The sequence below is a fragment of the Loxodonta africana genome, chromosome 2 (assembly GCF_030014295.1).
Source record: "Loxodonta africana isolate mLoxAfr1 chromosome 2, mLoxAfr1.hap2, whole genome shotgun sequence".
Lineage (NCBI taxonomy): Eukaryota > Metazoa > Chordata > Mammalia > Proboscidea > Elephantidae > Loxodonta > Loxodonta africana.
In genome coordinates this window covers 129,843,481-129,915,569 of record NC_087343.1, presented here as the reverse complement: position 1 = coordinate 129,915,569, position 72,089 = coordinate 129,843,481, and the positions used below count along the sequence as shown (strand labels likewise).

The following is a 72,089-nucleotide window of genomic DNA, read 5'->3' as shown; positions in this document are numbered from 1 at the left end:
ACTTAAGCCCCAGTGTTGGTTCTCATCAGTTTGTATCTGGAGGTAGCAGGAATAAATGTGGCAGAGCTGGTATTCAATCCCTTGTTAAATGATTCTACTGAGATAGGTGAGATAGATATTTCTCAAATAAAAAGGTAGGAAAAACTGAAGGAAAATGAATTTTGTAAGTGAGAAGTAGTAATCAGAAAGACAGTAGAAGAATAGATTAGTGCAAACTCACAGATCTAAAAAAAAAAGAGTCTTAAAAAGCCTCATTACTAAAAAAAAAAAAAAGTCTCATTACTTCCATAAAAATACTGGCAATCATCCATTTCCTGATTGCCAGCTGGAATTACTCTTGTCCCAAAACTACAACCAAAAATCAAACTTGCTGCTGTTGAGTCAGTTCTGACTAATGGTGACCCCATGTGCTACAGGGAAGAACTATTCCATAGGGTTTTCTTGGCTGTAATCGTTACAGAAGCAGATCATTAGGCTTTTCCTTCCTGGTGCCACTGTGTGGGTTCGAACTGCCAACCTTTAGGTTACGAGTCAAGTGCAAACCATTAGCACCACCCAGAGACACTACTCTTGTTCCAAAAACTGTACTAAAAAAGTAAAGTGTTTTTCCCAAACGCCATGTAGTCATGCCACACAGTTTGTAATCTCCCCTATCATTTTGTGTGAACATCTGTTATAGCACCTGACATTTTCTTTCTAGAATTTTAGTGCTTTCCTACTGATTGTGATCTGTTTTAGGGCAGGAATGGGTCCATGTTATTTCTCGTCTGTGGCTTCTAGCATAGCACATTACTCAATAATCCTTGATTCGGTGAAGATTTTGAAATATTTCCAGGGACTATTATATTTGCAAAGTTAAGCCACAGACAATGCCACGTGATTACACTTAAAAACGATGTAATTTCAGATCACATTTCTCAGGTCAAGTTTAATTGGCTCACATGAAGTAACCTACGTTTTATGTCCTCACAGTTGTTGCTACGTTTGAGCCCATTATTGCTGCCACTGTGTCAATCCATAGCATCAAGGGTCTTCCTCTTTTTCACTTTGCCAAGGATGATATCCTTCTTCAGGGACTAGTCCCTCCTGATAACATGTCCAAAGTCTCACCATCCTTGCTTCTAAGGAGCATTCTGGCTGTACTTCTTCCAAAACAGACCTGTTCATTCTTCTGGCAGTCCATTTAGCATTCTTTGCCAACACCATAACTCAGTTATACATTGTTCAGCTTTCACACACATATGAAAATATCATATGTGTGTGAAAATATCATGGCTTGGGTCAGGCACACCTTAGTCCTCAAAGTCGCATCTTTGCTTTTCAACACTTTTGAGAGGTCTTTTGCAGCAGATTTGCTCAATGCAATACGTCATTTGATTTCTCGATTGCTGCTTCCATGGATATTGACTGTGGATCCACGTAAAATAAAATCCTTGACAAGTTCAATATTTTCTCCATTTATCCTGATGTTTCATATTGGCCAGCTGTGAGGCTTTTTGTTTTCTTTATGTTGAGGTGTAAACCATACTGAAGGCTTCATCAGTAAGTGCTTCAAATCCTCTTCACTTTCAGCAAGCAAGTTATGTCACCTGCATATTGTAGGTTGTTAATGAGTCTTCCACCAATCCTAATGCCATATTCTTCATATAGTCAAATTTCTCCGGTTATTTGGTCAGCATACAAACTGAATAAGTATGGTGAAAGGATACAACCCTGACACATACCTTTCCTGATTTTAAAAACACAGTATCCCCTTGTTCTGTTTCAATGACTGCCTCTTGGTCTATGTACAGGTTCCTCATGAGCACTATTAAGTGTTCTGAAATTCCCATTCTTTGCAATGTTATCTGTAATTTGTCATGATCCACACATTTGAACGCCTTTGCACAGTCGGTAGAACACAGGTAAACATCTTTTCTGATATTCTCTGTTTTCAGCCAGGATCCATTCAACATCAGCAATGATATCCCTCGTTCTATGTTGTCTTCTAAATGTGGCTTGAATTTCTGGCAGTTTTCTGTTGATGTACTGCTGCAATCACTTTTGAATTATATTTAACAAAATTCTACTTGTGTATGATACTAATGGAAACCCTGGTGGTATAGTGGTTAGGTGCTACGGCTGCTAACCAAAGGTTGGCAGTTCGAATCCTCCAGGTGCTCCTTGGAAGCTCTATGGGGCAGTTCTACTCTGTCCTATAGGGTCGCTGAGTTGGAATCGACTCAACGGCACTGGTTTTGGTTTTTTGGTTATGATATCAATGATACTGTTCAGTAATTTCCACATTCTGTTGGATCACTTTTCTTTGGAATGGGCATAAATATGGATCTCTTTCAGCTGATTGACCAGGTGACTGTCTTCCAAATTTATTGGCATAGATGAATGAGCACCTCCAGCACTGCATCCATTTGTTGAAACATTGCAATTGGTATTCTGTCAATTCCTGGAGACTTGTTTTTCATCAATGCCTTCAGTGCAGCTTGGACCTCCTTCAGTACCATCGGTTCCTGAAATGGTTGAACGCTGACCAAATTTTTTGGTACAGTGACTTTGTGTACTTCTTCTATTTTCTTTTGATGCTTCCTGTATCATTCAATATTTTGCCCACAGAATCCTTCAATATTGCAACTTGCAGCTTGACTTTTTTCTTCAGGTCTTTTAGCTTGAGAAATGCCGAGCATGTTCTTCCCTTTTGGTTTTCTAACTCCAGGTCTTTGTACATTTCATTGTAATGCTTTACCTTGACTTCCTGAGCTGCCCTTTGAAATCTTCTGTTTAGCTCCCTTACTTCATTTCTTCCATTCGCTTTTGCTACTCTACATTCAAGAGCAAATTTCAGATCTGACTGTAGTTGTTTTAGTGGATTACTGGAAAGACGTTTCCCAGGTCTGATATCTCTGCGTATTAAACAGAGCCCTCACTGACCCACGACAGGGAACTGAGGGCTGAAGCTCCCCCCAGATCACCTAGTCTCCTGCCTTAGGGGTCTAAGGAGGGTGACACCTACCAATCTGTAGAGGTACTTGCATTGGGGGCCTAAGGTACAGCTGCCGAGCCCACATACCAAAGTGCTTTAGGAATAGAGACACACCTACCTCACTGGCACTTGGGGGAAGTCCGTCAGCATCCTGCCCCCCCTGGAGTGTGAACCCCTGCACACAACTGTTGCACACAACTATCACCACTACTTCTCTAGGTGGATAGGTGACAGTCTGCACCACACACTTGATGACCCAAAATCAGATTCTACTCAAAAATAATGAATGGACTCTTAGGCTTATATATCTGGTAACAGCCCAAACCAGCTGGTAATAGGACATAAGTGATTCAAGGGCCACAACAATCAAGACAACGCAATCTAGTAGCCCATCCACATATATTGAAAGAAAACAAAACAAGATAAAACTCAGTGAGCAAATATAAAACAAATCATTACTATATCTTATAGATGGCTCGGGGACAGCAGTCAATATCAAACCACATAAAGAAACAGACCATGATTGCTTCTACAACTCCCCAAACTAAAGAATCAAAATCTTTCCCAAATGAAGATACAATTCTGGAATTGCCAGATGCAAAATATAAAAAACTAATTTACAGAATGCTTCAAGACATCAGGGATGACCTCAGAAATGAAATAAGGCAATCTACAGAAAAAGCCAAGGAACACACTGATAAAGCAGTTGAAGAACTCAAAAAGATTATTCAAGAACATAGTGGAAAAATTAATAAGCTGCAAGAATCCATAGAGAGACAGCATTCAGAAATACAAAAGATCAACAGTAAAATTACAGAATTAGACAACTCAATAGGAAGTCAGAGGAGCAGACTCAAGCAATTGGAATGCAGGGTGGAAGATCTGGAGGACAAGGGAATTGACACCAATATAGCTGAAAAAAAAATCAGATAAAAGAATTTAAAAAAATGAAGAAACCCTAAGAATCATGTGGGACTCTATCAAGAAGAATAACTTGCGTGTGATTGGAGTCCCAGAACAGGGAGTGATAACAGAAAATACAGAGAGAATAGTTGAAGATCTGTTGGCAAAAAACTTCCCTGACATCATGAAAGACGAAAGGATATCTATCCAAGATGCTCATCGAACCCCATTTAAGATTGATCCAAAAAGAAAATCACCAGGACATGTTATCATCAAACTTGCCAAAACCAAAGATAAAGAGAAAATTTTAAAAGCAGCCAGGGATAAAAGAAAGGTCTCCTACAAAGGAGAATCAATAAGTTCAGACTACTCAGCAGAAACCATGCAGTTAAGAAGGCAATGGGATGACATATATAGAGCACTGAAGGAGAAAAACTGCCAGCCAAGGATCGTATGTCCAGCAAAATTCTCTCTCATCTATGAAGGTGAAATTAAAACATTTACAGATAAACACAAGTGGAGAATTTGCAAAAACCAAACCAAAGCTACAAGAAATACTAAAGGAAATTGTTTGGTCAGAAAACCAATAATATCAGATACCAGCACAACACAAGGTCACAGAACAGAACATCCTGATATCAACTCAAATAGGGAAAACAAAAACAAATTAAGATTAATTTTAAAAAGAAAAAAACATTCAAAACAGGGAATCATTGAAGTCAATATGTAAAAGATCACAATAATCAAAAAGAGGGACTAAATACAGGAGGCATAGAACTGCCATATGGAGAGGGATACAAGGTGATATAGAACAATACAAGTTAGGTTTTTACTTAGAAAAATAGGGGTAAATATTAAGGTAACCACAAATAGGTGTAACAACTCCATAACTCAAAATAAAAACCACCAAGAAAAACATAACAACTCAGCAAATATAAAGTCAAATACTATGAAAATGAGGAACACACAATTTACAAAGAAAAACGTCTCAGCCCAAAAAAAGTAAGTGGAACAATGAAATTGTCAACAACACACATAAAAAGGCATCAAAATGACAGCACTAGACACATACTTATCTATAATGACGCTGAATGTAAATGGACTAAATGCACCAATAAAGAGACAGAGAGTCTCAGACTGGATAAAGAAACACTATCCGTCTATATGCTGCCTACAAGAGACACACCTTAGACTTAGAGACACAAACAAACTAAAACTCAAAGGATGGAAAAAAATGTATCAAGCAAACAATAAGCAAAAAAGAGCAGGAGTAACAATATTAATTTCTGACAAAATAGACTTTAAAGTTAAATCTACCACACAGGATAAAGAAGGACACTAAATAATGATTAAAGGGACAATAGACCAGGAACATAACCATATTAAATATTTATGCACCCTATGACAGGGCTGCAAGATACATAAAACAAACTTTAACACAACTGAAAAGTGAGACAGACATCTCTGCAATTATAGTAGGAGGCTTCAACACCCCACTTTCGGAGAAGGACAGGACTTCCAGTAAGAAGCTCAATAGAGACACGGAAGACCTGATTGCTACAATCAACCAACTTGACCTCATAGACTTATACAGAACACTCCACCCAACAGCTCCAAAGTATACTTTTTTTTCTAGCGCACATGGAACATTCTCTAGAATAGACCACATATTAGGTCATAAAACAAACCTTTGCAGAATCCAAAACATCAAAAGATTACAAAGCATCTTCTCAGACCACAAGGCCATAAAAGTGGAAGTCAATAACAGAAAAATTAGGAAAAAGAAATCAAATACCTGGAAACTGAACAATAAAGAAGACTAGGTTATAGAAGACATTAAGGAGTGAATAAAGAAATTTATAGAATGCAATGAGAATGAAAATACTTCCGATCAAAACCTCTGGGATACAGCAAAAGCAGTGCTCAGAGGACAATTTATATCAATAAATGCACACATACATAAAGAAGAAAGAGCCAAAATCAGAGAACTGTCCCTACAACTTGAACAAATAGAAAGTGAGCAACAAAAGAATCCATCAAGCACCAGAAGAAAACAAATAATAAAAATTAGAGCTGAACTAAATGAATTAGAGAACAGAAAAACAATTGAAAGAATTAACAAAGCCAAAAGCTGGTTCTTTGAAAAAATTAACAAAATTGATAACCCATTGGCCAGACTGACTAAAGAAATACAGGAAAGGAAACAAATAACCCGAATAAGAAATGAGATGGGCCACATCACAACAGACCCAACTGAAATTGAAAGAATCACATCAGATTATTACGAAAAATTGTACTCTAACAAATTTGCAAACCCAGAAGAAATGGATGAATTCCTAGAAAAACACTACCGACCTAAACCAACACAATCAGAAGTAGAACAACTAAATAGACCCATAACAAAAAAAGAGATTGAAAAGGTAATCAAAAAACTCCCAACAAAAAAAAGCTCTGTCCCGGATGGCTTCACTGCAGAGTTCTACCAAACCTTCAGAGAAGAGTTAACACCACTACTACTAAAGGTATTTCAAAGCATAGAAAATGACGGAATACTACCTAACTCGTTCTATGAAGCCACCATATCCCTGATACCAAAACCAGGTAAAGACACCACAAAAAAAGGAAAATTACAGACCTATATCCCTCATGAACATAGATGCAAAAATCCTCAACAAAATTCTAGCCAATAGAATTCAACAACATATCAAAAAAATAATCCACCACGACCAAGTGGGATTTATACCAGGTATGCAAAGTTGGTTTAATATTAGAAAAACCATTAATGTAATCCACCATATAAATAAAACAAAAGACAAAAACCACATGATCTTATCAATTGATGCAGAAAAGGCATTTGACAAAGTCCAACACCCATTCATGATAAAAACTCTCAGCAAAATAGGAATTGAAGGAAAACTCCTCAACATAATAAAGGCATCTACACAAAGCCAACAGCCAACATCACTCTAAATGGAGAGAGCCTGAAAGCATTTCCCTTGAGAATGGGAACAAGTCAAGGATGCCCTTTATCACTGCTCTTATTCAACATTGTGCTAGAGGTCCTAGCCAGAGCAATTAGGCTAGACAAAGAAATAAAGGGCATCTGGATTGGCAAGGAGGAAGTAAAATTATCTCTATTTGCAGATGACATGATCTTATACACAGAAAACCCTAAGGAATCCTCCAGAAAACTACTGAAACTAATAGAAGAGTTTGGCAGAGTCTCAGGTTACAAGATAAACATACAAAAATCACTTGGATTCCTCTACATCAACAAAAAGAACATCGAAGAGGAAATCACCAAATCAATACCGTTCATAGTAGCCCCCAAGAAGATAAAATACTTAGTAATAAATCTTACCAAGGATGTAAAAGACCTATACAAAGAAAACTACAAAGTACTAGTGCAAGAAACTAAAAAGGACCTACATAAGTGGAAAAACATACCTTGCTCATGGATAGGAAGACTTAACATAGTAAAAATGTCTCTTCTACCAAAAGCCATTTATATACACAATGCATTTCCGATCCATATTCCAATGACATTTTTTAATGTGATGGAGAAACAGAACACCTACTTCATATGGAAGGGAAAGAAGCTCCGGATAAGTAAAGCATTACTGAAAAAGAAGAAGAAAATGCAAATTAAAACTACGATGAGATTCCATCTCACCCCAACAAGGCTGGCATTAATTCAAAAAACACAAAATAATAAATGTTGGAGAGGCTGCGGAGAGATTGGAACTCTTATACACTGCTGGTGGGAATGTAAAACAGTACAACCACTTTGGAAATCTATCTGGCGTTTTCTTAAAAAGTTAGAAATAGAACTACCATACAACCCAGAAATTCCACTCCTCGGAATATACCCTAGAGAAACAAGAGCCTTTACACGAACAGATATATGCACACCCATGTTTATTGCAGCTCTGTTTACAATAGCAAAAAGTTGGAAGCAACCAAGGTGTCCATCAATAGATGAATGGTTAAATAAATTATGGTACATTCACACAATGGAATATTACGCATCGATAAAGAACAGTGACGAATCTGTGAAACATTTCATAACATGGGGGAACCCGGAAGGCATTATGCTGAGTGAAATTAGTCAGATGCAAAAGGACAAATACTGTATAAGACCACTATTATAAGTTCTCCAGAAATAGTATAAACTGAGAAGAACACATACTTTTGTGGTTACAAAGCTGGGAGGGAGGGAGGTTGGGAGAGGGTTATTTACTGATTAGTTAGTAGATAAGAACTACTTTAGGTGAAGGGAAGGACAATTCTCAATACATGGAAGGTCAGCTCAACTGGACTGGACCAAAAGCAAAGAAGTTTCCGGGATAAACTGAATGCTTCAAAGGTCAGCGGAGCAAGGGCGGGGGTTTGGGGACTATGGCTTAAGGGGACTTCTAAGTCAATTGGCAAAATAATTCTGTTATGAAAACATTCTGCATCCCACTTTGAAATGTGGCATCTGGGGTGTTAAATGCTAACAAGCGGCCATCTAAGATGCATCAATTGGTCTCAACCCACCTGGATCAAAGGCGAATGAAGAACACCAAGGTTACATGATAACTATGAGCCCAAGAGACAGAAAGGGCCACATGAACCAGAGACTTACATCATCCTGAGACCAGAAGAACTAGTTGGTGCCCAGCCACAACCGATGACTGCCCTGACAGGGAGCACAACAGAGAACCCCTGAGGGAGCAGGAGAACAGTGGGATGCAGACCCCAGATTCTCATAAAAAGACCAGACTTAATGGTCTGACTGAGACTAGAGGAATCCTGGCGGCCATTGTCCCCAAACCTTCTGTTGGCCCAGGATAGGAACCATTCCCGAAGACAACTCATCAGACATGGAAGGGACTGGACAATGGGTGGGAGAAAGTTGCTCATGAAGAATGAGCTACTTGTATCAGGTGGACACTTGAGACTGTATTGTGATCTCCTGTCTGGAGGGGAGATAGGAGGGTAGAGAGGGTTAGAAACTGTCAAAACGGTCACGAAAGGAGAGACTGGAAGGAGGAAGCGGGCTGACTCACTAGGGGGAGAATAAGTGGGAGTATGGAGTAAGGTGTATATAAGCTTATATGTGACAGACTGACTTGATTTGTACACTTTCACTTAAAGCACAATAAAAATTATTTTAAAAAATCAGAAAATTAAAAAAAAAAATGTTCATAGAGTATCCACTCCATGTAAAAATTGGAGTGCAATGGGATTAGAAAGATGAGGTCACTGCAATCAAAGAGCTCATAAATGAACAAGAAAACAGACATGTACAACCAACAATAATACAATATGAAAACCTTTTATGGTGGAAAAAATCTTTGAGGTGGTCCTTGAAAAAAGTGAAGAGTGTCCGTTAGCAAAAGAAACCCTGGTGGTGCAATGGTTAAGCATGGGCTGGGCTGCCAACCAAAAGGTTAGCAATTTGAACCCATCAGTGGCTCCACAGGAGAAAAGACCTGGTGATCAGCTTCCATAAAGTTTACAGCCTCGGAAACCTTGTAAGGCAGTTCTACTCTGTCATGTGGAGTAGTTATGACTTGGAATACACTCAGCTTCTCAGCAGATGGTGGAAAGGGGAAAAGCATGTCAGAGGGAGGAAGGGGCAAGGTCAAAGGCACGTGGCTTCGGGCTGAGATGGGGCCCATTCTTTCCGCTGGTGCTTCAGGGTATGGAGGAGGATGCAGGGAAAAGAGGAGATGAATCTGGAAAGAAAGGTTAATTTGAGTTTTTAAGGCTTTACCATGTAGGCAACATAGAGTAATAAAATGTTTGTTTTTGTACATATTTTAGAAAGATAATTCAGCTTCTCATAATGATTATGTACATGGGAACTGGGGGCAGGCATTGAAATTTTCACACTATAACTCATATGTGCAAAAAATTGTAACTTTTTAGTATCTCTATAACTAGGATGATCTTAAGAATTATTGTACAAATTGAAACACTTTCGAGAGTGAAAGGTGGGTACTCCTAGTAATAATGCTAGGAAAACAGCCATATATTGGGAATGTGTTGGGCACATTGAGATGTAGAGCCACCGTATTTATTAGTAAACTAACCCCACTCCACCACTGCCATCGATTTATAAGTAAACTAAAGTGACTACATTTCCTTTGGTAGAAAACAAACAAAGAAACAAAAACTTGAGTTTGGCAGTTACAATTCAGCATCACCTAAATAATAGTCTTTTTTGGTTTAAAGCAGTCATTCGCAGGCAATTTAAAAGTCAAAACACAAGGCTTACATAGAGGATGCTCCATATTAGGCACCCTAAAGCACTTCAGGCATATTATGTCATTTAATGGGGTAGGACTATGAGGTATGTGTTCGTGAAGAGGTGGAGAAATGGAGGCACAATGAGTTTTAAGTCCCAAGCCCAAGGGTAGCTGTTAATCTAGCTGGTGCTAGAGCCAGGGTTCAAATCCAGGCCCTCTGGCACCACAGTCTCTCTCAGATTCTTATGGCTGGTTGGCTTGCCTCCTAAATTTGAATTTTAGACAAATAATGATAACTTTTTAATATAAGTATGTCCCATGCAGTATTTGGGGCAACTGTTATCCTTCTCCCTGTCATCCTTCCTATCAGGGCTTCTAGTTGCTGAAGGAACTTACACATCCTCTTCGCCTGAATTGGGTGTGGGTGTGGGTCCCCTGATCTGTACACTTTGACCAGTACCCTTGTCACATCTGCTCAACTGTTGCTTGGGTCGTATAACTCGTGGGCTATTCTCTCAGCAGAACCTATTGACTCTCAAACCGAAATCAGCTCTGCCTCTACTCCTGGTTATGCTGCAGATGCCCAGAGTCTTAGCTGCGTCTTGTACCCACCTGGAAATACATGTGTGAATACTCATATAAATATTACAAACATTAGGGACTGTCTTAAAAATATTTACAAAGAGAGGTATTACCTCTGAATTGAGCTAGAAAATAGCCTCAACTTAAGTGGGAAATAGTTTTGTTTGCTTTTATTCTTGAGATATAAAAGCAAAATTCCACTATAGCACCATATCTCTCATTATAGTTCACATATTTGTAAGCTATAATCAGCAATACACATTCCAGTATGTATCAGAGACTTCCTATAAGGAGAAACCTTATGAGTTCTGTTAGCAACAACTGAAAAATTCAAGCAGTTCTTTGCTTTTCCATTGTTGTTGTTGGGTGCCATTGAGTTGTTTTTGACTCATAGTTCCCCCATGTGACACAGGAGAACTTACCCAAAGGGTTTTCTAGGCTATAATCTTTACAGCAACTGATCGCAAGGTCTTTCTTCCACAGCGCCACTGGGTGAGTCTGAACCACCCATCTTTCGGTTAGCTTCTGAGCACTTAACCACCATGCCATCAGGACTCCTTGTTCTTCTATTAAGCTATGATCAAGCTATGATTTTCTGTTAAGTCTCTCATTGTCCTCCTTCTAAGAACACATCTCATTTTATCATAAGTGAATGTGATCTCATTTGGAAATGGGGTATTTGTGGATGTAATTAAATTAAGGATATTAAGGTGAGATCCTCCTCGATTTTGGGTAGGTCCAAAATCCAACAACGGTTACCCTTAGAAGAGATTTGAGACATGGAGGCATAGGAGATATCTATGTGAAGATGGAGATAGAGATTGGAGTTATGCTGCCAGAAACCAAGGAATGCAGGGAGCCATAAGAGGCTGGGAGAGACAAGAAATGGATTCACTCCCTAGAACTTTTGGAGGGAGCATGACCCTGCCAACACCTTGATTTGAATGCCTAGCCTCCAGAACTTTAGACAAGAAATTTCTGTTGTTTTAAGTCATATAATTTTTTTTAAGAAAAAAAAAAAAAGGTTATAGCAGCTTTAGAAAATGAATACAGCCCTCATCCAATCCACTGATTAAATCATGACAGCTCAACCTTTGACATACATCCAGACCATGACCAGTTCTACCCCCATTGGCTACTCTCAACCACCATCATCCCATTTTGGCTCACCCTTCGTTAGTCTTTGCTCCCCGTACAATCCACACTGCAATCAGTGATCCTTTTAAAACTGAAGTCAGATCTTGTCAGTCCTCTTCTCAAAACCCTCCTCCTGCTTCCCATCTCTCTAAGAATAAAACTCAAAGCCCTTATCCTGGCCTGCAAGGATCGACCGATCTGACCCCTGTTGTCTCTCTGACCTCATTTCATACCACTCCCCTAATCCCAGCTTCCTTACTCTTCTGCAAATGCGCCAAGCACACACCCTCCTCAGAGCCTTTGCACTCTGTTTCCTCTGTCTGGGAAACTCCTCCAGGTTATCACATGCCTGCCTCCTCAATACCTCCTCAGAGAAACCTTGCCCATTCATCCTATCTTAATGGCCTACCCCAACTGCTGTCTATGTCACATCACACTGTTGATTTTCTTCAAAGTGTCCATCACCAGCAGTAATTACCTTGTTTATATTCTTGTTGATAGTTTTCTCTCCTACTAGAATGAAAGCTCCCTAAGTGTCAGGACCTTGTCTGTCTTGTTTGTTGTTGCATTTCCAGTACCAGTGTTTAGCACAAGGCAGAATAAACATTTGTTGAATGAATGAAGAAATCAACAGTTTATAGCTTTTAAGGGTGTTGTCCAAAGAAGATGGAGATGGTATCTATTTCAAGCACCACCCTAAATTGGAGAGTAGCCCAGATAACCACCTACACACAACCTCAGTGGTTAGGATAAGAATCACCACCAAAGGGACAGTCCTATATTGTAATCAACATTGTAGCTGCAAAGTGAGGTCTGAAGTCAGTGCATTCATTGCTAAATAGTAATTTTTCAGTGAATTATTCTAGAACACTTAAAACTGTCAAGCTCAAGAGATATTTTAATGTTATACCTATGAACGGATTTCTGAAAGAAATCTGGGAACAAAAAAACAATGTTTCATCTGTCTCACTCTCAGCACTTTAAAAAGTGCTTTCATATATGCCTTACTTTATTTTCATATGCTACCTGCCTAAGGTTGGAAGATAATAATATTTTCATTTTTAAGATAGAGATATGATGCTTATGGAAACTAAGCGACTCGCCCAAGGGCATACAACTGCACAAGTTCTGACATCATGCAGTCCCAGACGCAATTCTGATTTCAAATTCCTTGTTTTTCTCCATTGCACTCCATTCATTGATTTCTTTAATGTGCATTTATTGAGCACCAACTTTGCTTCCAGTATTGTTTTACGTGCAGCAGGTAAGGATAAGAAAGTTGGTAATCTTTGTCTTGGTTTTTTCTACAGAAAAATATCGAAATGAGTAATACATGTACTTGGGGAAAAAATCAGAGTACAGTAACTGCTACCCTTTTCCACCATCTCTCTCCTGACGTAACTGCTGTTATCTGGAAGTCTTTGAAAACACATAGGATAAGTCCCCTGTCTGAGAAGAGTAGTCCTACTTGGTGGGGACTGGACTAAGTGACTTTCACTGGCTCAACTCCATCCCCGTGGGTGGTTATGGCACAGGATAAATGAACTATACCTGGTTAAAACCAAAAATCCAAACCTATAGGACAGGGTAGAACTGCCCCATAGTTTCCAAGACTGTAATCTTTACAGAAGCAGACTATCACATCTTTTCCCCACAGACTGGCACATCTTTTTCCGGCGGAGCAGCAAGTGGGTTGGAACCAACAACCTTTAGGTTAGCAGCTAGCGCTTTAACCACTGCGCCACCCAGGGTGCTATTTTCACGTGTGTGGGCTACGGAACGGAAAGTACAGCTCCATTGGAGAACGCCTGGCTGGAGTTTAGATCTAACGGGTTTAACCTCAGGCCTTGGGGTCCAGTTCCCAGGCAGTGGGAAAGGGAGAGGCGGGGCTCCGGGGCGGGGGCGGGGCTGTCGGCGCGCGGCCGACGTGGCAGCTGCAGGGGCATGCGCCGGCCGGCGGCCATCTTGGAGGCGGGGACGCGCGGTGGCGAGTTCTTAGTTGCATCTTCCTGGTCTTCTCGGAGCCGTAGTCTTACCCTCCGACGACCGCAGTTGCCGCGCAGGAACTGTCTCGGGACCGCAGGTGAGCGTCATACTGGCAGCGGAGTGGTTGCAAGAAAGCGTGGGCGTTGGATGTGGGCGTCAAAGCCGGACCCCAGGAAGGCAGCCCTGAGAGGTGGGCGGGCCGGCCGAAACGGAAGGCTGCGAGGGTCGCCTGCGAGACCCCAGCCGAGCGGCCCGGACGCGGCCTATGGGAGCATGTGGGGGGTGCGGCCGGCCAGAGGTGCGCGTCGCAAGGCTAGCAGGGTCCACTGCAGATTGCCGTGTGGGTGCGGTTCGGGGGTCTCCTCCCGGCACTTTGCTCCTGTCGAGAACTCGAGATGGGCGCCCCTGACCGTCAGGCCTCACTTTCTAACGCACTGGCCGAAGGAGCGAGACCAGCTGTAGGCACCCGCGGACCTTTGTCCGGCCCAGCCCGCCTGGAGACGTGGCAGAGTTTAGGGGAGGCCGCCTTCTCTTGGAACGGGTTTTTGGCCGCTCCCGCCCTGGTGACTCCTAAGTCAACAAACCTGGACGGAAAATGGGGCGAAGCCCGTTTTCCCGGAGGTTCCCGTATAGGTTCCTGAGGCCACTTCAGAGGACTTTTGTTGTCTCTTTGTTCGATACTGGGTCATGTCTCAGACCGATTTGCAGAGTCCTAAATTGGCAGTGTTTATATCTAAGAGAGTTTTTGTCGATGTAGTTGTTTTAGAAGATGACATGTACATGTGCGATCGTGACATCTTTTGGCGTTCCAGTCTTTCTCCTGCACAGCCGCAATATATACTCAAATCAGTTAACATTTTTGTAAGTTTTTGGGGGAAAAAGAGCTGAGAATGCAGAGACAAAACTTAGGCCCAGCACTCACTGTCTGGCAGTAGTGGTAGTCTTATGGCACGGAGTACATTAACAGTAATAGTTGCTTTTAAATTTATCAAAGCTTCATTATTCCACTTATTTTCTTGTATCCCTATAAGTAGCCATCCACCTTTTTAGAGAAAAGAGCTTATTTGGGCCTGAGAGGGAGGACTCAACTTTCCAGCCCATTCCACCACTTAAAAAAAAGAAGCGAGTCGCTAGTACTACTTTTTGTGCTGAGACTTGAGCAGTACAAACCAAAAACCAAACCCACTGCCATGGAATCGATTCCGACTCATAGCGACCTTATACTACAGCCTTTGCCAATTCTTACACTTCACTGTTCTACCATAGTTACTTAGTAGAAGTTACTATAAGAGACTTGATGGCACAATGCTTAACCTCAAGGTGGGAGGTTTGAACTCACCAGTGGCTCTGGAGAAGAAAAGACCTGACGATCTGCTCCCATAAAAATTACAGTCTAGAAAACTCCCTGGGGCAATTCTTCTCTCACATGTGGTCGGTTTGAATTGGAATTGACTCAACAGCACATAACAATTATGTTTATGCATATAAAGTATAGCTGAATATTGTCAATAACCCAGTTCTCAAAGAGTAAAGCTTTCAAAGATGGAAAGAAATTGACCGGTTTTTCCATGTTATGGGTTGTATTCATTGTACAAGTTCTTTTGCCAACACATTTATTAATGCTAGGGATCACATTGTCTTTAAATCTGACTTCCTTTAGCTACTCTAAGGATTAGGTAGCATCTGTAGTAGCAAGATAAATGACCAATAAAAAAATGAGGAAAAGTAGAAAAGAGGTAGCTGTGATGGGGAGTGATAAAATCCTGAGGGCCATTTCTGTCCCAGATTATCTACCTTTGGTGTAGACAGTACTGCATGAAAAGGTTTAACCTCCCTGGATCTCATATCCTCTGCTTAGTGCCGTAGACCTTACTTTTGCATTCACAGCCAAACTTTTTAAAAGTATTGTGCACATTTGCCTCACTTCTATTCAGATCAATTCAAACAGGCTTCTATCCCCATTCCTTCCAAGGAAATAGCTCTCAATAAATTCACCTCCAGTATGCCAAATCCATTGGATTTTTCAGATATCATATTAATTTGCATCTCTAGCATTTGATACCGTTGAACATTCCAACCTAGAAATGTTCTTTAACTTTTGGATTCCACATTCTTATGGTTTTATTCTTATCTTTCTGGCCATTTCTCCTCCTCCTGTGCAGGCTGATCTTCTACCTGACCATTTTTCAAAGACTGGTTTAAGTCGTCATCTCTTTTCACTTGGTACACTCTCTTTAGATTGTCTTATCCCAGGTCATGACTTTAGAGACTGTTAGTACGTTGATGACACCTACGTTTATGCAGGTTCTGAGCTCTAGACCAAGTCAGTATTTCTACTTGGATGTTTCAGGGAGCTTAAACTCAGCATGTCTAAGACCAAACACTGTATACTCTTCCCCTTCTATCCCCAAAAGACAACATCAAACAAAAACCTTCATCTCTTCCAGTGTTGCCTGTCTTAGTGAATAGCACCAACATCCATCCAGTTGTATAAGCCATACCTTTGCCCTCCCTGCTCCCATATCCACCCTGTCACTAAGTCTTGGATACTGATCACCTAAATATTTTTTTCTTCATCTTCACTGTTGTTTCCTTAGTCTAGTCCAAAGTTTCTCAACCTGGGCACTGTTGATTGACTTTTGGAGTTGGATAGTTTATTGTGGAGTGCTGTTTTGTGCATTATAGAATTTTTAGGAGCATCCCTAGCCTGTACTTTCTAAATGCCGTTAGTACTCCCAACCATTGTGACAACCCAAAATGTCTCCCCTGTCTCCAGGCACTGGCAGATGTTCCCTGGAGGGGCAACTCCCATTTGAGAATCATTACTTCTAGGGTATAATCACCTCATGTTTGAACTGTATCCTTAATGGCCTATGTGCATCTGCTGTGTCTGCCCTCTGGCCCAATCTGGATTCTTTGGTCAAAAGAGTCTTCTCAAAGCACAAATATGAATTGCCAAAGACTGGAATCAACCCAAATGTCCTTCAGCAGGTGAATGGGTAAACATTGTAGTACATCTGTATAATGGAATGTTATTCAGCAATAAAAAAGAACCAACTGGTAATAAATGCAACAATTTGGATAGATCTTAAGGCATTATGGTGAGTGAAAACTGCCAAACTCAAAAGGTTACATGCTGTATGATTTTTTATAGATATATATATACACACATACGAAATTCACAAAATGAGAAAATTATCATGATAAAGAATAGATCAGTAATTGCCAGGGCTTAGTGTTGGAGGGTAGGTTATGACAAAAGGGTAGTGTCTTAGTTATCTAGTGCTGCTATAAAAGAAATACCACAAGTGTGGATGGCTTTAGCAAAGAGATATGTATTCTCTCATAGTTAGGAGGCTAGAAGTCAGAATTCAAGGGAAGGCTTTCTCTTTGTGTCAGCTCTGGGGGAAGGTCCTTGTCATCAGTCTTTCCCTGGTCTAGGAGCTTCTCAGCACAGGAACCCCGCCAAGAGACGGGCTTTTCCCTTGGCTTTTGTTTCCTGGTGATATAAGGTCCCCACGTCTCTCTGTTCACTTCTCTTATATCTCAAAAACAGATGGGCTAATCTTGTAGATTGAGTCCTGCTTCACTAACATAATTGCCTCTAATCCTGCGTCAACATCATAGAGGTAGGATTTACAATACTTAGGACAATCACATCAGATGACAAGATGGTGGACAGTCACACAATACTGGGAATCATGGCCTAGCCAAGTTGACACATATTTTTTGGAGACACAATTCAATCCATGACAGGTAGTATGAAGGATTTTCTTTGAGGCGAGGGACCAGTTCTATATCTTGATTTTATAGTGCTTGCAGGAGTCAGTGCATGTGATAGAATTCCCTGGAACTATATGCCTTGCTGCCACCATTCCCAAAGAGTGCATGCAAAAAACCGGTGAAATCCAAATAAGATCTATAGTTTAGTTAATAGTATTGTTCCGATGTCAGTTTTCTGGGTTTGATCATTGTACGATAGTTAATGTCAAATGCCATTATTGGGGAAAGCAGTGTCCTACGGTGACTTCCTGTTTTTACAGAAGTAAACTCCTTAATATGGTTTATAAGGATCAAAATGGTGTGGACTCCTGTCTATCTCTCTAGTCCTCTTTGCAGACTATTCTTGTCTCGAATGCGTCTTGCTCCCTCTTGCTTACAAGGGCTTTATACATGCCATATAGTCACTTTTTCTAGAATCTGCCCTTTTTATCTTCTTTCCTTTGCCTGGAAACCCTGGTGGCATAGTGGTTAAGAGTTCGGTTGCTAACTAAAAGGTTGGCGGTTCAAACCCACCAGCCGCTCCTCGGAAACAGTATGGGGCAGTTCTACTTTGAGTTGCTATGAGTCGGAATCGACTCAACGGCAGTGAGTTTGGTTTGGTTCCTTTGCCTAATTAAATTCTGCTCATCCTCCAGATTTCAATTTATATGTGACTTCTGTGGGGAAGCCTTTGACCTCCAAGTCAGAATCAGTTTCGTTGTCAAATGAAACTATGTTCCTTACCCTCAGAGCACTTCATTTGGGTTACATTTCATTGTTTAGTGGTACAATTATTTGATTATCTCTTGTACTAGACTGTCAGTATTCTGTTTTTGCATACCATTGCATATCCAGTGACCAGTACAGTGCCTGGCATGTAGTTGACATTTTGAATATTTGTTAAATGAATAAAAACATCAAAAACAGATTTAGTATATTTAGGAGTTTTGGTTTTATACTTTAGGTGGGCTTGAAAATTTGTAGGTTCTAAGAAAATTTTCCCATATTTTGTAATCCAGTACTTTCTATTAGGATCCTGCTTTCTAGTGCTGCTTTTGCTGTAGTTAACTTTTCTAAAAGCTGAGGCATGATGATAATTAGCCATTACTGGGTGTGTTTTACAATTTGAACTAGGAGAGTGGGGAATTGATGTGTTTATCAAGTTGAACACATTTTAACTTTTTACTTTATGTTGATAGGAGTGACCCACATCAATGCTTTGTGGGAGGAAGAGCAGGGTTTCAAAAATATGTTAAATATTTTGACTATAATAGTGACTGAAATCTAGACATCAGTGTAACGAGCACTTATGTGATAGAAATTAGTAATTTACTATTTGAAACATATTTAATTATATAGTTAACATAAAGTTGTTTCCCACTTATGAAGTATGTATATGGTAGTGTCATAGACAGTTCACACGCTAAATATTCTCGTGGACTGTTTAATTGTTCTCTATGCAAGCATTGAAAGCAGACTTTTTGTTACTGTGTAATATTACATTTTTATATTTTCAGAGTACACCATAACTGAAGGAAAATGATGGAAGAGAGTGGAATAGAGACGACACCACCTGGCACTCCTCCACCAAATCCTGCAGGACTAGCTGCTGCTGTTATGTCTTCTACACCAGTTCCTTTAGGTACATGTAGTTGTCTGGCATCTAGTATGTTTTGAGGATGCCTAAATACTATTTTTTTTTCCTCAGAGTCAATTAAAAAAAAAAATACATATCTAAAAATTTTTCTAATCTTTATCCAGATGAAGAAAAATACCGTTTTTTCATTTAAGCTCAGAGAAAGCGGACATGTATGTTTTAAGTAGAGTTGTTCTTTATATTCATATTGACTATAAGTTGTCTTTATTGTAATGACAAAAATATCCTAAAAAGCATTTGTTAGCCTTGTCTAAAGTTCTAATGACTTTGTGGAGATTAATCTGACTAAAGTTTTTGAACCTTCAGTTTGTAGGTTTTTATGTTCAGATTAGCAGGGGTAAAAAGAATGCTTTATTGATTAAAAATATACCAAAACAACAAATGGAAAAAACAAAATTCTGTTGAACAATGTTATAACTTAATGGCTGTAGCTGCTGCTTATATTTAAAATGGGAATTGAAAGTCATTTGTTCTCAATCATAGTTGTTGTATAGTTTAAGTTATATATTTAGAAATAATTCTTGGGGTATAGTCTGTCAAATTTGAAAATTTTGCAAGAGAAAGTTATGAGATTGTTTGAAAACTAAAAAGCATTTCCTATTTTGTGCTTTTTTTTCTCTCCGCCCTTTTTTAGCTGCAACCAGTTCTTTTTCTTCTCCAAATGTATCCTCCATGCAGTCCTTGCCACCCCATGCATACTCTACACCTCAGCCATCCCTTCCTCCTGTGAAGCCTTCAGCACCTTTACCGTTTGTGGCTCCTTCACCAGTTCCTTCTGTCCCACCACTTGTTACTTCTGTACCCCCTTCTGTTTCTCCATCAGCTGCTGCCATCTTCGGTAGTCCTCCTATATCCCACTTCCCACCTTCATCTTCTGCCCCAAGCACTCTTTTGTCTGCTGCCTCGTCAAGCCCTCCTACATCAGGATTTTCTGTTGGTTCAACTTATGACATTACAAAAGGTCATGCAGGAAGAGCCCCCCAGACACCCCTGATGCCATCATTTTCTGCACCTGCAGTAACAGGTAATTCTCTCTTATTAATTCTTTTAATCAAGCGGCTATAGTTAATTTTTTTCTATAACAACCTTATTGAGAAATAACTTACCCATGTAAAATGTACAATCAATTTTAGAACCTTTCATCACCTCAAGAAGAAATCCCGTACCTGTTAGTAGTCACTCTCCCTTTTCCCCCAATCCTCCCAGCCCTAGGCAGCCATTAGTGTACTTTCTGTCTCTATAGACTGTCTATTTGGAGCATTTCATATGAATGGAATCATATAGTGTGTGGCCTTTTGTGTATGGCTTCTTACACTTAGCATGTTTTCTAGGTTCATCCATGTTGTAGCATGTGTCAGTACTTCATCCCTTTTTGTGAGTGAATGATAGTATGTTCATCAGTTGGTGGACCTTTCGGTTTTTTCTATTTTTTGTGAATAATGTTGCTACCTGTACAACTGTTTCATGTATGAGTTTTTGGTGGATATAAGCAACATCATGATAAACAGAGAAAAGATTGAAGTTGTCAAGGATTTCATTTTACTTGGATCCACAATCAACACCCATGGAAGCAGCAGTCAAGGAATCAAAAGATGCATTGCGTTGGGCAAATCTGCTGCAAAGGACCCCTTTCAAGTGTTGAAAAGCAAAGATGTCACCTTGAAGACTAAGGTGCACCTGACCTAAGCCATGGTATTTTCAATTGCATCATATGTATGTGAAAGCTGGACAATGAATAAGGAAGACCAAAGAAAGAATTGACACCTTTGAATTGTGGTGTTGGCGAAGAATATTGAATATAGCATGGACTGCCAAAAGAATGAACAAATCTGTCTTGGAAGAAGTACAACCAGAATGCTCTTTAGAAGCAAGGATGGCGAGACTGTGTCTTACATACTTCGGACATGTTGTCAGGAGGGATCAGCCCCTGGATAAGGACATCGTGCTTGATAAAGTACAAGGTCAGCGGAAAAGAAGAAGACTGTCAGCGAGGTGGATTGACACAGTGGCTGCAACAAGGGGCTCAAGCATAACGAGTGTAAGGCTGGCACAGGACCGGGCAGTGTCTCGTTCCATTGTGCGTAGGGTTGCGGTGAATTGGGACTGACTTGATGGCACCTAACAACAACAACATCCGTTTTCATTTCTCTTAGGTATATATACCTACAAGTAAAATTACTTAGTTATATAGAAACTCTGTGTTTAACCTTTTGAAGAACTACCAGACTTTTCCAAAGCAACTACACAGTTTTATGTTCCCACCAGGAGTGTATGAAGGTTCTGATTTCTCTACATTAATTAATGTTTTATTCTTGCCTTTTTTTTTTTGGAGTTTCTGTTTTTGCCACTTGAATTAGTAAAATAAAGTTACTGGAATCTAGTATGTGGGTTTTTTTTTTTTTTTAAGGATATCAAAAAATTCCAAAATTTTATCCTAACGTTTCTGTACTTGTAGAAAAGTATATCAAAGTGAAGCCTGAGAGTTTTTGAAGCTTCACTTAAATGATCAGGACTGTTCACTGTAATAAAAAGTAATAATAAAAAGAGTATATCTTCTTTAAAAATTTGTCAGGACTGGGAGTGCGGGGAGTTATTTCTTAATGGGTATGATAAGAAATTTTGGAAATAGATAGTGGTGATGATTGTACAACATTGTGAATGTAATTAATGTCACTGAATTCTCTACCTAAAAATGGGTAAAATGGCAAATTTTATATTGCATATATTTACCATGCACATACACACAAAAGACCATTAAGGGTAGTATAGAGTGCTAGTCTTTCAGTTAATTTATAAATAACCAAAAGTCTAACGTGAAAGAAAAAAATGATCAAGACTGGCTAGTCCAGGGAGTAGTGTTTATTTAGCTAGCTATTCAAAACAAAATAAAACCTCTTGTGTGCCATAGTTAGTGGTATTGGGCCATTTCTTTTTCCAGATCAGTTACGCCTACATTTTTTTTGCTTCCCTGGGGTAGTTATTGGAAAGCAAAATTTTATCCTTGTTGTCTCCTGCCTCTTGTCTCTCATTTTAGGGAAAAGAAGCAACTGTGTTGTGATTTCTGTTATCCAACTTTATTTTTACAGAGAGAGTTTTTTGCAGAGTATAAGTTAAACCCGTGCGTGTATATGTGAATTTTCTTTTTGAGTTGAAATGAGATATATGGAGTATGTGTACTAATTGTTAAATGCTTTTATGAGGGGCTTGGGTACCTACATTAATTATTTTTATGCCTTAAAGAGGTTGATCTGTAGCTATCAACGTCTAAGTGCTAAATAGGACAAACATGAAGGACTTTTTAATATATATTTTGTGTTCACTTTCAGGACATTTGATGTGAGTCTATGAAAAGGGAAAGAAGTTTCTTTTTTGAATTTGCTTAATTTACATTTTCTTAAGGTTCAGGTAGTTTTTTGGGTTCATAGGTCAGTCATGAGATGCTTGAGTTTACAGTTATTAGTTGTGTTGAACTGCTCATCATGTGTGTGTTTTGTTGTAAGAAACAGTTTATGGACTCAGTGACACATTAAAAATTTCTGTTACTAAATAGGTATTTTGCCAGCTCCTATTACTCAGCAAGCCAGCTTGACGTCTGTGGCACAGGGAACTGGAACCACATCAGCCATTACCTTCCCAGAGGAACAAGAAGATCCTAGAATTGGGGGAGGTCAGGATGAAGCATCTGCTGGTGGAATCTGGGGTTTTATTAAGGTAAACCAAAAACCCGCTGCCATCGAGTTGATTCTGACTCATAGCGACCCTAGAGGACAGAGTAGAACTGCCCCACAGAGTTTCTAGGGAGCACCTGGTGGATTCGAACTGCCGACCTTTTGGTTAGCAGCTGTAGCACTTACCCACTATTCCACCAGGGTTTCCTTATTAAGGTAAGGGGTAATTAATTTAAAAATTATGTTTAATTTTTTATTATGAAAGTAATAGATGCTCATTAAAGAAAATTTTGAAAATACAAAATGGTATAAATAAAAAAATAATCCTCATTCTTATTACCAGTTTTCTATAGGTCTTCTCAGTCTTTTGTCTGTTCATGTCTATGTAGATATACTTCCTTTTTAATAAAAACCAAATTACAGAGTGACATAGTGGTCACTATTTTGTGTCTTTTGGTTGTTGTTACCTAGCATATCATAAACATCTTCCTAGCCATAAAACATTCTTTAGAAATGTGATTTTTCTTTTTAATGGGTGCTTTGTTCTGCATCCCATTGCATGTTTTATTATACTCATCTGCTACTGATATCTTCTAATTTTAACTCTTACCAATAAAAGTATGATGAGGACTCTTGTATACAAATCTTTGTGCATCTCTCTCTAATCAGGATTAATTCTTGATGACTGTCAGAGGGTGAAAATTTTAAAAATTATTGATACACATTGCTCTCTAGGAAGGTTATACTGAAATAGACTGCCATAGCGGTTTTCTTTGGCCAAAACTGGTAATTAATTTGAAACATAACCTTTTCTGATTCGATAGGCAAAAAGTAATACCTCCTTGTTTTAATTTGCATTTCTTTGCTACTGAATTTGCACATTTTTTTCATATGATTTTTGGCCATTTATATTCTTCTTTTATTAATTCTCTGTTCATGTTCTTTGCCCAGTTTTAAATTGAGGTGATTTTCTTCTCAATGATTTGTAGGGGCTCTTAATATAGTAAAGATATATTATTCTATGCTGTAATGTATTGTGTGGTTCTCCATTTTTAGTTTATATTTTAATTTTTTTTTTTTACATTTAAGTGTCTTACTTTTCAGGAGCCATTTCTATCACTTTTTCTTTTTGCCAAGCTTTTATTTTGTTTATTTTTAGTCTTAAAAAACTTTTTCTACCACAGTATATAAAACTGTTTTCCTCTAGTTCTTTAATGGTTTATTTTTTACACTTAGCAATTTAACATAGCTGAAATTTACTTTATTGTACGATCTGAAGTGGAAGTCAAACAATTTTCTTCCAGCTAGTTAATTGATTGTTACAACACCATATCCAACATCATATCCGTGGTGTTTCAATATGTCAACTTTATATTAGTTACTAAATGGTATGTTAAAATCACTGTCTGGGCTCTACTCTGCGCTACTTCTTTGCCTGTCCTTGTATTAGTACCACACTGTTTTAATCATTGTAACTCTGTGTTCATTTAAGGTTGCTGTGAGTTGGAATTGACTTGACGGCAATGGGTTTGGTTTTTTGGGTTGGTATGTTCATTTATTATACTAACACTTTTTGAAAGCTTACTGTGTGCTGAGGTGGGGATAGAGGATGATGAATAAGACAAAAAGGTCAGTTCTAAGCATTTATAAAGATATACCAGTATCTGGCCCCCGGTCTCTATGTTAGCCCAAAACTAAAACCATTCCTGAAGCCAGCTCTTCAGACAAAGATTAGACTGGACTATAAGACATAAAATGCTACTGGTGTGGAGTGTGCTTCTCAGCTGAAGTAGACACACGAGACTATGTGGGCAGCTCCTGCCTAGAGATGAGGAGAGAAGGCAGAGAGGGACAGGAGCTGGTTGAATGGATGGGGGCGAAATACAGGGTGGAGAGAAAGAGTATGCAGTCACATTGTAGGGCGAGCAACTAGGGTCACACAACAATGCATGCGTTAAGTTTTTGTATGAGGAACTGACTTGAATTGTAAGCTTTCACTTAGAGCGCAATTAAAAAAAAAAAAAAATACCGGTATTTGGTTTTATAGGTTGCAAATTTCTGTTCTCTTAAATTTTTCTTCACTAGTCTTACCATTTCTTTTTCTTGGTGAGTTTTAGAATCACTCTGCCAGGTTCCTTCCAATATTTTGTTGGGGATTTGTTTGCAATTTCACTAAATATATTAAACATTTTCTTAATTAGTAGGTAGCTAATTGATTTACAGTAGTTGGGCTTCATGTTTCAGGAATACAGCATTTTTCTAAGCTTTCTTTTTTATATCCCTCTGTACTATTTTTAAAACAATATTTTACTGTGTTTGCAGTGAAAGTTTACATAGCAGATTAGGTTCCCATTCAAATGGTTTCTACACAAATTGTTCAGTGACATTGGTTACATTCTTCACAGTGTGTGAACATTCTCATTGTTCCCATTCCGGTTGTTTGTTTCCACTAATCTAGTTTTCCTGCCCCCTTACTTTCTCATCTTTGTTTTAATGTAATAGTTGACTGGTCTCATATAGATGATTTTTTAAAGAAATGTAGTACTCACAGGTGATGCTCTTTATTTTGTGAGCCAAACTATTATTTAGTTAAAAGGTGGTCTCAGGATAGTTTCGGTTCAAGGTTTAAAGAGTATCTAAGGGCAGTAATCTAGGGGCGTCCTCCAGTCTCAACCAGTCTGGTAAGTCTGGATTTTTTAAGAATTTGAGATTCTCCCCTACGTTTTCTCCCATTCTATCAAGATCCATTTATCGTGGCCCTGATCAGAACTGTCGGTAGTGGTAGCCAGGAACCATCCAGTTCTTCCGGTCTCAGGGTAAATGAGGCTCTGGTTCTTACAGTTAGTCCTGAAGACTAGTTTCATTTCTGAGTCTTTGGTTTCCATCTTTCTCTTTTGCTGCAGACAAGTAGAGACCAATAGCTGTATCTTAGATAGCTGCTAGGAAGCTTTTCAGACCCCAGACACTAGAACATAAACTTGACGAACTGTATGGTATATTATGTCAATTGACTGAGTTGTGCCAAAAGACTATGGCCCTAAGCCTTCAAACTCAGAAAACCAATCCTGTGAGGTGTTTGGTTACGTCTAAGTAGTGCCCATACCTGTACCCCTATGTGCTTAATTATGTATATAAATATGTATGCATCCACGCCCATACATGCATATACGTCTACATACCCTCATATATATACTCACATATACATACCTATACACATACGTGCATAAATATATACCCACACATGTATTTTTTGGTGGTGGTTGCTGTTGTGGCAAAATTTTATATGTCAAAGCAATTAAAAGAAGGCCCTTTTCTTTGTGTACATCTTAGTGACATTATTTAGCTTGGTAAAGCTGTGCGCAGTTCACCCACGTTTGGTGTTGTTTCCCCTCTCGCTTTTTAAAAGCTTTCTTCATATAGTGACTACCCACTGCCGTCGAGTCGATTCCGACTCAAAGCGACCCTGTGGGACAGAGTAGAACTGCCCTGTAGAGTTTCCAAGGAGCACCTGGAGGATTCGAACTGCCAACCTTTTGGTTAGCAGCTGTAGCACTTAACCGCTACACCAGGCTACAACTTGTTTTTCCTTGTTAAAAGCATGTAGCAGTATCACTTACCAGTTGTGTTACCAGTTCAACTCTATAGGACTGTAAATAGTAACTCTTCAGATATTTAGCATACAGTTGGTTGACAGTCTTAATTTTCCGTGTTATAAATTTATCTTATTCTGAATCACCTTAGGTTGATGGTAGGTTGGGAGAGGCGGAATCTTTGCCTGTTAGTGAGATAACCATCTCGGGGCACTGCTCCCTCTAGTGACTTTTACTGTGGGAGGAGTATAGCATAGAAAGAAATAAGAAAGTCTTGGGTTCTTCCTATCTAATAGAACAGTTTTAAGAATCCAGAGGAATAAGTCTGGCTAAAATGGGATATTTGGGAGAATGAACATGAGAAGAAAAGGCAAGTAGAAAAAAAGGCAGAACCTTCAGCAGAACATTGCAGAATATTATATATTAAGGTAATAGGTAACTGTTCTGAAGGATAAAAGATGATTCTTTTTATTTATTATTAGAGAAGAGAGGACTAATGAAGACATCTGATTATAGACTTTATTTTTTACTCTGATGGACAAGTTTTTACGTAACTTTATATAAATAGAAATGAAATGAAACAAATATATCTAAGTATTCAGATACACGTATGTGTGTTTGTGCATATATGGCATAACATAGGCCAGTACTCAAAGTGTGGTCTGCAGACTGTTTTTTGTCTACGACGAGAGAAGAGGAGAGATTAAGTATTCAGAAACTTTTATAGCAATTTTTATGTACTTATCCCTTAGTATCAGTGAGCAGTTATTCAAATATGTTACAAAACTACGGGTCTGCGATGAATTGTAAACTTAAAAAATGTCCTACATGATCACATGATCATGGCATCTTTGCTTCAGAATGAGAGTCATAGTCTATTAATACATCTAATAAGACAAGAACGTTGTTGTTACGTAAAGATGTTGTTAGGTGTTGTAAAGTCGACTCTCACTCATAACGACCTTATGTATTAAAAAAAAAAAAAACCCAGTACTGTCGAGTCGATTCCGACTCATAGCGCCCCTATAGGACAGAGTAGAACTGCCCCTATAGAGTTTCCAAGGAGCACCTGGGGGATTTGAACTGCCAGCCGTTTGGTTAGCATCCGAAGCACTTAACCACTACGCCACCAGGGTTTCCACCTTATGTATAGCCGAATGAAATGTTGCCAGGTCATACACCATCCTCACAGTCATTGCTAAGTTTGAGTTTATTGTTGCAGCCACTGTATCAGTCCATCTCACTGAGGGTCGTTCTCTTTTACTTACCCTCAACTTTACCAAACGTGGTGTCCTTCTCCAGAGATTGGTACCTCCTAATAAAATGTCCAAAGCAAGAGAGACATAGTCTCGCATCTTCGCTCCTACGAAGCATCCTGACTGTACTTCCTCCAGTCTATGGTATAGTCAATGTTCTTCACCAACACCACAGAAAAAGTATAGCTTGTGTTTATTTATTAATTTCTTTTATGCAGGGTGTGGCTGGGAATCCTATGGTGAAATCGGTCCTTGATAAAACCAAACATTCGGTAGAAAGCATGATTACAACGCTGGATCCTGGCATGGCTCCATATATCAGTATGTACTTACATTAGACCAGTATCTGCCAGTTTTTTCCGAAGTATGTGTCAGTGTCAACCACTAATTGTAATTTTCAGTTCATTTCCTTGGATTATGTAATCAGTGGAAATACCTGTCATATTCTTATATTAAGTTGATGATCTTAGTTTACTGGTATTATTAGTCATCTTTTTTTAGTCACCGTTAAATAGATTGTGAAAATGCCGTGGAATGAACTTTGGAGGGGTAAAGAAGATATGAATTATTAGTATACTTACTGATTCTAATTGTAATTATGGATTAGTGTTTAGCTTTATATGAATTTTACTTTATTCTCTGTTGACATTTGAAGTGAAGCTTTGTTCATATTTGGTTTCAACATTTCTCTGATTATTTTAAATAAATGTGGTTATGCTTAATCCACGAATAATATTTTTAGAGGATATTAATCTGTTTACTAATACCAGATTACTAGGTTTATTGGGAAAGCTATTTTAACCATCTTTGAGCCATCATCTTCAAGAATCCTCTGGACAGTTGATGTAGAGATGCTGTCTGCTGTTTAATTTTTATGTACCTATCACTTAGCAGTGTCAATGACCGGTTGTTAGTAAGCCTGTAAAAGATAGCACCTTACGGGGCCAAAGCTGCCAGGTACCTGAACCAGGATTTTCATTGGTAATAAAAAGCCAGTAGCATTCACTAATGTTGGCTGTGTTGATAGTTTACTCTCTAGTAAATGTTGAAGGACAAGACCTAACAATGATTAGTGCCATTTATTACATACTTGCTCTGCCGGGTGCTAATTCTCACGAGAACTCTGCAAGGTAGAAATTATTTTCCTCAAGTTTTAGATGAGGAATTTGGGTTCAGAGAAATTCATTATTCTAGGTTTCATAGCTTGGTGGAACTAGATTGGATCCATGTGCGTTTCTTTTATACTTGACCACTCTGTCGCCTTGAAGTAAAAAATCGAATCAAGAATTAAATTTGCTGAATTGTATTTTGTGTTTATCACTTTCCAAAGGATTCAGAAATTGTATTCTACCATGTATTGATTTCATGTATTCATAATAAGTTTGACATAATAAATACATTATATATATTTTCTTCACCAGTATGTATTTCGACTGAAGGAAGGAAAGGAATTAAAATATATGGAACTCTTGCTGTTTTAGTAGGTACTGTGTTAGACTTCGAAAGCAATTATCTTATTTAATCCTTTGAGCCAGCCCTGTGAGGTGGGAGGTATTTTTCTAGAAGAAGCAAGCTCAGTGACTTCCCAAGGTAACAAAGCTAGTAAATGATGAAGCCAGGACTCAAGCCCAAGACTAACCACTTCTGAAGCCAGTGATCTCTCAAATCAAGAAAGAGGCATGAAACCAAGGAAAAAAAGATAAATGAAATTTGTTATTAACAAATATCAATTTATAGTACCATATAATTTTAAGTTTTAGAAAGTAATAAAACTGTGTGAAAAAGCTGACACACTGACAGGCAGCAAAAGCAAGACCATTGTGATCTAAGTAGAACTCAAAATTAAATTTTTACACATACAGAAATGTCTCGATTTAACAATTTCAAATGTACAGAGAGTGCACAAGAACCATTAGAAATGGATTTAACGCAGTTTAACTTTTTACATTCTTTTTGTGAGTTCTCAATTCATTATCACGTGTGATTTTTTGAGGTTAGTAATAGTTATGTAAATAAAGTGTTAGCATATGGTATGGTAGTAATTATGAAAATTTGATTACTGTTTGAATTTGGAACTAAAATTTTCTTCTGGTCTTTGTAGAATCTGGAGGTGAACTGGATATTGTAGTGACCTCAAATAAAGAAGTAAAAGTTGCTGCTGTCCGAGATGCTTTCCAGGAGGTTTTTGGCTTAGCTGTGGTGGTAGGGGAAGCTGGACAGTCCAACATTGCACCACAACCAGTGGGCTATGCAGCAGGATTAAAAGTGAGTAATGGAATACCTTTTTTAGGATATAGAAACTGGCAGTTAATTTTTTTCATAATCCTGATGATAATCGTGTATTTTATATGGAGCTTATGCGTTTTTACATACTGAAATAGTGATCGACTTTGTTCTTAGTTAAACAACTCTGAGTATTACGAACATATAGGTAGAGTTTTAATTTAAAGATGATTCAGAAACAGATACAGCAGTAAATCAACGGGAAACTGCCGTAAATTTAAGCCGGATTCAGAAGAGGATGTAGAACAAGGGGTATCATTGCTGATGGTAGATGCATTTTGGCTGAAAGCAGAGAGTACCAGAAATGTGTTTACCTGTGTTTTATTGACTTTGCAAAGGCATTCGACTGTGTGGATCATAACAAGTTATGGATAAAGTTGCGAAGAATGGGAATTCCAGAACACTTAACGGTGCTCATGTGGAACCTGTACATAGACCAGGAGGCAGTTGTTTGGATAGAACTAGGAAGAACTGCATGGTTTAAAATCAGAAAAGGTATGCATCAGGGTTGTATCCTTTCACCATGCTTATTCAGTCTGTATGCTGAGCAAATAATCTGAGAAGCTGGACTGTATCAAGAAGAATTTGGCATTGGGATTGGAGGAAGACTCATTAACAACCTGTGATAGGCAAATGACGCAGCCTTGCTTACTGAAAGTGAAGAGGACTTAAAAACATTGATGAAGATCAAAGACCACAGCCTTCAGTATGGATTACACCATAACATAAAGTAAACAAAAATCCTCACAACTGGACCAATAAGCAACATCATGATAAATGGAGAAAATAGTAAAGTTGTCAAGGATTTAATTTCATCTGGATGCACAGTCAGTGCCTATGGAAGCAGCAATCAAGAAATCAAAGGACATACTGCATTGGGCAAATCTGCTGCAAAAGACCTCTTTAAAGTGTTGAAAAGCAAAGATGTCACTTTGAGGACTGAGCTGCACCTGACCCAAGTCATGATATTTTCAGTCACCTCATACGCATGCGAAAGCTGGACAATGAGTAAGGAAGACCTAAAAAGAATTGATGCCTTTGAATTATGGTGTTGATGAAGAATATTGAATATAGCGTGGGCTGCCAGAAGAGCAAACAAGTTTGTCTGCTTAGAATTGAGGATGGCAAGACTTCGTCTCACATACTTTGGGCATGTTATCAGGAGGGACCAGTCCCTGGAGAAAGGACATCATGCTTGGTAGAGTCGAGTCAGCGCAAAAGAGGAAGACCCTCAATGAGATGGATTGACGTAGTGACTGCAAAAATGGGCTCAAACATAACAATGATTGTGAGGATGGCTCAGGACTGGGCAGTGTTTTGTTCTGTTGTACATAGGGTCACTATGAGTCAGATCCAACTCAGTGGCATCTAACAACAACAGAACAAATTAAATACCTAGATTAAGATTGTGCTTTACTTTTAAGATTTCAAAGGTGCTTTTTCAAATTAGAAAGAGTTTATAGATCTGGGAAGGAAGACTTTTTAAGATTTATTTTTAGAGGGTAACCTGAAGAAAATCCTAAGGTAGAAAGGGGTTACTGGACAACAACAGAAGAAATGGTGAGTGCATTTTCTTGAAGATCTACAGCAAGGGCTTTCTGTAAATTAAAGCATTATATACATGTAACGTGGATGTTGGTACTGGTATTACTATAAAAAAGAGTGATAAGGGTATTTGTTAGTTGTGATAAAAAATATTTAAATCCGAGAGGTTAGAACTTGAATTTGTCATATGAGGAAAATTAGAATTTATGGCTTTGTGTTTCAGGGTGAGAATTTGAGCAAAGGTAGTAAAGATTATGGCAGTTTGGCCAATAGAGCATGTTGATACCAAGGTTTCAGTTATTCAGAAAGCTTACCAGGTCCTGAACTGTGAGTTTTGAATATGAAGGAAGGAGGCAATATGAGAATATTTATGAAGATGGTATTCAATTAATATTAATTAGGAAGAGAAGCGTTTTATAAAACATTAGTGTCACAAATAAATGTGAATTTAGATAGCTAGATTCCTGCGTGAGAGTCTGCATTTTTCATTATGGTTTTAAAAGCATAGGTCTTAAATGTTTTGTTACATCTGATATTACACTGAAGATATTTAAGATTGATATGTACTGAAATTGAAAAGCTAATGGGATTATTTTTCTTCTTTAAGAAAAGCCTTATATTACGGATATTATTAGTAGTTAGATTTATATTGTGACTTTATTAGTATTTGACAGATTTAGTTTTGCTTTTGGTCTTGCCCTTAAAATTTAAGCATGTGGGATTCCTTTTCCGCAATCTTTAATACAAGCTCAAAATTAAAATTCACTGAAACTCAATATAGGTAAGTGATTTGTAAATTTACCAACTGTTTTTTTTTTCCAGAAACAGTAGAGGGAGCTAAAGAGAAGAAAAATAATGTAGACTCTTAGAATATTAAAAATTTAACTGAGTTTTTTCTCTCCATAAGATTTTATTTGAAGTGAACTATCCTTAAGTTTTCCCTTAAACATAAGTTGTTGTTTAAGGAAATAAACCAGTTCAGCCAAGATTAAAATTAGGAAGCATCTGAAACTTGTCCAAGTATTCATTTTATTGAAGTCCAATCATAGTTACAATCATTGTTTTGTAGCATATATTCAGTAAATAAAGGATGTAGTTAATACCTGCAGGCATTTATGAAGAAGCATAAATTTTTAATTCTTCATCTGAATCAAGTTGCTTAGTAGTAGCTCTTAGAGCACAGTGTAAGCTCTAGGGCCCTTTCTGCTTCTTACCTTAAAAACTACTTAATTCTTGGTCTCCTATCTTGCTGAGAAGTGAAGATAAAATTCCATCCTAGAAACGCTGGCAGAGACTAATGCTTAAGTCTTCTCTCTTTGCAAATAAAGCTCCTAGAAGATGTCACGTTTAATTAATGTAGTGGTCAGAGAAGAAAGGCCAATCATCACCTCATTTTCCTTTTCTCTTCTGGATTTCATAAACAAAAAAGGATTAAACCGGTCTGCCTAACTCATTATTCTCTTGTAGTTACTTATTAATTTCAGCTAAATATTTTGAGAATCCTATCAATTATAAAGCTCTGTATTATATGATAATGGAAAATGAACAAACTCAGTGTTCCCTGGAAGTATCAGGAATATTTTGTTACAGTGCATAGCTGAGGTATCACCTTCAAAAAGTTAGGGAAGAGGAAGCTCTAAACATCCACTAATCCCTCAGTAGTTTTTACTGAGTCAACATTTATTTAAACTTCTTTTTAATCAAAATTTAGCTGTAACTACCTCTTGGGAGGAGTGAATTGGGCAAATTTACAACTTCTCAATTGTAAGTTTACTTTTAAGAGTTAAGTTAATTTTTTGTGTTATATTTTCTGTCAAATTCAAGAGTTGCCTGCTCATTTCAGTATTATTAGATTTGGCGACTCCATATTTATGTTGCTTAGATTCTTAACATTAGCCATATACACCTTCACTGCTGCCCTTTGTTTTATCTTTTGTTAAATTTATTCATTTAGCAAATTCTTATTGAACACTTACTGGGTTAGATACTGTGCTAGGCACTGGAGATACAGTGGTGGGCAAAACATAGACACAGTTCTGATTTTGTTGCAGTTTAAATAGTATCTTATCCTTCATCTTTTAAACTTTAAAATCATTTTACCTACTGTCGTACTGTTATCACTTTGTCATCTTTATTTCAGTTGCCTCAGAAGTGTCCTAGTCTTAATTTTCGTTTGAGTAGGAATGGACCCCTTAATCTTATACTCACTATTTAGCTTCATTGCCCATATTAAAAATAGATATATTATTATCTATGGCTAGTTTTGTTAAGAAATAGATTTTTCTCTTGCTTTCTGAATACACATCACATTATTTGTGTTTACTATTTGTGAAATGATTCAGATAAAAAGAGTAAACAGCAACCTTATCTTCAGTAATCCAGCTTTTAGTTTTCTACAATAAGGTACACATTTAATACATGATTTTGAGTTATCTCTACAGTGTTCTCAGCCTCTCTGTTTTACTTCATAAATGGCAGCCATTTCCCTGAATAAGCTTTGATGTAATGTATACATTTGTAGTTTTTTTTTTAAGTTTTAAATAACTGGCCATTTTGGTACTTTTTTTTTAGGTTATTTTTAAAGGGAACTAGAAGAAACAGAAAAAATATTTACTGTTGACATGATTGCCTACCTTGACACTCTAAGAGAATCAACTAAAAAACTATTAGAGCTAATGGAAGATCAGTAAGATGGCCTTTTGCCAGATCAACATTATAAAAAAATACATAGTTATATTAGTAATAACCAATTTGAAAATGTGATATAAAAATGATCTAAATCATAATAGCAACCAAAATAATTATGTAGAGGCAATTTAGAAGGTATACTCCAAACTGTTAATATGGTGGGGAATAGGACTGGACTTTTTAACTTCCTTCTCTGTATGTGTATATATTTGAATGTTTTCAGTGAATATTAATGTGTTCGTGTATAAATGTATGTATTGGGTAATCATAAATATATATAGTATTGATTAACTTGAAATCATTTTCTAATCCCTGCTCTTGTTGTTCAGGGAGCCCAGGAACGGATAGATAGCTTACGTCGAACTGGAGTGATTCATGAAAAACAGACAGCTGTGTCAGTAGAAAACTTCATTGCAGAATTGCTACCTGACAAGTAAGAGGCTTATTATGTTTCTCTTGGAAGCCAAAAGAAAAAGAGTCTAGGAGCTTCACAGTGAATACCTAGCAAAAAGTATGTCCAAATATGGAAACAGAGAAAAGGATATTCTGGTGCTAGTTATATCACTTAACTAGCTGTGTAACCTAGGGTAGCTCAGCTGACATTTCTACCGTTTTTTCTCTTTTATAAAATGGGGAATAGTAATACCTGCTTTCTAAGATTGTATTAATAATCAGTTAATGTAATAGTACTAACAGTAAGATGATGCAGTGGTCTGTTGATTCAGGTGTAACTGATGACTAATAGCAAGCACAGTGTTGATTTACACAGTCATGCAGAGTAATGGAAGGTTATGGGCAAGAGGGTCTGAGTGGTAGTTACCAGGTTTTGTTCTGCTGAGCTTTATTTCATCTAGATCGGAAAAAAATCCCAGGCAGCAAAACTCATCATTTTTGAGGATTCCATACTTTTAATAGATCACTTTTTTGTGGGAGAAGTTGTTTTTTATAGGCTGAATTGATTTAGATTAAAATAATTTCTCAACTGTTGAAATCTACCTTCTTTTGAAATCACATTGTGGTTTTGTTGTTTTATTTATTTTGTTTGCTTGTTCAGTATTGAATAACACTTACTAGTACTTTGTGGCTATACCAAAAAAAAAAAAAAAACCCCAAACCCGTTGCTGTCAAGTTGATTCCTACTTATAGTGACCCTAAGGGACAGAATAGAACTGCCTCATAGGGTTTCCGAGACTGTAAATCCATACGGAAGCTGACTACCACATCTTTCTCCTGCAGGGCAGCTGGTGGGTTTGAACCACCAACCTTGAGGTTAGCAGCCGAGTGCTTTTACCAGTGTGTCACCAGAGCTCCTCTTGTGTGACAGTAGTATACAAAAATGTACTCCAGCTCTGAGAATAGGCAGTATATACCCACATGACCATCTGTAAAACTTTAAATAGTTTAAATAGCTATATAAGAAGCTATGTAATTTTTTGCTGACAAGAAATGTTACATAAAAGTTCAGCGGAGATTACTGAGTGAGGAGTGGTGTCAGATGTGATTAATGAGTGATTAAGGCTTGAACTGGATTTTGAAAAGTAGGTAAAATTTAAATAAGTGGAAAAGAATCGATAGGACATTCTGGGTGGAAGAGAAAGTTTGAAGATGATTAAGATGTATTTTGGGGACAGTGATTATATCAGCTTGGCTGAAGGTTTGTTAGATAGGAAGTCAAGAAGTGGTTTGGGGAAGAATTGTGAAAAGCTTTGAACGCCATGTTGAGAAGTTTGAACTTTCCATGTAAGCACTGAGGAACTATCCAGTGATGATGATCATTCCATTTTTTCCGCCTCTGTTAAACTTCTGGAGCCCTGGTGGCGCATTGGTTAAGAGCTCAGGCTGCTAACCAAGACGTTGGCAGTTCAAATCCACCAGCCGCTACTTGGAAACCCTGCGGGGTTGCTGTGAGTTGGAATCTACTTGATGGCAGTGGATTTGGTTTTTTCGTTTATTAAACTTTCACTGTTCTTTTAATGCTAACAATAGAGATCACAGTATATGTTTGACATTACATTATAATACAAATTATTACTTTGTTTCCTGATAATACTGGAACTTCAGAACACTTGCAACACCGTTTACTCCCCTTCCACTTTTTGCGGCATTGTTATGCATCTTAATTAGGCATATATTTTAAACTCCTGAGGTATTACTAGTATGGTTTTGTACAGTCAGTGTTCTTTTGTATTTACTGTCTGAATTCCTTCCTACGTTTTTGTTTTTTTGTCTGAGATCATTCTCTTTCTGCTGAAAGAACTTTCTTTGGTGTACTACTTGCTATGTAGGACTGTTGGCAGCAAATGCTCTTAATTTTTATTTTTCTGAAAGCATATTTAATTCACCTTTATTTTTGAAGGATGTTTTTGCTGGATGTAGAAGTCTAGGTTGGCAATTCTTTTTTCTTTTAGCATTTTAAAGATGTCATTGAGTTGTTTTCTGGTTTCTGTCATTTCTATTAAGAAATCACCTGTCCACCTTATTATTGTTTCAGTGAAGGTAATGTGTTTTTTGTTTTGTTTTGTTTTCCGTCTGAGATTGGGATATTCTCTGTCATTTTATTTTGTGGTTTACTAGACTTTTGTTTTCTAGGTGTGTTTGCTTTCTTTGCTTTTTGTATTTTTTTTTTGTGTGTGTGGATTCATTGAGCTTCTTGATTCTGTGGCTTAATGCCTTTCACCAGTTTTGGAAAAGTCTTGGTTATTATCTCTTCAAATATCGCTTCTGTCCCATTTTTTCTCCCCTTTCTTTCTAGGACTTCAGTTACATGTTATTGGATATAACATGGTCTAAGCATGTTTTTTACATTTCTCATATTATAAATTCTTTTTTCCTTTAATTTTTCCCCTCTTTATTTCTTTCTGCTGTTCAGTCTGGGTATTTTTTCATTTGTCTGTCTTGTGCTCTGTCCAGTCTACTGTTAAATCTATATAATGAGTTCTTAAATTTTTTAATAGATTCCATTTATCTAATACCTAAAAATTTTTCATCTGTTCTGAATATATTTACCTCTATTTTCTTGAGCATATGAATCACAGTTATTTTAAAATTCTTCTATACTAATTCCAGTGTCTGGATCACTTGTGGGTCTACCTCTTTAGTCTCCTTTTCCCCTCAGTTTGCTGATATGGTATGGTGAGGTATCTTTGAATGCCTAGTAATCTTTGAAAGCCAGACACTGTATAAAAAACTCTAGAGTCTTCAGCTGATCTTGAGAAGGTTCTGTCTTGCTTCTGATAGAGTTGGCAGAGGTGGGTATGGGGTTAGGGGATAGTGTGGTATACTTTAGTCACAGACTGAGCTGAGTTAAGGCTGGATAGCCCTCACGGTCACCCTTGAGAGGTTTACCCCTATCAGAAATTTTAGTCCCATTTTTTTTCTGCCTTGCTTTTATAGCTCTTTTATGCCTTTAAATGTATGCTTTTTATAACTCATCCAGCTTTTCAGTGGAAGCATTGACCATTAGTTGCTCCACATTACATAGAATTGATATTTTTCTCACCAAATAAGTATCTTTTGAGCAGAAGAGTAAAGTATTAGGAAGGTTAGAATATTAAAGAGTATTAGGAAGTCTGTTGATGGTTTCCAATACGGAATAGGGAGGGCAAGAGGACAGATAACCCAGGATTCCAAAAAATACCTGATATTTCCTGCTGTGGCTGCTTATCTCTTCAGTGTTCCTGTGGGAAATGAATGCTAACAACTCAGGCAAGAAAAGACCAGCTCAGGAAGAGCAAGTCATCCAAAAGAAGAAATCCCAAAAGTGTTTGGTCCCTAGCAAAGAATAGAGCTAGTAGGTTGTTGTTAGTTGCTATCGAGTTGATTCTCACTCATGATGACCGCATGTGTGCAGAGTAGAACTGCTCCATTGGGCTTTCAAGGCTATGACATTTCAGAAGCAGATCACCGGGCCTATCTTTTGTGGTGCCTCTGGGTGGTTTCGAACCTCCGACTTTTCAGCTAATATTTGAGTGCTTAACTATAGACCTAGTGTTTTTCTAGTGCTGTCTTTGAGGAACTTTATATTAATTCATGCTAAATGAGAAAAATTAGGATGATTTATACCTTATATGGAAAAATATCAATTTGAGCATGACTATTTTTTTTTATAAGATTAACCAGTCTAGTTGCTTGGTGTTAAAATGTTCTTTCTTTTATGAATTGATTGGTGGTAGTAGATCTTTGGTTAAAAAATAAATAAATACAAATTGACATACCTACATCAGTTCCCCAGACTCCTTTTTGAAATTTTGTTCTGATAAAGGAAATCTGAATGTCTTGGAACTGTAATTCTTCTTAAGGCATTTTCAAGTCAAAAGGACTTCCAGATAGAATTGGTCAAGTCCGTCTTACTTCACCAGCCACGTGGAGAAGAATGAGGGGAAAGAAATTGGGATCCTCGGTGACTGTCCTTGAACGTGATCAGTCCAGGTTACCACTCTTCCTTCTTGGATGGAGGAGAGGTACAGTTGCAGGACAGTAGGCAGGAGGGGAAGACAAACTGAAAGTTTCCTTAGACAGTAGCACCAGTGAAAGAAATGGAAACGTTATTTGGTGGAATGACAGTGATTGCAGTTTTAGATTTATTGAGAATGGGACATCCAAATCGAAATGTTCAATGGTAGCATGATAGTGCTTTACAGCATAAAGTGAACCTTGGAGTTCTTCTAATGTGTATTCACTGACATCAAAGGAGAGACTCTACTTACGGCCCTTCAGTGACTCTACTTTTCAGCAAGTCCATGCCTGATAACTTAGTGTATTTCTCTGTACCATGTACATTATTGTACATAAGTCATGCAAAATAATACAAAATAAAATTTAGCTGCACTTGACTTTATGGAGACTTAGCAAACACATTACCTTGACTGAGAAAGTTGTCATAACAAAATAGCAAATATTGATTAGTAACCAAATAAAATAAATCCCATTATTTAATGTTCTTAATTTTGAAAAACAGTTTTAGAATATGAACACCATAGACATTACAAATTGCCATTTTATTGTTCAGGAAAATTGCTTGTTACCCTATATTTTACTTTTGTTATTTCTTTGAGTTTGCAAACAAGGCTTCTACACTATTTCACATGTATTGTGCTTTATTAGATACCCATGTTTTTAAAAAATAGACACATTGAACGTTTACTTGTTCCATATCTTCTTATTACTTAAATTCATGATTTCAGGAGATCTGACTATTTTATGATCCTGGTTAGCTAAAATGCTAGTGGTGCTGCAGTTGACTTAAGTCAATTTGCAAATATACCACTTTTTTATAATTTATAAATATCTTTAAATGGAAGAAAGTTTCCCTGATATCATAAAGCTGTTTTTGAAGACAGGCTCATTGTGAATAATTCAGAAAATGTGATTAGAAGGGTTTTTCAGGAATGATAAGAGTACTTATTTTTTCTGAGCGTATTTTTAATTTGCTAGTAGTTGCCTACGTATTAATGATAGGGTTGGTAATACAAAATTTCTGATATTTTAGCAAGTGACATTTAAAAAATAGTAACCATGATAGGCTGTTTTCATGTTCAAATGAGTGTAAATTTATCTGCTGCAAATTTGAACCCTCCCACTTTTATTCCTCTCCCCATCCTAGCAAGAAAAGTGATCTTTCCCTAATAAGTAATTTTAAATTATTATTTTTTTAATTGTGCTTTAAGTGAAAGTTTACAGTTCAAGTTAGTTTCTCATACAAAAATTTATATATACATTGTTACGTGACCCTAGTTGCTCTCCCTGTAATGTGACAGTACACTTGTCCTTTCCACCCCAGATTTCCCGTGTCCATTCAACCAGCTTTTGTCCCTTTTTGCCTTCTCATCTTGCCTCCGGACAGGAGCTGCCCACTTAGTCTCACGTATCTACCTGAGCTAAAAGGCACTGTCTTCACGAGTATCATTTTATGTCTTAGAGTCCCATCTAATCTTTGTCTGAAGAGTTGGCTTCAGGAATGGTTTCAGTTCTGGGCTAACAGAGTCCAGGGGCCATGTCTTCCATAGTCCCCCAGTTTCAGTCAGACCATTAAGTCTGGTCATTTTATTAGAATTTCAGTTCTGCACCCCACTTTTCTCCTGCTCTGTCAGGGACTGTGTTGTGTTCTCTGTCGGGGCGGTCGTTGGTAATAGCCAGGCACTGTGTAGTTCTTCCAGTCTCAGGCTGATGGAATCTCTGGTTTATGTGGCCCTTTCTGCCTCTTGGGCTGGTATTTTCCTTTTGTCTTTGGTGTTTTTCATACTTCTTTGCTCCGGGTGGGATGGGATCAATTGATGTATCTTAGATGGCCACTCACTAACTTTTAAGACCCCCCAGATACCACTCACCAAAATGGGATGCAGGACATTTTCTTCATATTATGTTAATTTTATTCCTAGTTCTTTTTTACTTGTTAGAAGTCAGTCAAAATGGTAATTTTATGTATTTATTTTTTGGATTATCCACTTGCAAATTGATATAAAAAATTCCTTTTTGAAATCTGCTAATATTTGAGTAGTAGTACTTACTTTTTCTTTTTGTCTATTCACTGCAACTTTTCTTTAGCATATAAACAGTGTGAAACTCATATATTCCATTACAGATGGTTTGACATTGGTTGTTTGATAGTTGAAGATCCTGTCCATGGCATTCATCTAGAAACATTTACACAAGCCACACCGGTGCCTTTGGAATTTGTACGACAGGTTGGTTTTCTTATTTTCTTTTTCATTATGTTTCTGAAGAAACTTGTAATACTGTTTTCAAAATAAAAATTTGTATTAGATATATTGTTGAAATATACATTCTTAATTTTGACCAGTCTTTTCTCTTTTAGCCTTTTTCCTTGTTTTCCAACCATCTTTGAATAGATAATGCATGATTAATCAGTATTTTCCTTATTTTTTTCCTTTGTTTTTATGATTGTGTTTCCTGCCCTTAAATTAGAAAAAGATTAACCTCTTCTGCTTGTTTTATACCCACCGCTTTCCCCTTTATCTCCCATTTTATTTCTACTGTTACCTTTTCCTTTGACTTGGTCTTTCTCTAATTGTTCACCTTCAGTAACAAGTCAGTATTAGAAACCTTAGGCGATAGGCACGTGTCTTAAGTTTCATTGACTGAAAATGGAATTAATATTTACATCAACATAGTTTTCAGAAGAATACAGGCATAAATGTAAAATGATGTTGATTCCTTATGTAATCTGTCTTATCATATTTATACTTTTATACATTGCTTAATGTTATTTTAAAACTATCTCTTAAAGCTGTTTGGGACTTGTATGCATTTGAGAGAATCTGATAAAACTATTGGGTCCTGATAAAACAAGTATGCAGTTACATACAGATTTGGCATATACGCTCACAGAATCCTTGAAAGCCACCTCAAGCACTCTTGGAGGTTTATAATTCAGAAAGGGGCCTAAGAATTGACACTTGGAACTTTGAAATTTTCTTGAACCTCTCATTTATGCCACAGTCTTACCATAACTTATTTTGAGAAGTTCAAGAAAACATTTTTATAGATGTGAAAGTTAAACATACTCCAGTATGAAAGTGATTAAAAGATTTATAAGCAAATACTATGCGTAATTTATTATACTGCTAAATTAGATGAAATGGTTGATTTTCTAAGAAAATGTAAATTGCTATACTTGACTAAAGAATAAGTATTAGATTGAACCATATAAAATTGCTGTCTTTGAAGGTCAAAAATAGTCAAATGTTAGCAATTTCATATGATTCAACTTAATGAGATTATCCAGATGAAGCATTACAACAAAAGAAATCCACCCAGCTCCCAAAAGTACTGAGTCCTTATGGCTTGGGAAGTGAGCTCTACCAAATATTCAAGGAACAGATGATTCTCATGTTGTGTAGAGTATCAGAAATAAAGGTAGAAAGATTTCTAGTTCATTCTGTGAGACCTATCTGTTTCCTAAACACATGGTAACACCAAAGAATATTTTACTTCAGTATCATTTAGGAAATAAATGTCAAAATTAGAATTATTAAATGAACATTGTATCTTGACCAAGGAAGATTTGTCCTGGGAATGACAGGATGGTTCAACAATAGCAAATCAATATATAATTCAATATATGAACAGATTAAGGAGAAAAAATTTTAATAGATGTTGAAAGGGATTTGCTAATGATGAATAGAAGTGTATGCGTGTACTGGAAAATCAAAGCAAACATCAGATCTACTGATAAGACATTATAAACCTTGTAATTAAGGATGCTGCTATCCTTGTCACTGTCACTATGATTGCACCTGATTTAAGGTCAGCAAATAATGGCCCACCGCCACATCTGGCCTACTGCCTGTTTTTCTAACTAAATTTATTGTAACACATCCATGCCGTTTGTTTACATTACTGCTTATGACTGCTTTCACATTACAGCTATAATTAAGTAGTTGCAGTGGAGCCTACCCGGTTTACAAAGCCTAAAATATTTACAATCTGGCCCTTTTTCAGAAAAAGTTTACCGACTCCTGCTCTGGGTGTTCTATTACAAAAGAACAATTAAAAAAAAAATTTTATTTTTTTTGAGGAAAGAAAGACACATGGTGGTCAAAAAGCAAAGAGGGGCCTATATGTGTTAATATTGAAAGATACCTCAGACATACACTAAAAACAAAAACAGTGCATCTAGTGCGATGCCATTTATTGGCAGGGAGGGTAAATGAGCTTTAAAATGTATATAAGTGAATAGAAAGAAAAAGGCCTGGAAAGATAACACAGCAAACTATTAATAGTGGTTAATTCTGGGGAGTGGTATTTAAACGGTGTCATTTGCTTTTTACTCAGCTTTTAATTCTGTTGCTTTTATTTTCTTTTTTGTTATATGGTTCAAAGTTCAGAAGGTACAAAAGTGTATACCTTGATATGTCTTCCATCCTTAGCTATTCAGCTCCTCTCCCTGGAGTATAGTCAGTGATACCCATTTATTTTTTATCCTTCCTGAATTGTTTTATGTTTGTGCTTCTTTATCGTTGAAATTTTTTACTTAAGGGAATAGAAATCAGCTCTCAGGGAATTAGAACTTTCATTAGTATGTTAATCCTATAAGTGAAAGTCTGGAAAATACACTTTCATAATTTTTGCTTGTTGAACTTAAGTATAAATGATCTCCTCTCAGCCCCCAATTAAAAACCCAGCTGTTCTGGGTTTTCGCTGATAATATCAAATACCTTACTATTCAAATAAGGAGCCCCAATGGCACTGTGGCTAAGCACTTAGCTGCTGGGTTCAACCACTGACCTTTCAGTTAGCAGCTTGGGAGAAAGATGTGGCAGTTTGCTTCCATAAAGATTTACAGCCTTGAAAACCCTGTGGGGCAGTTGTATTCTGTCCCATAGAGTCTCTGTGAGTTGGACTGGCAGTAGGTTTGATTTTTGGGTGCTATTCAAAAGTATGATCCTCAGCCTAGCATCATAAGCATCACCTGGGAACTTGTTAAAAATGCAGAAACTCAGGCTTCAGCCCAGAATTACTGAATCAGGATCTGCATTTTAACAAGACCCTCAGGTAATTGTTACACTTATCAAAGTTTGAGAAACACAGTTCTGCTAGTGACTCTGAACACCTTAGTGATACATCTGCTATTTCTCTTCTTTGAAACAGTAAAATACTGATAGTGCAGTGTGGATTATGGAAGATAATAACTTAAAACAGTGGTTCCCATATGCTGGGTTGTTTGCATCAGACTTACTCAGGGAGCTATTTTGTAAATAGTGTATCATTTCTCTGGGACCCAGCTATGGAGTTTCCAGTTTAGTACTCTTAGGTGTGGCTTGAGAAATTGGTTTTATAAAAGGTCCTCAGAAGATTGTGATATACAGCAGATTTGGGGACCGTGATATAGATCCATTTTATAGATGGGTATACTCCTCTAGACTATATCCGATACCCTAAAACAGAAAAACCACATTATTCGTGGATATCAAGCAATGAGTTTATTCTTCTCTTGTGCTTGTGTAGATGAAGAAATGATTTGAGTGGGAGCAAACATAGGTTGGGTTAAGTATAAATGACATAACAATAGTTGATGCTCCCCTGGATTGGATAATATCGATAGGCATTAGTTCCTGGGCGGTGCAGACGGTTAAGCACTGGATTACTAACCAAAAGATTGGCAGTTCAGACACACCCAGAGGTGCCTCGGAAGTAAGCCTGGCAACCTGCTTCCAAAAGGTCACAGCCTTGAAAACCCTGTGGAGTAGTTCTGCTCTGCACACATGGGGCCACCAAATGTTGGAATCAAATCTACGGCAACTAACAACAGCAACATTAACTTATTCAAATACCAGTGCAGTTTCTGGGAATATACTTGTATAAATTAGTTAAGCAACTCTTTTCTAAATGAGTTGAAGCCTTAAGTTTCCCCTCTTTCTGGTAGGAACTTTAAGACTGTAAAAAGATACAAGTAATATTTCCAATTTAGAACTAATCCAGTTATTAGCTAGAGGTTACACTGAATATAGAACTAAGGCCCTCTGACTGAACTTCGTTAGTAGATGGGGTCATTAGATTTAAGCCTTTGGTTATATTTGAACAACAAAATGAGCTTACTGTAGATACTTTAAACAAAGTAGATGTATGCAGTATTGTTTTGATTTTTTTTATAGCCCTGTAACTTCATTGCAGTTGGCAGCCTAGTGTGTTTCTCAGGATTTCTCATAACCTATATTAAAAGTAACCTGAGAGACTTTGAAATGTCACTTAGTAACACAGCTTGTTCCAGTGATATTTTTAAATGTATTATAAATAATATCTACTTAATTTTTTTCATAGGCTCAAATTCTAACTCCCCAGGACTACAGTTTAAGGTGGTCAGGCCTTTTGGTAACAGTGGGTGAAGTCTTGGAAAAGAGTTTACTGAATGTCAGCCGGACTGATTGGCACCTGGCTTTTACTGGCATGTCTCGCCGACAGATGATCTACAGTGCAGCCAAAGCACTAGCAGGCATGTATAAGCAGCGCCTACCACCCAGGACCTTGTGAGAGAAGACTGGTGTGGGATACTGAGCCTTTTCCTCTCAGCTTGATGTAAAAGAAGCTTTTGTACCTTCTTTAAGTTGAACAGCTGCAATGAATCCAGCTTTTATAATTTTCCTGTAGGCTCCAATTTTTCTTTTTCTGGAAAGGCATGATGTTATTCTAACATGAAAAGGAACAGATCCTTTTTAAAATCATATAATTTCATATACCATAGTTCTCAGAAAAGAAAATATATAAACATTTATAGCACAATTTGATATATCAAATTTATAAGGTGGAAAGTCATGTGCTAGAACATTTAAATTAATGATATATACTTGATTATTTTGTTTTTTTAAGAAGACATAGTTAATTAAAAAAATGTGTTTACTGAATAGTAAAGCATTGTTTCTTTCTATTCCTGATGAGTCTCTTCCCCGTCAGTCTGGGAAGCGTCTGTGTGCGCACATGATCTCAGGGCTGATGCTGAGCGCTGTGCTCCACAGTTTGGCATCACAGACTTGCCTGTAGGCAGATGGTGTACCTTTCTATGCATACTTTTAACAACATGGGCCAAAGTGAATTGAGCATTTTCTTTTTGTCATCATGTATACATATAGGCTGAAAGATTCTACTTTATTGTCATTTTTGGCATCCATAGATTCCTACTAAGATCGTCAGAGTACTGCATTTTGTTTGTTCATTGCTACGTGGTAACTAAGTGGCAAGTGATTCTAGTATATTTTAAATCAGAAGTATTCATGTTATTTTGTTTAATACTGTTCAACACTTCAAGTATAAACTCTGACAGCAGCCATTGGTTTTGTCCCACTCATATTCACCCAGCTGTGATAGAGAAATTTTGAGAGGGAATTATTGTTTATGGGATTGTATGTCTCTTAGTTTAGTTAAGATTACTCCTTATTGGTTAGCCTTAAACACTACTTTTCTAATTTTGTGCCATTGCCATTCTGTCATTACTTTTTCTGGAAGTTTTCAAAGAACTATTTTATATTCAATCTAGTTTTTTTAGTCCATTTTGTATTTAGTGAAAGTTCCCCACCCAATAATATATTTTACCATTTTTTGGATTTATATAAATCAAATAATTTTTCCCTTATACTATTCTATATCTGCAAGTTCAAATAAACTTTTTGAAGATATTTTCTTGTATAAATGTAATTTAATTTTTATTTACTCTTTACAATTCTTGAGATGTAAAAGGATCAGCACAATCCCTTGTAGTTTTATGAAAGGTGTTGAAACTCTTATCCTGCACTGCCTTTACATGTAAAGTTTGCTTTGTATTGAGAATATTATTGCAAGTAGTTATTTGATTTCTGATATATTTTACTTGAGGTTGAAAAGAATATTAATTTTGCAATCATGGTATATGTTGATTTCCAAACACTGCATAATGACTGTTCAGACAAATTCAGGCCTCTTTGTCATTACAAGTAATGAGAGAAAGACAGAGCCAGTCGCAGTGGAACTTTTTTGCCCAAGAGTAATAGGGACAGAACACTTTTTTTTCCTCTATTGGTATTTTTGGAATATTTTATCTATGCTTTCTTCACCTTGCATGAGTAAGACAGAGAAGCCTTTTTCTACCATTTGCTTCTACCTTTTATCTTAAAAAAAAAAAATTAAGATTATTTTAATGTCAAAGCAAAATAATCGGAATCACCCATGAAAGTAAATCAGAAGCTACCCTTTTCTAACAGTATTTTGTCATGGCATTGACCTTATGACAAGCACAACAGAGTCATTCATCAGGGATTGAAGGAATTTCTGCTATCCCCACCGCCTCATTATAGCAGATTTTTACAGGTTCTAGAAATATCGGAGTTTGTATATTCTTTTTATTTTACTAAGTTTCACTTATCTTATTATTTGTTGGTTTTGAGTGTTGTTTTAATAGAATCACAAACATTGGTAACCAGACATGTGATGACTTTCCTAGAATCTCCACAGAGCAATGGCAGGGTTATTCCATGGCTTGGTCGAAGCCAGATAATTTTTCTGCACCTGGTAACCTGGTGAGCCTTCTGCTCTGTGTTGCTGTGTGAGTGGTGAGGAGGATTAGAGGAGGGCAGATGGAAGAGAAATACGTGAACTGGTTCTGCCTCTCTGGTTGCTTTTTTGGCCCAGTTATCTTTGGAAGGCATCAGACCATGGCTGACTCCACGTGCTCAGCTTTCCCAATCTCTTATTTATTTTTTCATCCTTGGTTTTTTCTCTGTTGTACACGAGACTAAGAAGAGGCAAGAAAAGTAACTCATTATCTCTAACACACCGTGGCAACTTTATCCAGGCAGCCTTTTAGTGGTGGTATTTAGGCATAAAATATGCTAATCATTAAATCTAAGGCACAGTTGCCTTTACCAATTATCTAACTCCTTCTCCCCCTTCTTTTCCCTTCCTGCCCATTTGCTTATAGCTCCCACACTAACATTTATTTACCTTTTTTTTTTTTTTGAGGGGGGCTCTATTTCCTTTTTTCTCCCTCAAGCTTCTTGAGAAAACCTATGTTTAACATAGTTCTTTACCAATGTTGTTTTGGTCTTTTTTGTTGTATAGTTTCTCCTGAGGAGCTCCAGGAACTACTTACTGAATTTTATAAGCTTATATACACTTTCTTGTTTTAATTAAATAGTTCGAAAAAGAACAGGAAAGCTGCAGAAAGAGTAAATTAACCGCAACCTCAGTTGACAGAAGGTTATCAGATTATTCAGTTTAAGACCCTCCTACATTTAAGTGATTGAGGTAACCTTGGGCCTAGAACTGTGCCATAGACTTCTGGAGTTGGAACAGTCTTAGTTCTCCCCTCTGAGTCTCTTGTCATTATACTTCCCCAGTCTTTGTTCTTTTATTTCTCGAGGATTAATGAGATAGAAAATTGAGATGGATGAATATAGACAAAGAGATAGACAGTCATGTGTAGCTTAATATCCACTATGCATACTGTGAAATAGGACGTTATGTGATTTCCACGTGTACAAACACATTACAGGCAGTCCCCGAGTTACAGACATCTGACTTATAGACAACTCATACTGAATAACGGACTGCCATAAAGCCTATTATATTAAAAATTTGAGTTAAATACATACAGTGGTTCATAATAATGAACACATGCACTACTTTGTAATGTGTTTGAAAACACTGCATGGTTTGCAGGTGTTTCTTAAGTGTTTTATATGCATAAACAAACCCATTGCGAGCTAGTCGATTCCGATTCATAGTGACCCTATAGGACAGAGTAGAACTGCCCCGTAGGTTTTCCAAGGAGTGGCTGGTGGACTTGAACTGCTGACCTTTTGGTTAGCAGCTGAGCTCTTAACCACTGCACCACCAGGGCTCTTTATGTGCATAGAAAGGTAAAATATGTACTATACAGTAAGATAAACGTTTGACTGATGCTAAATAAGAACCATATATACCTATTCCAGCTCACCTACAAATTCGACACAAAGACAGACTTATGAATGGATCTCGTTGGTAACTCAGGGACTGTCTGTATACAAGAGATACACATGTCACATGTGGGAAGTTGTGTTTGATACATCCAGTTACGTCTGCCACGTTCTGTTACTTGTGCTAAGTCCCATTCTCCAGTCGGGATTTCTGATCTCTGTTATAGCCCTTACAGGACCACGGGCAGATATACGGTCAGACATTGCCCCAACAAATGTTATATGGTGCGTGATCGTATATGAGTATAAATGAAAGTGTTACGTACATTTATTCAAAAACTATGCAAATTAACAGTATACTCAGGGTTCAACTAAATTTCTTTAATATGTCGTTAAATTTGCTTTGTTCCTTTACTAGAAAAAATTCTAAGCAGGAATTTGTGTTCCATTACGCCAAATTGATGCTGTTTTATGTTCTAGAAGATGTTGAGTTATCCATAAATTATGAAGAGACTTGGATATTTTTATTCCCAGTATATGGTATTCATTTTAAGTGGATAAAACCAATTTTCTAAGTATGTAAATATGTTATAAATAAATGATATTTTGGTTTCACAAAAGTGTATAATAATTTTTTTAAATGCCAATTTAATATTAATATTGTATGAGATGGATACATTTTCCTTTTTTTCTGCGAACTGGTTATTGGCTGCCAAGAATTCTTGTAGAACAGCAACTTCAAAATCCCATTTTTCTAGTGGAACTGTAACATTCAAATATACCAGACTTGCTAACTTCCAATTTCAAAGAAGTAGAATATTTAGAGGAGAGGATACATTGGAGATAGGGGCAGTAGGCAACAAGTTAAGTAAGGCCTGTGTACGTAAAGAGACAGTAATTTACCCTTGACCTCCAGAAGTGTCTTTTTAATTATTCTTTACTGTATTTGCTATTCTGAGCCTATGATGCCAAAATAAGAAATTTTTGTTCTGATTTGGGGGTAGAGGGGGTATTTTCCAAGAGACAATAGAATATTGATTTTTTTGTTGTTGTTAGACAAAAGATAATATTGTATCCAATAAACTAGAAAAACACCAATTTAGGGTCCAGGAAAGGCCCTGGTAAATTTATACTTAGTTTCAAAATTAATTGGAGAGGAAAAGTTTTGGTAATAGAAAAAAAATTGACAAGATAGAGTATGAAGGAGTTTTAAGAATTTACAGATAAAGGAAGTCTTTTAAGTTTTCCTTAAAGGAAACTCATTTTAAGTATTTAAAGCAGTGAGAAAGTAAGAGGAGATAGCATTTATGTGATACGTACCTATGGCTAGTTAGACACTGAAGTCGGCACTTCAGTCTGCATTGCGGTATTTAGTCCGAATGACTACATTTTATTACTCCTGTTTTTATAGATGAGGTAACTTATATTAAGCTACTTGCCCAAGATCATCACCACAAATGAGTCACGGAGATAGAATTCAAACATAGAAGTGTACCACTTGCTAAACCATTTTCATTTCACGACATGCTGAATATTTGCTTCAGGAATTTATGGGTGCATAACTAATCGTATAAATATTTGCCAAATGAATCAGAATTCATATAGTTAAGCACCGCTTAATGTCCACTATATGTTCTGTGAGAGGACATTAATGTGATGTGGACATTGTGCAAACACTGTATTACATATACAGGAGACGTGAGATACATGCATTATGTGCAAGAAGCTGTTAACATTTGCTACGTCCAGTTATGTCCAGTGTGTCCTGTTCTCCAATTGGAATTTTCAAACTCTATTATAACCTTATGGGACCATGGATGTATATGTTGTCGAATGTTATTTGAATGGACAACGTTACAGCGTATGGCTGTAATGGCATGAGGACTTTGTCCTAGTCACAGCGGTTAAGGGCTCGGCTGCTAACCAAAAGGTCAGGAGTTCAGATCCATCAGCTGCTCTTTGGAAACCCTGTAGGGCAGTCCTACTCTGTCCTGTAGGGTCGCTATGAGTTAGAATTGACGACAACAGGTTTGGTTTGTTGGTTTATTTACCTTTTCCAGTATTTAGCAAATTAAATCTATAAAATGGAAACTGGATTTCAGTCAACTTCTTGTATACCTTCTATGAGTAAGGTGTTGCTTAAGTGGTACCAATTCTAACCTATTCAGTAGCTTTCTGATAATTTCAAGCAGATATTTCTCATAATATTTTGTCCAGCTTTTCTGTTTGTTCTCAGTGGGAGGGTTGGATCTAAACAACCTAACTTGATTTTGCTATAAGTGAAATGTACTTCGTTTAAATGCTTTTGGTCTTTAAGCACACAGGGAAGACTACAGGATTTATGGTTCGATAGGGATTTTCAAATACAAAGTTCTTTGTAGAAACCTTTTAAAATTCCAGGTAACTTGACTTACAATATAATGTGTCAGAACAAGTAGAACTATAAAGAAATTAAGTTTTTGTATACAGTCAACTCCCAACTCCACAGCCTGCACACCTCTGAGACTTTTGCCTGTTGATTGGAGCGAAGGAGAGTCACAGGTACTTGGATGATTGGTCATCGTGGCTTTTGCTCTGAAGTAGCCACTCTTCACAGTGCAAGTTGAACTTTCATGTCCGCAACGTGGTGACTGCCCATTATTGTGAATTCCACTTGCCTCTTAGGCTTCTGTGGAACTAGTGTTACAACTGTCAATAATGCCACTATACCCCATTGCCTGGCGCAATTAACCACTTAATAATTTTTTTTTTTTTTTTAAGTAAAGGAACTCAAGTCTGACCCCATAGGCCATATTCTTTCTGTATCATGCAACATCATTGTTTAGTGGATAGTTTGTTTTATTTCTTTTAAATAAAAACACATTTAAAATAAATGTAATTCTGACTTTGAAGAATGTTGTTGTTAGGTGCTGTTGAGTCAGTTCCAATTCATAGCAACTGTTACGGATTGAACGTTACGAATTGAATTGCATTCCCTAAAAATGTGTGTCAATTTGGCTAGGCCGTGATTCCCAGTATTGTGTGATTGTCCACCATTTTGGCATCTGATATGATTTTCCTATGTATTGTAAATCCTACCTCTGTGATATTAATGAGGCAGGATTAGAGACAGTTATGTTAATGAGGCAGGACTCACTCAATCTACAAGATTAGGTTGTATCTTAAGTCAGTTTCTTTTGAGATATAAAAGAAGCGAGAAGAGAGTTAGGGGGACCTCCTACCACCAAGAAAGCAGAGCCGTGATCAGAGAGCATCCTTTGGACCTAGGGTCCCTGTGCTGCGAATCTTCTAGACCAGGGGACGATTGATGACAGGGACCTTTCCCCAGACCCAACACGGAGAGAAAGCCTTCCTCTGGAGCTGGCACCCTGATTTTGGACTTCTGGGCTCCTAGATGGTAAGAGAATAAGTTTCTGGTTGTTAAAGCCATCCCCTTGTGGTATTTCTGTCATAGAAGCACTAGATAACTAAGACAGCTACCCTGTGTACCACAGAACAAAACTGCCCAATCCCGTGCCATCCTCAAAATCATTGCTGTGTTTGAGCCTGTTGTTGCAGCCACTGTGTGAGTCCCTCTCATTGAGGGTCTTCCTCTACAAAGCATGATGTTCATTTCCAGGGAGTGGTCCCTCATGATAAATGTCCAAAGTACTTGAAACAAAGTCTCACCATCCTCGCTTCTAAGGAGCATTCTGGCTGTACTTCTTCCAAGCCAAATTTGTTTTTCTTCTACTATATTCAGTATTCTTTGCCAATCCTGTAATTCAAAGGCATCAATTCTTCGATCTTCCTTATTCACTGTGCAGCTTTCACATGAATATGAGGCGATTGAAAATACCATGGCTTGGGTCAGGTGCACCATAGTCTTCAAAGTGACATCTTTGCTTTTTAACACTTTAAAGATGTCTTTTGCAGCAGATTTGCCCAATGCAGTACATCATTTGATTTCTTGACTGTTGCTTCCATGGGCAGCAGTCAAGAAATCCTTGACAATTTCAATCTTTTCTCTGTTTATCATGTTGCTTATTGGTCCAGTTGTGAGGATTTTTGTTGCCTTTGTTAAAGAGTAATCCCTACTGAAGGCTGTAGTCTTTGGTCTTCATCAGTAAGTGCTTCAAATCCTCTTCACTTTCAGCAAGCAAGGTTGTGTCATCTGCATATCACAGGTTGTTAATGATCTTATTCCAATCCTGACCCTGCATTTTTCTTCATATACTCCAGCTCCTCGCATTTTTTTCTAAGCATACAGATTGAATAAATATGGTGAAAGGATACAATGCAAGTGCACACCTTTTCTGATTTTTAAACCACACAGTATCCCATTGTTCTACTCGAACAACTGCCTCTTGGCCTATTTACAGGCTCTGCACGAGCACAATTAAGTGTTCTGGAATTCCCATTCTTCGCAATGTTACCTGTAATTTGTTATGATCCACACAGTCAAATGCCTTTACATAGTCAATGAAACACAGGTAAGCATCTTTTTGGTTTTCTCTGCTTTCAGCCAACGTCCATCTGACATCAGCAGTGACAGCCCTCGTTCCATGTCTTCTTCGGAATCCAGCTGGAATTCCTGCTGATGTACTGCAGCAACTGTTTCTGGGTTTTCTTCAGTACCATCAGTTCTTGATCTTATGCTATCTCCTGAAATGGCTGAACATCAACCAGTTCTTTTTGGTACAGTGACTCTGTGTATTCCTTACATTTTCTTTTGATGCTTCCTACATCATTTAACATTTTCCCTGTAGAATCCCTCAGTATTGGCAGCTCGAGGCTTGAATTTTCGGTTATTTCAGCTTGAGAAATTCCAAGCATGTTCTTCCCTTTGTTTTCTAACTTTAGGTCTTTGCACATTTCATAATAATACTTTGTCTTCTCCAGCCGCTCTTTGAAATCTTCTGTTTAGCTCTTTTACTTCATCATTTTTTTCCTTTTGCTTTAGCTACTCTGTGCTCAAGAGCAAGTTTCAGAGTCTCTTCTGAGATTCATTTTGGTCCTTTCTTCCTTTCCTGTCTTTGTAATGACTTCTTGCTTTCTTCATGTATGATGTCCTTGATGTCATTCCACAACCTCTCTGGTCTTTGGTCATTAGTGTTAAATGAGTCAAACCTATTCTTGAGATGGCCTCTAAATTCGGGTGAAATATACGCGAGGCCATACTTTGGCTCTTGTGGACTGTTCTAATTCTTTAGCTTCAATTTGTATATGAGCAATTGATGGTCTGTTGCACAGTTGACTGCTTTGAAGGGTTCAAGACTTCAGTGGAGGAAATAACTACGGATGGGTGGAAATGGCAAGAGACCTAGAATTAGAAGTGAAGCCTGAAGATGTGACTGAATTGCTATAATCTCGTGCTAAAACTGTAATGGATGAGGAGTTGCTTCTTGTGGATGAGCGCAAAAAGTGGTTTCTTGAGATGGAAACTACTGGTGAAGATGCTATGAACACTGTTAAAAAGAAAACAAAGAATTTAGAATATTACATAAACTTAGTTGATAAAGCAGTGGCAGGGTTTGAGAAAATTGACTCCAATTTTGAAAGAAGTTCTCCTGTGGGTAAAATGCTATCAAATAGCATCGCATGCTACAGAGAACTCTTTCGTTAAAGAGGCAATTGATGCAGCAAATTTCATTGTCTTATTTTAAGAAATTGCCACACCAACACACCCTTCAGCAACCACCACCCTGGTCAGCAGCCATCAACATCGAGGCAAGATCTTCCGCCAGCCAAAGATTGTGACTTGCTGAAGGCAAGTTAGCAATTTTTAGCAATAAAATATTTTTAATTATGGTATGTACATTTTTTTTTAGACAATGCTACTGCACACTTAATAGACTACAGTATAGTGTAAACATAACTTTTTTTGCCCTGGGAAACAAAAAAATTCATGTAACTTGCTTTCTCGTGATATTTGCTGTATTGTGGTCGTCTGGAACCAAACCTCAATATCTCCTGTTGTGGTGACACAGTGGCTAAAGCGCTCAACTGCTAACCCAAAAGGTCAGTGGTTTGAAACCACCAGTGGCTTCGTGTGAGAAAGATGTGGCAGTCTACTTCCATAAAGATTTATGGCCTTGGAAACCCTATGGGGTTATTACGAGTCAGAACTGACTTGACAGCAGTGGGTTTGGTTTGGAACTGAACCCAGAATCTCCATTATTAAAATACAGGTGGTAAGACCCAACGCACAAGACTGTTGTGGGAAATAAAAGGTGCAAAACCCACACTCAGTTCCTGAGAACATATGTGTTATGAACTTATACCCACACTGTTTCCTGATGTTTAAAAATAGGAATTTTTCATGAAATGTAACCCCTAAAAGCTAGCTATCTACTTAAATTTATCTGCTTCAGTGCTGGAGAATGAACTGTTTTTGGACTTACCATAAGGCATGTCAATCTCCAATATAGGCTTTCTTAATAACGATGCGGGGTTTTTTCAAGGGTAGTTTTGACTATACAGGCATTTCTGTTATAATCTGATATATGCATTCCTAAAAGCCCTTTCTATAAAATTGTGTTCTAGAAATGACAGGACTTACGGGAAGAGATAGGACTGGTGACAGACTATTCAAAACCTATGCAACTTTGAAATGAGAACATTAACAAGACCAATAAAGCCTCAATTAAAATATTCCCACAATTTTAAAAAACATGTTCCTAATAAGTAGAAAAATAAAAGAGAACTTTAACAGGAGAAAAAAGGTGAAGGTAGCTGGATGGAAAGGGAGAGCAGTAATAAAAGACTGAGGGTGTTGAGCTTTGGAAAAAGGACAAATGACAGAATGATCAAGGACAACTGTGCGCCTCCAAGACGGAGCAGGGGTTCCATTTAAGCCAAGAACGTGGGTTGAATGGGCAAGGTGTGTAGTATGTCAGGGCTTCCTGTGCTCATCTGTGTTTGTGATTTTGCATTTAGGTGTTAATACTTTGTTGCAGAAACCAGTGGGACTGCTAGGTTTTACAGACAATATGTACCAATTGTATATAAGCTAATTGTTACAGAAAGAGCCCTTGGGTGGTGCAAACAGTTAAGTGATCAACTACTAGCCCAAAAGGTTGGTGGTTCAAACCCACCCAGGGGCTTCTCAGAAAACAGGCCTAGGGATCCTCTTCAAAAAAGGACACAGCCTTGAAAACCCTGAGCAGCTCTCCTCTGTACACATGGGACCACCATGAGTTGGAATCAACTTGAGAGCAACTAATAACAACTGTTAGAGAAATGTGGGTTGTAGCGGAAGACTGAAGCTGATATTTGCCTTATTCATTACCTTTGGAAACTAATTGCCATTATATATACAAAAGCACTTCGTAAACCATCATTAAAAAAAAAAACAAAACCAAACCCATTGCCATCGAGTTGATTCTGACTCATAGTGACCTTATAGGACAAAGTAGGACTGCCTCTTAGGGTTCCCAGGGAGCAACTGGTAGATTTGAACTGCCAGCCTTTTGGTTAGTAGCTGAGGTCTTAACTACTGCACCACCAAGGATCCACAAACCATCATAGACAAAGTCAAATGCCACAGGGGTCAGACAAGCAAGAAGAGTGAGTGACCTGGGAAGGGCAGAGGCTGCTGCGCTGGAGAAGGTACAGCCCAGCCTCAGGGGCCAGGTACTCTCTGTTTCAGTTGATGGTTGCCCCATAGGATTGTGGACCTGGTGTGGTGAGATCAACTGATATTTTCAAGGGAATGGAGATGCATGGATTTTTATATGAAATTGCTTAATTCTTAAAACTCTGACTGCAGAAAATATGACAGAGTTGGGATTCAGTCATCGAGATCCCAGTTTTGCCCTGTTAGGGTATAATGAACTGTGCAAATCTACATGTCTGTTCCCCAGAGAGCTTTACAATGAGGAGAGTTCTGTGATGGCTAGATGTGGCCTCAGCTGTGGGTTTGTGCCAACTGAACTCAAGATCTGGTCTCAGGAAGCTACATAGTGTACGTTCCAGATGCTGAGATCAGGGTTAAATTCAGTTGTCTGACACTTAGATTACTCCATCGTTCCCGTTTATTTTCCTATAATTGGGCTTTCCATGCTTTCCCCTAATAATGTAAAGGCGAGTCTCTTTCTGCCTTTGCAGAGTTGGTATATCCAGAATAAGCTCCAGCACTTCACGAAAAATGAGAACATAATGCAACAGCCTGAAACTCTTCCTGTAACTTTTCTCCTTATCGCTGCTTCGTTCAACACTAAAACAACTGGCAGGAAAAAAAGTCCAAGTGTTTCTAACAAACACGGCTAATTGGATTCTTAAGTCTCTTCTGTAACATAAAAACTGAAGTAGTTTCAAAGCTAAAACACCAGTTAACAACAGGGCTTGTCATGGAAAGAACACTTTACAAGCAAACCTTAATACCACATTTGTAGATTAGTAGATTTGCGTAATGGTTTGTTGGCAAGCCGGGTCTTTTTCCCCGTTTCTTTTGCCTGTGCTAAACACTCTAAAAGGCTCTAAGCAAGTATCCTAGTCAGCAGGAACTTGGCAACTAGTATCTCCTTCCTGGAACCCCTGAGCCTTGCTTCTGCCTCAAGACAGTGAGCCAGCCAGCCACCCAGGCGACGCTTTATGAACCTGACGCCATGAAAAGGACAGTAAATTAGGGGGAGCTGGGATTCATCTGTCTCTTGCAGAACACCCCATTTTGAGTATATGAAATGTGTATTGCCAGCAGGAGTTTCTGAGACAAGATGTTGAGGTGGTGTCTGCTTATACAATTTTATTATTTTTTCAGCTGACTTGGCCCCACTGAAGATATAGGAGGTGAGAGGGAAAGAATGATTAAATTGCCTGGTAGTCAAAATACACTTTTTCCTTGCTTCTTAGTTTGAAACCAAGGAATAGTAGACAAATATTTCCATGAAGTAATAATTGCCCCTTGAATAAGCATCCATTCATTAAAAAAAATCAGTCTATGCCAAATGAAAGTGAAAATGTGTACAGAATCGTGGTGGAAAGTATAGATAATCCAGCATGAAATCAGAGACAATTAACTGGGTTTTCTGAGTTTACACTGTTGCTTCAGGAAGATAAAGTCTCCTTTGTCATGTTGTTGTGTGCCATCAAGTTGATTCAGACCCATAGTGACACTATATGACAGAGAAGCGCACTATAGGGTTTCCTATAGGAACAGATTGACGGCCAGGCCTTTTCTCCTGGGGAGGCACTGGTGGGTTTGAACCGCCTACCTTTCAGGTAGCAGCCAGCGCTTACGTATCAGATGGATGATAACCAAAACCAAACCAAGCCCACTGCCACTGAGTCGATTCTGACTCACAGCAATCCTATAGGACAAGTAGAACTGTCCCATAGGGTTCCAAGGAGAAACTGGTGGATTTGAACTGCCGACCTTTTGGTTAGCAGCCAAGCTCTTAACCACTGTGCCACCAGGGCTCCATCAGATGGATAGATAGATAAAACTCCATTCACCGAGGGCCTGCTCCATGCCAGGCGCTACTTTACACACATTATTTAATCCTCACTTTGCACGGAAGGTACTCCATTTTACAAATGAAAAAACTGAAGCTCAAAATGGTCACTAACTGGTGTAAGGTCGCACAACTACTAAGAGGTGGCACTAAGACTCAAACCCTGTCTTATAAGATGCTGAATTTCGTGTTCTTTCCACGATGCCTCCAAAATGCATTTGGACAGGCGAGATATAGATAAAATGAAGCTGAGCTTTATAGGTAGATAGCTAGTCTGTGTGTGCCGCTACATACATGCTGGGCAACTCTGGGGCATATGACAAGAAGAATAAGTCAGGAGTTTGGCTTTGGAAGGAGGTCAAAGGGGAGATAAGCACATAAACAAATGATAGCAAGACTCCTGTGCAAAGCACTGTCGTTGAAGCAGAGGGGTCTGAGTGAGAAGCCTTAGGAGGATGGGAGATACTTGCTAGAGAAGATGACATCCGAAGGTCTCGAAGGATGGCCAGGGATCTCCAGTGTTCTGCATGGGGAGCACAGCACATGCTAACGCAGGAAGATGGCTGCACGGGTGCTCAGAGAAGCACAATATGTTCTGTGTCAGGAGAAATAGGATCAAAGATCCTAAGGGCTGGGTTGGGGCCATTCATGTTATAATGGAATTTTTTCATGAGGCCACTAAAACCAAAACCAAACCCATTGCTGTGAAGTCGATTCCGACTTAACAGCGACCCTCTAGGACACAGAGTAGAGCTGCCCCATAGGGCTTCCAAGGCTGTAAGTCTTTTTGGAAGCAGACTGTCATATCTTTCTCCTACAGAGTGGCTGGTGGGTTTGAATCAGTTAGTAGCTGAGAGCTTAACCATCGCACCACCAGTGTTCCTCGTAAGACTGCTAGTTACTAAAAATGGTTTTTAGAAAAAGTTGCAAATAGCAGTGTAAAAGAAGAGTTGGCAGTAGAGAGAAAATCCAACTAGGAAGATGTAAAAACAATCCCAGTGGGAAATGATCAAGGTCTGGAATAAAGCAATGGTGTCCAGGACAGAGCCCTGGTGATGCAGTGCTTAAGCGCTTGGCTGCTAACTGAAAGGTCAGCGGTTGGAACCCACCAGCCACTCTGCCAGACAAAGATGTGGCAGTCTGCTTTGTAAAAGGTTTACAGCCTCGGAAACCTTATAGGGCAGTTCTACTGTGTCCTATCGGGTCGTTATGGGTTGGAATCGACTCGATGGCAGTGAGTTTTTTGTTTTTGGGTCCAGGACAGATGAATGGGAGAAATCACATAACTTGGTGGTAATGCCAGCTGAGAGAGAAGGAATCGAGGCTGACCCTTCGGTCTCTGCTCTGGAGACCAAGTGGATACCGTACATGGAGGTGGTGCTGCAGGTGGAGGAACAGTTTTGATGGGGAGAAAGGCTTTGGGCTGCATATGTATATATGTAGGATACTTAAAACCAGTTACTGTTGAATTGATTCTGACTCATGGTGACCCCATGTATGTCAGAGTAGAACTGTGCTCCACAGGGTTTTCAATGGCTGATTTTTCTAAACTGCCAAGCCTTTGCTCCAAGGTGCCTCTGGATGAACTCCAACCTGCAATTTTTCAGTGAGCAACCCATGTGCACTAACCATGTGCACTGCCCCATAGGGTTTCCAAGGAGCGGCTGGTGGATTTGAACTGCTGACCTTTTGGTTAGCAGGTGTAGCTTTTAACAACTGTGCCACCAGGGCTCCATATAGGATACTGCGGCAGGTGATATCTTTGGTCCTTTGCCGGCTTGAAGCGAACTCAGCACGTACTCTCTTCTTGTGATGACATGACAGTACTGCCTCATTATCCCATGGTTTCCCAGAGCCAAGGGGAATTGTGTGATTTTTGGAGCACGTCTGAATTACCTGAGGCAGCATTGAAAAACCAGCTGCCACCATAGACAGGTTCCCAGACATACAAAGTAGAAAAACTGTCCTCATTGCTAGAAGAGAAGCAAACCCTAGAAAGCATTTAAGAACCCTTATCTTGTAGGCCCTAGGAAACCAGCTGGGCTTTGCCTTCCAAATTACAAGTGGACTCCAGATTCTGGCCTCCCAACTTCTTCATTTTCTTTCTTCCCTGTAATTCTGGGATACCAAAACCAAAAACCAAACCCACTGCCGTCGAGTGGATTCCAACTCATAGCGACCCTATAGAACAGAGTAGAACTGCCCCATAGAGTTTCCAAGGAGCGCCCAGCAGATTTGAACTGCTGACCTCCTGGTTAGCAGCCATAGCACTTAACCACTATGCCACAGGGTAAATTAACCAGCAGCCATCAGTGTCAGAGTGGAACTGTGCTCCACCGGGTTACCAATGGCTGATTTTTTGGTAGTTCCTCGACAGACCTTTCTTCCAAGACCTCTCTGCGTGGACTCAAATCTCCAGCCTTTTGGTTAGCAGCTGAGTGAGTTAACCATTTGCACCAGCCAGGGACTCCATAGGGTAAATTAGGTAAGTTAGGTAGAATGAATGAATTTAGCTTTAAGACGACAATATGTAGCCGCAGACTCCTTCCTGGCCACTAGAGGGCACCAGTTACACACAAAATGTCCAGGTTTCAAAGCCGGCAGCGCTTTCCCCCCACAAACATTCTTTAAATACATCAAAATGAAATGGAAATGGCTTGTAATAAAGTGGCTTCCCACTGCCTCTGTCCTCATTAACCCCCTATCTGCTAGTGAGTAAAAAGAACATGCTACATTGGACTTTACAGTGTTTTCAAGTTTTACTTTTAGCTCAGAAATCTAATAAATCAGGGATATGAAGAACAAATGTTTAACACAAGAGTACAAGACTGTACATTATCTTTGCTACCATTTATCTTGCTCTTACCGTGTGCCAGGTAATGTGTAAAACATATATGAATTTTGCACATGGTTTTCTATCAGATCCTGCAACATGTGAAAATGGCTGTTGTTGGCAGGAAGCTTCCCCTAGCTAGCAATACTCTGAGATAAAATTCACCACTCACTGTATAGTTATGTCTCCTATAAAACCTACAGTTAAGTTCCTCTGTTGAAAGTTTAGAAAGAAAAACTGCTCAGAAGTTTAGTTTATATAACCCTGTGTGGTGCAAATGGTTACTATTAACAGAAAAATAGGCAGTTTGAACCCACCTAGAGGCACCTTTGAAGTAAGGCAATCTACTTCCTAAAGATCACACCCTTCAAAACCCTACGGACAGCAGTTCTACTCTGCAACACATGGGGTCACCATGAGTCGCACTTGACTAGATGGCAACTGATTTTTTTTTTTTTTTTGGTAAGGGATTGCAGAGAAATAAAATATCACAGCGAAGTGGCCAACCGTCCAGTTTCCACTGGCTTTGCCTCGTGAAACTGAACCCCTTGAGACCTGGCTTGGGGTTTACACAGCAAAAAGGGGGCTCACTGTTTCTCCTCTGGGATGTGTTCTCTATCTGTAGTCTGCTTTGGCAAAAGAAAGAAAGTGAGCAGTCACCATGAAACTTGTTGATTCGGTTGAGTGCTGACAGGTACTGTGTACCGAATAGAATTACAGAGACTCTGCTCACCTCAGGGACACCCAAGATCAGGTCAGATATAATTTAATTTGCTCATGATGAGAGGTCACAAAATGTAGGCTGTGGAAGGAAGTGCCATCCGGACTCTGCAGCGTTTGCAGTTGCTCTGAATGGTGTCAGGCAAGATCTTCAGTCAAGCGTGCTTTGTAATGTCGACTCTAAAAGTGGAGGTGAAACCAGCAGCTCCTCTCCACACTGCATGGGGATTGATGGATGAGCTTAGTGAACCGGGAGAAAGAAAGGAGCACAAACAGAAGGTAAAAGAAGGATTAGGACGTGTGAGATTTTCTTGCCCTTTTCACTGCCTGGTGTTTTCAGATCTGTGCATCTTCTCTAGAACCGAGGCAAGTAGGTTGAAGGGAGCTCCCGGCTTGAGGGCAGGGCAGCCTTAAAAAAACAATTTAACGTAAAATGCATTGACAGACCACTGGGCGCCAGGCACAGGGCTAAGTATTTATAGCCTCTCAAGCGTCTTATGAAGAAGATCCCTGGTTCCTGTTTCATACAGGAATAAACAGGCTGCACTAGATTAAACAATTGCCAAAGTCATGCTTCTAATTGTAAAAGTAATGGCATAATAAATAAGAACCATCACTGAAGAAGCACATTCTGTGTACCAAGTACAATCTCATCACTAATCCTGTCAACACAGCAAATCAAAAAGAAAAAAAAAAACCTGTCACTAGTGAGTCAATTCCAACTCATAGCAACCCTACAGGACAGAGTAGAACTGCCCCATAGGGTTTCTAAAGAGCGGCTGGTGTATTCGAACTACTGACCTTTTGGTTAGCAGCTGTAGCTCTTAACCACTGTGCCACCAGAGCTCAGTCAACACAGCAGGGAGATATTACCACACCGGTTTTGTAGATTAGGAACCTGAAGGTTAGAGAATCACATCTTCATCTCCCCCTTGGTCCCGCCACCACCTTTCATTAGCCCATGCCACACCAGGCCCCCCTCACCCTCTCACCTCTGGTTTGCTGCTTCCTTCTAAAAAAGGTTAAAAAAAAAAAAGGCTGATAAACTAATTCATTTGCATACCCTGGAAAAACTGGGTTAAAAATTAGCATCTCCCTGAGGGTGTCTGGGAAAACAATGGTCTGTTCTTCTATCCACACAAAGGGTCCTGTGGTTAAACAAATTTGTTGTTGTTTGCTGCTCATGCAGGCCCTATGCACAAGGGGATTGGACCCTTGTGATGGATAACGAAGGTTTTCATTGGTTGATTTTTGGGAAGTAGATTGCCAGTCCTTTTTTCCTACTCTGGCTTCGTCTGGAAGCTCCGCTGACACCTGTTCAGCGTTAGAGCAACACGTAAGCATAAGGTTCATTGGCTGGGAATTGAACCCAACTCTGCTGCATCAGAGGAGAGAATTCTACCATTGAACCACCACTGCCCCCACTACCCCGCCAAAAAAAAATTTAGGAAATTTAAAATGTGCTATTTTCCTCTTAGAGATTCCTAAAGTAAGGAAGAAAAGAAGTTAAAGAAGGATGAAGATTTCCCCCTAAAAGACCTTACGGGAGCTAAAGCTGGGAAGGTGTTTGGGCATTTAAATATTGACGCTGTTCTAGACATTCCGGGGAATTCTCCACAGTACAATGGGAGTCTTCCACAGCACAACCTATGCATGAGTAAAATCCAGTGTTACAGGAGGCCTCAGGGGTTAAGGGCTCGGCTGCTAACTGCAAGGTCGGCAGTTTGAATCCACCAGGTGCTCCTTGGAAACCCTGTGGGGCAGCTCTACTCTGTCCTATAGGGCCCCTATGAGTCGGAATTGACTTGACAGAAACAGGTTGGTGACTGATTAGACTCTATAGCCAATTCACTACATAATACAAGTTGCATACCATAAAGAGATATAACTACCAATCGGATCTGATGTGTTTGCTTTAAAAAGGAAAGAAAAAAAAAATTTAGCAGCAGCTGGCAGCTGTACCTTTAAAAAGTAACCTCTGAAAGTCAGGCGGTGATCATCTTGTTGACCTTGGTTAGACTATATGGTTCTCTTGAAAGCCCAAAGGAGTGAATAGATCTCTTTGTGTGCTCAGCCCTCACGCAGGCCAAGCCGCCCTGGGTTTTGTTTTGGCATGTCCGCAAGAACGCCATAGACAAATAGGTTTTGATTTACAGATACACGTAAGTAGACGTGATTTCCTTTCCAGGAAACAGGCAGGATGGGCTAATGTGCCTTAATGCATACACTCCAGCCTCTTCAGAAGCTTGTAGTTTGGGCTTTGTCAGTGTGGGTACTCCAGCAGAGAGCAGGCATTGCTCCCCAATGCTGACAGTAAAGGTGGGAAACTGGCAAGGCAAGGAAAGGGTAGGGGAAGACTTGGCGAGAAGGAGGATTTTTGGAATTTTCGTTTTGGAAACTAAACTTCTGAATGTAAACGTTTCATAAATTTCCCCTGCAACCGCATTCTAGTTCTCTGGGCCTGGTTTTTCTTGCTTTAGCTACTTCCTGCTTTGCAGGTATGAGTGGTCCTACTGCCTGGAAACACAACTGCTACTTTTTTTCCAGCATGTGGTTTTCTGTTGGATAAGGTTTCTACAGTAAATGAGGTTGATTTGGTCCGGTCATCCTGGTGTCATTTTTCCATTGTGTAGATGATCCCTAATCATCTCATTGGATTGAAGCAAAAGCCGTAACTTAACCATCCCTAAAGCTCAACAGCATTTACAGGGGCCTAGCACAATTTTTTTTTTTTTTTAGAACAATTGCTTTTCCAGTAAGTAATTTTAGTAAGTTCAGCAAAGAGACAGTGTCTTTCTAAGATCCAAGACCCTCCTTCCCTAGGAGTTCCCTGAGCCATCTGACAATCGTGTGGAAGAGTTCCCAGGCCCACTGGCTAGCTTTGCTCAGAGAAAACGTGTTCCATGGCCACAGGTTGAACCGTTCACCCTGGGGAGACATCTGTGCTGCTCAGAGGGGGCATTAAAAAGGCATTCTTTGCAGCTATTCCACACATTTGTCCTTTGTTCCCTTGCCACCCAAAGAGACAAAGACTCCTCTGTCCTTTGTTTGGTTGGCCTCTCCTCTGTGGAGCTTTCTGCTCTCTTTCTTCTCCTACAGTCTATTAAGACTGTTCCTGTTACCAGAAGGTGATAGGAAACACCTTTCAAGTAGTAAAAACAAGTGTCTAGGAAGTACCTTTCCATCAGGTTAAAACAAATGACAAAGCCAGGCCTCTGACTCTGGAACAGAGGAGGAGAACTATCCAAGAGAGGCTTTGAGCAGCTGTTGACAGGCAAAACACGGCTGCCCACACTGCTGTGAGCCATGGTGGCCGGAAAGCTGGTGGGCAGGGAGATGCTTCCAGGGCAGCTGCTCTGTCTGTACTGGACAGCTCTTGTCCTACTTTGATTTTTTTCCTTTTTTTATTTTTTAATACTGTCTCTCACTTTTCACTCTTGTCCTTTCTTTACTTTTCACCTCCTTTTTTCTCTGCCCAGAACTCATGAACTCTCTTATCACCAAGGATCCGCCTAGCAAATCCTGTCAGGACCCAACTCTGTAGTGTGTTCTCATCTGTATAGCATGATAATGATAATAATAATGGCTATTGTTTATTGAAAGTTTATCATGCCCTTTTTAATTTCAAGGAAGCGTTTTAACAAACCAGGATAGGTTAACCGTTGCAATGAGTACCACAGAATCGCAGTGAAACTCTTTCTTTCTTTCTTGCTCATGCTGAGTCTGATGCAGGTGGTCCTGGATGGGCAGCTGTCCTAGGCAGCTTGCCTTCAACCATGAACTCAGGGTTCCAAGTTCCTTCCATAATGTACCCATAATGTCCCTTTGGTCTTGGAGGCTTTTGTGTAAAGGGGAGAGAGAATGTGGAAGCTCACGTGGTTATTCTAGACTAGGCCTGTGAGTTGCTGGTGTCCCACCACTTCCCACATCCCATTGGCCACAAGTCTGACACACAGTCCCTCCCAGCTGCAGGGAACTAGGAAATACAGTTTTCCTTTTGCCCAGGATGAAAATGAAACTGTGGTGGGTTTACCTTTGTCTCTACCACAGGTGGGTCCAGGTAGGGAAAATGAGGCTCAAAGATTCTGAGTGTAAAAATGGTGTAGGGCAGCTTCTGACCTCCTCTAATTTCACAAGGAAAAAGGAGAATCAAGATCAACAGGCCAAGGCTGATTCCTATGAGGCAGAGGTCAGACATGACTTATCTCTCCACCATTTTTACCAATTCCGACACCAACTGCCCCTCCCACAGCACTGTCTACTTCTCTGCTGAGTTCAATAATTCATTGTAATGGCCACAAAGAACTCACAGACAATATTCATGATTATGGGGTTTATTAGGGAAGCAACAGGTTACAATTCAGGTTCAGAAATGCTCAGGATACAGTTCTTCCACCTGGACAGCCTCTTCTCAGCCGTGCCCACAGTCACACCTTTCAGGCCCCTCCACCTCTGTGCTGCTCAGGCAAGTGTTACAAAGCTTTTACCTCCGCCAACAAGTGCCCAGAGGCACCCCACTACATTAGTAAGCCTTGGCCTGAAGGTGCTCAGTTTTCTCACTCCATGGGCTAGGAAGCCCACTGCCCCATCTCCTGCTGGTCTTTCCTGCCGCTGTTTCTCTGCCATCGCTTCTCACCATCTTCAGTGTTATGACTCTCTCTTTCTCTCTCTCTCTGTCTCCTGGTTCCAAGAACTTCTCAGTGCAGGGATTCAAGGTCCAAAGGACATGCTCAGCTCCTGGCTCTTCTTCCTTAGTGGTGGTGACATCTTTGTTTCCCGCCTCTGGTATGGCTCATTTTAAGCCTAGCAGGATGGCAAAACTGACCAGGCCCCTTGATGGGCCACAATTACCTTATTTGCACAGTCCCACCCAATCACTTGAGTGAAAGTTACAAGACCATGGTGAGAAAGGTCACACAATATGATTCATTGCACCACACTGAGTCAGCCACTAATACGTGATGGGGGCAGGATTCCAGCTCTATAAATCTGACTCCGGAGCTGCACTCTTAACCTTGTGCTTTTCTTCTTTCTTTGGTTCTCTTCAAATAAAAACAGTCCTTCCCTCTTTTGTGCCAATGCTGTACCCATTGCCAGTATTTACTCCAGTGCTTATCACATTGTGGTGCATGTGGTACCAGGATGTGAACGCCTGTGGGAGAAGGAAAACTCTCATTCATATTTGCATCAGCAGAATATAGCACGGTACCTGGAACATGTTGTCGTTGTTAGGTGCCATCGAGTGGGTTTCAACTCATAGTGACCCTATGTACAACAGAATGAAATACCGCCTAGTCCTGCACCATCCTCACAATTATTGCTATGCTTGAGCCCATTGTTGCAGCCACTGTATCAATCCATCTCACTGAGGGTCTTCCTCTTTTTCACTGACCCTCTACCAAGTGTGATGTCCTTCTCCAGGGTCTGATCCCTCCTGATAATGTGTCCAAAGTATGTGAGATATAGAACAAAGTGGGCCTTGATAAAACTTGATGAGTGAAGAATCCCTGTAGTGTGTGTGGAGGTTCATTGAAAGGCATCCCAAGGCGCTGAGTCATGAGTGGGTTACTCTACTAAATAACTTATGTAGACTAAAGTTAAGGAATCTAGATTATCACAACACTCATCCCATATAGCTGTTTTAAACCCATCAGTAAAATCCCACATTTAAAACCTAAGTCAGAGTGTATTTCTTTTCTTCCCTAATACCTCCAATGACACATACACACACACTCCTAGATTTTTGTTTCTTAATATTATGCTCCAGTAAAAAAACACAAAATCAAGGCTCCTAGGAGAAATGGCTGCTTCTAGGGCTGGGACATGGAAAATACAGGACGAGCCTGAAGTATCTTGTAGTTCCAGGAAGTTAGAATGTGCTAAAAAATAGAATAAAATATATGGGGATAACTCAAAACGACAGCCTGAAGGAGCCCCAAATGTATGAAGCTAGAACAATTGAAGAAACAAAATAAATAACAATAGTATTGGATTATATTCCAAAGAATAAAATAATTATCCGTGAGCCTACACTGATATAAATAAATGATTGAATAAATAAACAAACAGGGGAGAAGGGACAAATCTTCCTTCTAGAAAAAATCCAAATGTTAAACATGGGAGGAATGAGTGAAATGGAAAATCACCCTTAGAATACGACTTGCTGCAGGTAGGACCCGCTGATAGATGCTAAAGCTAATGGGCAAAATTTTAAGAAACAGCAGGATTTTTTCATGGGCTAAAAGTATCTCCCTCCAAATACTTGTTAATTACTGTGGTGGTTTTAACATATGTCCACAAATTCACTGATACTCCTCACTCTAAGAGATGGAGCTTAATTTCCCTTCTCTTGAGTGTGAGCTGAACTTAGTGACTCGATTCTACGAATAGAGTATGGAAAGAAGAAAATAGTGCCCCTGCGATGGAGGAACCTGGCAGACATCACCTTAACCAAATGATCAAAGTTCTATCAGCAGCCATAAGTCACAGAGATACCGTGTATCTTGTCACAGGATATGGTGAGATGGGCACTCCCCATCTGTGGAATTCTTTCCAAATACCCATAACCCCAGTCCAATCATGAGAAAACATCAGACGGACCCTGACTGAGGCACATTCTACAAATACCTGACCAGTATCGTGCAAAATGTCAAGGTTGAATTGTGTGTCCCCCAAAAGATATGTTAAAGTCCTGACCTCCGGTACCTGGGAATGTGGCCTTCTTTAGAAATAGGGCTTGGCAGATGTAATTTGCTAAGTTAACGAGAAGTCAGACTGGAGTTGGACGGGCCCTAATCTAATATTTTGTTGTGTGCCATCGAGTCAATTCCAACTCATGGCGACTCCATGTGACAGGATAGAATTGCCCTATGGGGTTTTCTCTGCTGTAATCTATTTTTTTTTAATCTTCACAGAAGCAGATTTTCCGTGAAACCACTAGGTGGTTTGAACCGACAACCTTTCAGTTAGCAGCTGAGCACTTAATCTTTGCACTACCAGGGCTCCTTTAATCTAATGTGACTGGTGTCTTTATAAGATACAGAGGGAAGATGGCACGCGAAACAAAGGCAGAGATTGCAGTTATGCTGACACAAGCCAGGAAACCCCTGGGGCTGCCAAAAGCTGGAAGAGACAAGGAAGGGTCTTCCCTTAGAGCTTCTAGAAAGAGCATAACCTTGCCAACACACTGATTTGGACTTCTGGTCTCCTGAGCTGAGAGAGAATAAATTTCTGTTGTTTTAAGCCATCCGTTTTGGCATAATTTGTGGTAATTCCAGCCCTACGAAACTAATATAGTCCATGAAAAACAAGAAAAAAAACAGAGAAACCATCCTAGATTGCAAGGGACTAAGAAGACGCGATGACTAAATGCAGCAAGATATCCTGGATAGAAGGAGCCCTGGTGGCTAAATGGTTAAGCACTCAGCTGCTAACTGAAAGGTTGGTGGTTCAAACCCACCCAGTGGCTTCAAGGAAGAAAGGGCTGGCAATCTACTCCCATAAAGATTACAGCCTAAAAACCCTATGGAGAAGTTCTACTCTGTCACATGGAGTCGTTATGTGTTGGAATTGACTTGACGACACCCAACAAAAACATTAGGGATTCCCCTTTGCTCGTCGAGTTGATTCAGACTCATAGCAACCCTATAGGACAGAGTAGAATGCAAAGTCCGTGCAAAGCAGGACTGATGTTAAAAAAAGAAAAAGGCAATAAATGGCCACAACTACAAATGCAGAGAGATGATGGCACACCTTGCTCAGAAACCAGCCATTCTGGAATGAAAAGGTTACCTGGAGGAACTGAGCAAGACTCAGCATGTAAGCTCATCCTTCTGCTGGGGGTACAGCCATTGATACTCCTGCCAGACTGAAGCTCAGCCCCAGTCTGAACTGTAGGTAGCCTCTCACAGAAAATACAAGCTCACTTGCTGCAAGATACTGAGTGTAAGTCATGCGTAATTCCCTCAGAAAATCACCCTCTCTCTAGCATTTGCCTCTGTGGGCATCAGCTCAGTGGAGACTACAGTAGTCTTCTCACGCTCCATGTCCTTCTTTGGGGGATAATAGGACAGAGGGAAACAAAGATGGCAGATGAAATTAAGGTTGCTAATCCACTAATTTTGAGGAGACTAACTTTTTTTTTTTTAACCTGGATTATTTGAGTGGAACTAATGTAATGACAAGGGTCCTTGAAAGTGGAAGAAGGAGGCAGGAGGGTAGGTCAGAATGATTTTGATATGGGAAGGATTCAACCCCCATTGCTGGGTTTGAAGATAGATGGGAACCGTAAATCAAGGACTGCAGGCAGCCTCTAGAAGCTGGAAAAGTCAAGGAAATGGATTTTTCCCTTGAGCCTCTAGAAAGGAATGCAGCCCAGCTAATAACTGATTTTTAGCTCAGTAAAATCCATGTCAGACTTCTGCTTTAAAGAAGCATCAGCCCATTGCTAATGCCCATGTTAGATTTCAGGTTTGGTGAATCCTGGCATTTACCCAGTGTGAAAACTGATGGCAATGCAAGAGCTGTTTTATCATGAATGTCTCCAGTGGTGATCAGCAAGTTGGCAAGATTCTGTGAGCACAGGATGTGTCTGAGTGTGTGGGTATCAGTTTGCATGCATGTGTGTGTGCATGTGCGTGTATGTGTATGTGCGAGACAGAGAGAGAGAGGATTGTGTCTGTTGTATAAAGCAATTTTCTGCCAGGCACTCAGACATCCCACAGGCAGAGTTTCTATCTTTGGATTACACGCTATGAGTAAGGCCTTTTCCATCTCTTGTGTTTAAGATTCAAAGTCTCAAGGTGGGCTTGGGGGTCCTGGTGGCTCAGTGGTTAAGAGCTCAGCTGCTAACCAAAAGGTCAGCAGTTCAAATCCACCAGCTGCTCCTTGTTAACCCTATGGGGCAGTTCTGCTCTGTCCTATAGGTTCTCTATGAGTCAGAGTCAACTCGAAGGCCACGGGTTTTTGTTTTTTGAGGTGGACTTGGAAGGCTTTTCCAGCTACTGCCTAAGTGCCCTGCATCACCTTGTCTGTTCTAGATAAGAGATAAAATGGTAGCTACAGCACCCTGGAGTTTTATGCTTAGGACTGTCTCTGAGACATTAAAGAATCTTACAAGAAGCAGCTGGTGTACGAAGGCGGTGCAAGTGCCTCCCTTGATTTTACTGAGAGTCCTTCTCATCTAGAGTCAGGCCTTTGAGGGGTTAGAGATTGATGGCTGAATTTGCTTGTTTTTATTATGTAAAATAACAGGAGAGCCAGAAGCAATATCACCAAAAGAGCTTTATAAATAAAATAGGAATAATAGATATTTGAAAGATAATGTCCTCAAGGACCTTGGAAATGACTAGAGTGTCCTAGAAATTTTAGATGAATGGCTCTGAATTCATTTTGGAATGGTCTTTGGTTGTTAAATTTCCCTTTCTGAATAAATCAGCAAAAGTTTTAACTAGATGTAAAATACAAATTGAAGACCAGGATTATCCACCATAAAATCTTCATTGATATATTTAATATAGCTATAATCATGTTGTACCAGTAGGGAGATTTTAGTTTGTCCATGCTAAAAAAAAAATCCCATTCAACCTGGCTTAAACAATAAAGGGAATTTATTGGCTTACATAACTGTGAGAATCCCAAGGAAGGGCAGCCTCCAGCAAAGCTGATCTAAGAGGCAGTGTTAGAATGGTGCTGTGGCTCTCTGCAGTTCTCCCAACTCTTCTCTCCATTGTGTGTTGGCTTTTCCTTGGTCTCTCTTCTCTCATAGAAGTGAGATGATGACCACTGGCTCCCAGAGGAATCTGCTTCCTCACTCCCATCTGGTGGTCAGAGACACCCTGGATTTCCTATTCAAAGCCCATGATCGGGAAATTCAGGGTTGATAGTAGCAAAGCCCACTACTCATCTGTCATTTTATTCTTACTGTGGTAGCTTGTGAGTTTCTGTGATGCTGGAGGCTATGCCACTGGTATTTTAATATACCATGGTAGACAGGTTTCAGCAGAGCTTCCAGACTAAGACAGACTATGAAGAAGCAGCTGGCAATCTACTTCTGAAAATTAGCCAATGAAAGCCCTACGAATCACAGCAGAGTTTTATCTGATATACTGCTGGAAGATGAGCCCCCTGGGTTGGAAAGTAACAGTGGACTTAAGCATGCTGGTGATCAGGAGGATGGCTCAGGGTTGGGGAGTGTTCCATTCTGTTGTGGATGGGGTCACCACGAAATGGAGCCTACCTGATAACAACAACAATAACAGAGCAGGGATCAGCAGAGTAGACCTTGGCTTTTGGCTAAATTCAACCTGCTTTCTGTTTTTGTGAATGGAAGCATATATGTTTACGTATTGTCTATGGCTGCTTTCACACTACAATGGCAGAGTTGAGTAGTTGCCATAGAGACCTTATGTCATGCAAAGACTAAAATATTTACTATCCTGCCCATGACATAA

General features: G+C 39.1%; 1 protein-coding gene across 1 annotated transcript; it reads left to right on the top strand.

Moving 5' to 3' along the window:
* The first annotated feature begins 13,795 nt into the window (after positions 1 to 13,795).
* Positions 13,796 to 61,355, top strand: PRRC1 (proline rich coiled-coil 1). Its single transcript, XM_064275619.1, has 9 exons — positions 13,796 to 13,918; positions 19,101 to 19,225; positions 19,875 to 20,264; positions 22,791 to 22,951; positions 27,973 to 28,075; positions 29,856 to 30,019; positions 34,600 to 34,703; positions 40,851 to 40,953; positions 45,050 to 61,355. Exons 2-9 carry the CDS (start codon positions 19,123 to 19,125, stop codon positions 45,257 to 45,259), a joined length of 1,338 nt encoding a protein of 445 aa, XP_064131689.1. The 5' UTR covers positions 13,796 to 13,918; positions 19,101 to 19,122; the 3' UTR covers positions 45,260 to 61,355.
* Positions 61,356 to 72,089: the final 10,734 nt, after the last annotated feature.

Bases quoted from the DNA above. Each gene is read 5' to 3' on its own strand.
- PRRC1 (XM_064275619.1), top strand. From the start codon at position 19,123: ATGATGGAAGAGAGTGGAATAGAGACGACACCACCTGGCACTCCTCCA. The intron at 19,226-19,874 runs GTACATGTAGTT...GCCCTTTTTTAG, and splicing joins TTCTACACCAGTTCCTTTAG to CTGCAACCAGTTCTTTTTCT. The intron at 40,954-45,049 runs GTTGGTTTTCTT...TTTTTTTCATAG, and splicing joins CTTTGGAATTTGTACGACAG to GCTCAAATTCTAACTCCCCA.